At 37.0% G+C, this 72089-nt stretch overlaps 16 non-coding genes and 1 pseudogene across 16 annotated transcripts; all 17 read right to left on the reverse strand.

Annotated features, from left to right (window-relative positions):
* Positions 1 to 27390: 27390 nt before the first annotated feature.
* Positions 27391 to 27472, reverse strand: trnal-uag (transfer RNA leucine (anticodon UAG)). Its single transcript has one exon. It is a non-coding gene; the product is annotated as a tRNA-Leu (tRNA).
* Positions 27473 to 28480: 1008 nt separating this feature from the next.
* On the reverse strand, positions 28481 to 28562 carry trnal-aag (transfer RNA leucine (anticodon AAG)). The gene has a single exon. It is a non-coding gene; the product is annotated as a tRNA-Leu (tRNA).
* A 1202-nt stretch (positions 28563 to 29764) lies between these two features.
* Positions 29765 to 29846, reverse strand: trnal-aag (transfer RNA leucine (anticodon AAG)). Its single transcript has one exon. It is a non-coding gene; the product is annotated as a tRNA-Leu (tRNA).
* Positions 29847 to 30917: 1071 nt separating this feature from the next.
* trnal-uag (transfer RNA leucine (anticodon UAG)) lies at positions 30918 to 30999 on the reverse strand. The gene has a single exon. It is a non-coding gene; the product is annotated as a tRNA-Leu (tRNA).
* A 1049-nt stretch (positions 31000 to 32048) lies between these two features.
* trnal-aag (transfer RNA leucine (anticodon AAG)) lies at positions 32049 to 32130 on the reverse strand. The gene has a single exon. It is a non-coding gene; the product is annotated as a tRNA-Leu (tRNA).
* Positions 32131 to 33158: 1028 nt separating this feature from the next.
* Positions 33159 to 33240, reverse strand: trnal-uag (transfer RNA leucine (anticodon UAG)). Its single transcript has one exon. It is a non-coding gene; the product is annotated as a tRNA-Leu (tRNA).
* Positions 33241 to 34258: 1018 nt separating this feature from the next.
* trnal-aag (transfer RNA leucine (anticodon AAG)) lies at positions 34259 to 34340 on the reverse strand. Its single transcript has one exon. It is a non-coding gene; the product is annotated as a tRNA-Leu (tRNA).
* Positions 34341 to 36582: 2242 nt separating this feature from the next.
* On the reverse strand, positions 36583 to 36664 carry trnal-aag (transfer RNA leucine (anticodon AAG)). The gene has a single exon. It is a non-coding gene; the product is annotated as a tRNA-Leu (tRNA).
* A 1102-nt stretch (positions 36665 to 37766) lies between these two features.
* trnal-uag (transfer RNA leucine (anticodon UAG)) lies at positions 37767 to 37848 on the reverse strand. The gene has a single exon. It is a non-coding gene; the product is annotated as a tRNA-Leu (tRNA).
* An 896-nt stretch (positions 37849 to 38744) lies between these two features.
* Positions 38745 to 38826, reverse strand: trnal-uag (transfer RNA leucine (anticodon UAG)). Its single transcript has one exon. It is a non-coding gene; the product is annotated as a tRNA-Leu (tRNA).
* A 1038-nt stretch (positions 38827 to 39864) lies between these two features.
* On the reverse strand, positions 39865 to 39946 carry trnal-aag (transfer RNA leucine (anticodon AAG)). The gene has a single exon. It is a non-coding gene; the product is annotated as a tRNA-Leu (tRNA).
* Positions 39947 to 41963: 2017 nt separating this feature from the next.
* trnal-uag (transfer RNA leucine (anticodon UAG)) lies at positions 41964 to 42046 on the reverse strand. Its single transcript has one exon. It is a non-coding gene; the product is annotated as a tRNA-Leu (tRNA).
* Positions 42047 to 62303: 20257 nt separating this feature from the next.
* Positions 62304 to 62422, reverse strand: LOC141346599 (5S ribosomal RNA; annotated as a pseudogene).
* Positions 62423 to 65389: 2967 nt separating this feature from the next.
* Positions 65390 to 65463, reverse strand: trnat-ugu (transfer RNA threonine (anticodon UGU)). The gene has a single exon. It is a non-coding gene; the product is annotated as a tRNA-Thr (tRNA).
* An 820-nt stretch (positions 65464 to 66283) lies between these two features.
* trnat-agu (transfer RNA threonine (anticodon AGU)) lies at positions 66284 to 66357 on the reverse strand. The gene has a single exon. It is a non-coding gene; the product is annotated as a tRNA-Thr (tRNA).
* A 997-nt stretch (positions 66358 to 67354) lies between these two features.
* Positions 67355 to 67428, reverse strand: trnat-ugu (transfer RNA threonine (anticodon UGU)). Its single transcript has one exon. It is a non-coding gene; the product is annotated as a tRNA-Thr (tRNA).
* Positions 67429 to 67593: 165 nt separating this feature from the next.
* On the reverse strand, positions 67594 to 67669 carry trnat-cgu (transfer RNA threonine (anticodon CGU)). The gene has a single exon. It is a non-coding gene; the product is annotated as a tRNA-Thr (tRNA).
* Positions 67670 to 72089: the final 4420 nt, after the last annotated feature.

Below are 72089 nucleotides of genomic sequence, written 5' to 3' on the forward strand. Positions count from 1 at the left end.
CAAATGAACAAAATCTCAAAAAAAGTCATTAAAATGAACAAAATCTCAAAAAGTCACCAACTGAACAAAATCTCAAAAAAAGTCATTAAAATTAACAAAATCTCAAAAAAGTCACCAAATGAACAAAATCTCAAAAAGTCATTAAAATGAACAAAATCTCAAAGTCACCAAATGAACAAAATCTCAGTCACCAAATGAACAAAATCTCAAAGTCACCAAATGAACAAAATCTCAAAGTCACCAAATGAACAAAATCTCTAAAAATGCATTAAAATGAACAAAATCTCAAAAAGGTCATGAAAATGAACAAAATCTCAAAAAGTCACCAAATGAACAAAATCTCTAAAAATTCATTAAAATGAACAAAATCTCAAAGTCACCAAATGAACAAAATCTCTAAAAATTCATTAAAATGAACAAAATCTCTAAAAATTCATTAAAATGAACAAAATCTCAAAGTCACCAAATGAACCAAAATCTCTAAGAATTCATTAAAATGAACAAAATCTCTAAAAATTCATTAAAATGAACAAAATCTCAGTCACCAAATGAACAAAATCTCAAAAAGGTCATGAAAATGAACAAAATCTCAAAGTCACCAAATGAACAAAATCTCTAAAAATTCATTAAAATGAACAAAATCTCAAAGTCACCAAATGAACAAAATCTCTAAAAATTCATTAAAATGAACAAAATCTCAAAGTCACCAAATGAACAAAATCTCTAAAAATTCATTAAAATGAACAAAATCTCAAAAAGTCACCAAATGAACAAAATCTCAGTCACCAAATGAACAAAATCTCAAAAAGGTCATGAAAATGAACAAAATCTCAAAGTCACCAAATGAACAAAATCTCTAAAAATTCATTAAAATGAACAAAATCTCAAAGTCACCAAATGAACAAAATCTCAAAAAGGTCATGAAAATGAACAAAATCTCAAAGTCACCAAATGAACAAAATCTCTAAAAATTCATTAAAATGAACAAAATCTCAAAGTCACCAAATGAACAAAATCTCTAAAAATTCATTAAAATGAACAAAATCTCTAAAAATTCATTAAAATGAACAAAATCTCAAAGTCACCAAATGAACAAAATCTCTAAAAATTCATTAAAATGAACAAAATCTCAAAGTCACCAAATGAACAAAATCTCTAAAAATTCATTAAAATGAACAAAATCTCTAAAAATTCATTAAAATGAACAAAATCTCAAAGTCACCAAATGAACAAAATCTCTAAAAATTCATTAAAATGAACAAAATCTCTAAAAATTCATTAAAATGAACAAAATCTCAAAGTCACCAAATGAACAAAATCTCTAAAAATTCATTAAAATGAACAAAATCTCAAAGTCACCAAATGAACAAAATCTCTAAAAATTCATAAAAATGAACAAAATCTCAAAAAGTCACCAACTGAACAAAATCTCAAAAAAGTCATTAAAATGAACAAAATCTCAAAAAAGTCACCAACTGAACAAAATCTCAAAAAAGTCATTAAAATGAACAAAATCTCAAAAAAGTCACCAAATGAACAAAATCTCAAAAAGTCATTAAAATGAACAAAATCTCAAAGTCACCAAATGAACAAAATCTCAGTCACCAAATGAACAAAATCTCAAAAAGGTCATGAAAATGAACAAAATCTCAAAGTCACCAAATGAACAAAATCTCTAAAAATTCATTAAAATGAACAAAATCTCAAAGTCACCAAATGAACAAAATCTCTAAAAATTCATTAAAATGAACAAAATCTCTAAAAATTCATTAAAATGAACAAAATCTCAAAGTCACCAAATGAACAAAATCTCTAAAAATTCATTAAAATGAACAAAATCTCAAAGTCACCAAATGAACAAAATCTCTAAAAATTCATTAAAATGAACAAAATCTCAAAAAGTCACCAACTGAACAAAATCTCAAAAAAGTCATTAAAATGAACAAAATCTCAAAAAGTCACCAACTGAACAAAATCTCAAAAAAGTCATTAAAATGAACAAAATCTCAAAAAAGTCACCAAATGAACAAAATCTCAAAAAGTCATTAAAATGAACAAAATCTCAAAGTCACCAAATGAACAAAATCTCAGTCACCAAATGAACAAAATCTCAAAAAGGTCATGAAAATGAACAAAATCTCAAAGTCACCAAATGAACAAAATCTCTAAAAATTCATTAAAATGAACAAAATCTCAAAGTCACCAAATGAACAAAATCTCTAAAAATTTATTAAAATGAACAAAATCTCAAAGTCACCAAATGAACAAAATCTCTAAAAATTCATTAAAATGAACAAAATCTCTAAAAATTCATTAAAATGAACAAAATCTCAAAGTCACCAAATGAACAAAATCTCTAAAAATTCATTAAAATGAACAAAATCTCAAAGTCACCAAATGAACAAAATCTCTAAAAATTCATTAAAATGAACAAAATCTCAAAAAGTCACCAACTGAACAAAATCTCAGTCACCAAATGAACAAAATCTCAAAAAGGTCATGAAAATGAACAAAATCTCAAAGTCACCAAATGAACAAAATCTCTAAAAATTCATTAAAATGAACAAAATCTCAAAGTCACCAAATGAACAAAATCTCTAAAAATTCATTAAAATGAACAAAATCTCAAAGTCACCAAATGAACAAAATCTCTAAAAATTCATTAAAATGAACAAAATCTCTAAAAATTCATTAAAATGAACAAAATCTCAAAGTCACCAAATGAACAAAATCTCTAAAAATTCATTAAAATGAACAAAATCTCAAAGTCACCAAATGAACAAAATCTCTAAAAATTCATTAAAATGAACAAAATCTCAAAAAGTCACCAACTGAACAAAATCTCAGTCACCAAATGAACAAAATCTCAAAAAGGTCATGAAAATGAACAAAATCTCAAAGTCACCAAATGAACAAAATCTCTAAAAATTCATTAAAATGAACAAAATCTCAAAGTCACCAAATGAACAAAATCTCTAAAAATTCATTAAAATGAACAAAATCTCAAAGTCACCAAATGAACAAAATCTCTAAAAATTCATTAAAATGAACAAAATCTCTAAAAATTCATTAAAATGAACAAAATCTCAGTCACCAAATGAACAAAATCTCAAAAAGGTCATGAAAATGAACAAAATCTCAAAGTCACCAAATGAACAAAATCTCTAAAAATTCATTAAAATGAACAAAATCTCAAAGTCACCAAATGAACAAAATCTCTAAAAATTCATTAAAATGAACAAAATCTCAAAGTCACCAAATGAACAAAATCTCTAAAAATTCATTAAAATGAACAAAATCTCTAAAAATTCATTAAAATGAACAAAATCTCAAAGTCACCAAATGAACAAAATCTCTAAAAATTCATTAAAATGAACAAAATCTCAAAGTCACCAAATGAACAAAATCTCTAAAAATTCATTAAAATGAACAAAATCTCAAAAAGTCACCAAATGAACAAAATCTCAGTCACCAAATGAACAAAATCTCAAAAAGGTCATGAAAATGAACAAAATCTCAAAGTCACCAAATGAACAAAATCTCTAAAAATTCATTAAAATGAACAAAATCTCTAAAAATTCATTAAAATGAACAAAATCTCTAAAAATTCATTAAAATGAACAAAATCTCAAAGTCACCAAATGAACAAAATCTCTAAAAATTCATTAAAATGAACAAAATCTCTAAAAATTCATTAAAATGAACAAAATCTCAAAGTCACCAAATGAACAAAATCTCTAAAAATTCATTAAAATGAACAAAATCTCAAAAAGTCACCAACTGAACAAAATCTCAAAAAAGTCATTAAAATGAACAAAATCTCAAAAAAGTCACCAAATGAACAAAATCTCAAAAAGTCATTAAAATGAACAAAATCTCAAAGTCACCAAATGAACAAAATCTCAGTCACCAAATGAACAAAATCTCAAAAAGGTCATGAAAATGAACAAAATCTCAAAGTCACCAAATGAACAAAATATCTAAAAATTCATTAAAATGAACAAAATCTCTAAAAATTCATTAAAATGAACAAAATCTCAAAGTCACCAAATGAACAAAATCTCTAAAAATTCATTAAAATGAACAAAATCTCAAAGTCACCAAATGAACAAAATCTCTAAAAATTCATTAAAATGAACAAAATCTCAAAAAGTCACCAACTGAACAAAATCTCAAAAAAGTCATTAAAATGAACAAAATCTCAAAAAGTCACCAACTGAACAAAATCTCAAAAAAGTCATTAAAATGAACAAAATCTCAAAAAGTCACCAACTGAACAAAATCTCAAAAAAGTCATTAAAATGAACAAAATCTCAAAAAAGTCACCAAATGAACAAAATCTCAAAAAGTCATTAAAATGAACAAAATCTCAAAGTCACCAAATGAACAAAATCTCAGTCACCAAATGAACAAAATCTCAAAAAGGTCATGAAAATGAACAAAATCTCAAAGTCACCAAATGAACAAAATCTCTAAAAATTCATTAAAATGAACAAAATCTCAAAGTCACCAAATGAACAAAATCTCAAAAAGGTCATGAAAATGAACAAAATCTCAAAGTCACCAAATGAACAAAATCTCTAAAAATTCATTAAAATGAACAAAATCTCAAAGTCACCAAATGAACAAAATCTCTAAAAATTCATTAAAATGAACAAAATCTCAAAGTCACCAAATGAACAAAATCTCTAAAAATTCATTAAAATGAACAAAATCTCAAAAAGTCACCAACTGAACAAAATCTCAGTCACCAAATGAACAAAATCTCAAAAAGGTCATGAAAATGAACAAAATCTCAAAGTCACCAAATGAACAAAATCTCTAAAAATTCATTAAAATGAACAAAATCTCAAAGTCACCAAATGAACAAAATCTCTAAAAATTCATTAAAATGAACAAAATCTCAAAGTCACCAAATGAACAAAATCTCTAAAAATTCATTAAAATGAACAAAATCTCTAAAAATTCATTAAAATGAACAAAATCTCAAAGTCACCAAATGAACAAAATCTCTAAAAATTCATTAAAATGAACAAAATCTCAAAGTCACCAAATGAACAAAATCTCTAAAAATTCATTAAAATGAACAAAATCTCTAAAAATTCATTAAAATGAACAAAATCTCAAAGTCACCAAATGAACAAAATCTCTAAAAATTCATTAAAATGAACAAAATCTCAAAGTCACCAAATGAACAAAATCTCTAAAAATTCATTAAAATGAACAAAATCTCAAAAAGTCACCAAATGAACAAAATCTCAGTCACCAAATGAACAAAATCTCAAAAAGGTCATGAAAATGAACAAAATCTCAAAGTCACCAAATGAACAAAATCTCTAAAAATTCATTAAAATGAACAAAATCTCAAAGTCACCAAATGAACAAAATCTCTAAAAATTCATTAAAATGAACAAAATCTCAAAGTCACCAAATGAACAAAATCTCTAAAAATTCATTAAAATGAACAAAATCTCTAAAAATTCATTAAAATGAACAAAATCTCAAAGTCACCAAATGAACAAAATCTCTAAAAATTCATTAAAATGAACAAAATCTCAAAGTCACCAAATGAACAAAATCTCTAAAAATTCATTAAAATGAACAAAATCTCAAAAAGTCACCAACTGAACAAAATCTCAAAACCACCAAATGAACAAAATCTCAAAAAGGTCATGAAAATGAACAAAATCTCAAAGTCACCAAATGAACAAAATCTCTAAAAATTCATTAAAATGAACAAAATCTCAAAGTCACCAAATGAACAAAATCTCTAAAAATTCATTAAAATGAACAAAATCTCAAAGTCACCAAATGAACAAAATCTCTAAAAATTCATTAAAATGAACAAAATCTCTAAAAATTCATTAAAATGAACAAAATCTCAAAGTCACCAAATGAACAAAATCTCTAAAAATTCATTAAAATGAACAAAATCTCAAAGTCACCAAATGAACAAAATCTCTAAAAATTCATTAAAATGAACAAAATCTCAAAAAGTCACCAACTGAACAAAATCTCAGTCACCAAATGAACAAAATCTCAAAAAGGTCATGAAAATGAACAAAATCTCAAAGTCACCAAATGAACAAAATCTCTAAAAATTCATTAAAATGAACAAAATCTCAAAGTCACCAAATGAACAAAATCTCTAAAAATTCATTAAAATGAACAAAATCTCAAAGTCACCAAATGAACAAAATCTCTAAAAATTCATTAAAATGAACAAAATCTCTAAAAATTCATTAAAATGAACAAAATCTCAGTCACCAAATGAACAAAATCTCAAAAAGGTCATGAAAATGAACAAAATCTCAAAGTCACCAAATGAACAAAATCTCTAAAAATTCATTAAAATGAACAAAATCTCAAAGTCACCAAATGAACAAAATCTCTAAAAATTCATTAAAATGAACAAAATCTCAAAGTCACCAAATGAACAAAATCTCTAAAAATTCATTAAAATGAACAAAATCTCAAAAAGTCACCAAATGAACAAAATCTCAGTCACCAAATGAACAAAATCTCAAAAAGGTCATGAAAATGAACAAAATCTCAAAGTCACCAAATGAACAAAATCTCTAAAAATTCATTAAAATGAACAAAATCTCAAAGTCACCAAATGAACAAAATCTCTAAAAATTCATTAAAATGAACAAAATCTCAAAGTCACCAAATGAACAAAATCTCTAAAAATTCATTAAAATGAACAAAATCTCTAAAAATTCATTAAAATGAACAAAATCTCAAAGTCACCAAATGAACAAAATCTCTAAAAATTCATTAAAATGAACAAAATCTCAAAGTCACCAAATGAACAAAATCTCTAAAAATTCATTAAAATGAACAAAATCTCAAAAAGTCACCAACTGAACAAAATCTCAAAACCACCAAATGAACAAAATCTCAAAAAGGTCATGAAAATGAACAAAATCTCAAAGTCACCAAATGAACAAAATCTCAGTCACCAAATGAACACAATCTCAAAAAGTCACCAACTGAACAAAATCTCAAAAAGGTAATGAAAATGAACTAAATCTCAAAAAGTCACCAACTGAACAAAATCTCAAAACCACCAAATGAACAAAATCTCAAAAAGTCACCAACTGAACAAAATCTCAAAAAGGTAATGAAAATGAACAAAATCTCAAAAAGTCACCAACTGAACAAAATCTCAAAAAGGTAATGAAAATGAACAAAATCTCAAAAAGTCACCAACTGAACAAAATCTCAAAACCACCAAATGAACAAAATCTCAAAAAAAGTCATTAAAATGAACAAAATCTCAAAAAGTCACCAACTGAACAAAATCTCAAAAAAAGTCATTAAAATTAACAAAATCTCAAAAAAGTCACCAAATGAACAAAATCTCTAAAAATTCATTAAAATGAACAAAATCTCAAAGTCACCAAATGAACAAAATCTCTAAAAATTCATTAAAATGAACAAAATCTCAAAGTCACCAACTGAACAAAATCTCTAAAAATTCATTAAAATGAACAAAATCTCAAAGTCACCAAATGAACAAAATCTCTAAAAATTCATTAAAATGAACAAAATCTCAAAAAGTCACCAACTGAACAAAATCTCAAAACCACCAAATGAACAAAATCTCAAAAAGTCACCAAATGAACAAAATCTAAAAAAGTCATTAAAATGAACAAAATCTCAAAGTCACCAAATGAACAAAATCTCTAAAAATTCATTAAAATGAACAAAATCTCAAAGTCACCAAATGAACAAAATCTCTAAAAATTCATTAAAATGAACAAAATCTCAAAGTCACCAAATGAACAAAATCTCTAAAAATTCATTAAAATGAACAAAATCTCAAAGTCACCAAATGAACAAAATCTCTAAAAATTCATTAAAATGAACAAAATCTCAAAGTCACCAAATGAACAAAATCTCTAAAAATTCATTAAAATGAACAAAATCTCAAAAAGTCACCAACTGAACAAAATCTCAAAACCACCAAATGAACAAAATCTCAAAAAGGTCATGAAAATGAACAAAATCTCAAAGTCACCAAATGAACAAAATCTCAGTCACCAAATGAACACAATCTCAAAAAGTCACCAACTGAACAAAATCTCAAAAAGGTAATGAAAATGAACTAAATCTCAAAAAGTCACCAACTGAACAAAATCTCAAAACCACCAAATGAACAAAATCTCAAAAAGTCACCAACTGAACAAAATCTCAAAAAGGTAATGAAAATGAACAAAATCTCAAAAAGTCACCAACTGAACAAAATCTCAAAAAGGTAATGAAAATGAACAAAATCTCAAAAAGTCACCAACTGAACAAAATCTCAAAACCACCAAATGAACAAAATCTCAAAAAGTCACCAACTGAACAAAATCTCAAAAAGGTAATGAAAATGAACAAAATCTCAAAAAGTCACCAACTGAACAAAATCTCAAAACCACCAAATGAACAAAATCTCAAAAAAGTAACTAAAATGAACAAAATCTCAAAAAGTCACCAACTGAACAAAATCTCAAAACCACCAAATGAACAAAATCTCAAAAAAAGTCATTAAAATGAACAAAATCTCAAAAAGTCACCAACTGAACAAAATCTCAAAAAAAGTCATTAAAATTAACAAAATCTCAAAAAAGTCACCAAATGAACAAAATCTCTAAAAATTCATTAAAATGAACAAAATCTCAAAGTCACCAAATGAACAAAATCTCTAAAAATTCATTAAAATGAACAAAATCTCAAAGTCACCAAATGAACAAAATCTCTAAAAATTCATTAAAATGAACAAAATCTCAAAGTCACCAAATGAACAAAATCTCTAAAAATTCATTAAAATGAACAAAATCTCAAAAAGTCACCAACTGAACAAAATCTCAAAACCACCAAATGAACAAAATCTCAAAAAGTCACCAAATGAACAAAATCTAAAAAGTCATTAAAATGAACAAAATCTCAAAGTCACCAAATGAACAAAATCTCTAAAAATTCATTAAAATGAACAAAATCTCAAAGTCACCAAATGAACAAAATCTCTAAAAATTCATTAAAATGAACAAAATCTCAAAGTCACCAAATGAACAAAATCTCTAAAAATTCATTAAAATGAACAAAATCTCAAAGTCACCAAATGAACAAAATCTCTAAAAATTCATTAAAATGAACAAAATCTCAAAGTCACCAAATGAACAAAATCTCTAAAAATTCATTAAAATGAACAAAATCTCAAAAAGTCACCAACTGAACAAAATCTCAAAACCACCAAATGAACAAAATCTCAAAAAGTCACCAAATGAACAAAATCTAAAAAAGTCACCAACTGAACAAAATCTCAAAACCACCAAATGAACAAAATCTCAAAAAAAGTCATTAAAATGAACAAAATCTCAAAAAGTCACCAACTGAACAAAATCTCAAAAAAAGTCATTAAAATTAACAAAATCTCAAAAAAGTCACCAAATGAACAAAATCTCTAAAAATTCATTAAAATGAACAAAATCTCAAAGTCACCAAATGAACAAAATCTCTAAAAATTCATTAAAATGAACAAAATCTCAAAGTCACCAAATGAACAAAATCTCTAAAAATTCATTAAAATGAACAAAATCTCAAAGTCACCAAATGAACAAAATCTCTAAAAATTCATTAAAATGAACAAAATCTCAAAGTCACCAAATGAACAAAATCTCTAAAAATTCATTAAAATGAACAAAATCTCAAAAAGTCACCAACTGAACAAAATCTCAAAACCACCAAATGAACAAAATCTCAAAAAGTCACCAAATGAACAAAATCTAAAAAAGTCATTAAAATGAACAAAATCTCAAAACCACCAAATGAACAAAATCTCCAAAAAAAAAGTCATCAAATGAAGAAAATCTCAAAAAAATCCCCAAAAGAACAAAATCTCAAAAAGGTCTGAAGAATATTTTGACTATTAATGATAACCCCTGAACAGTAATAAATGAGAACTGTCCCATTGACTGAACAGGATTCAGGACTTTAAGGGATAAAAACTGAAGAATGTTTTGACTATTAATGATAACCCCTAAATGAACCCCTGAGTTGGGCTTAGTGATCATCACTGGAGAATATTTGGGCTAAATTTCGGCTGCTGCTTCTGAAATATCTGTGCATGGCATTGATGCCGTCCAGGTTCGAGGGTAACGACAACAAGCCAGAAGTCCTTCTCTCCTTCGATCCAGAGAAGATGAAAGAGAAGAACTTTCTGAATGACAGTATTGATATATTTCATCTAAGGGCACATGTTGGAAATCCTTCGGCAAGAATGCTGGATGGAGGATTCAAGGTGCACACTTCCTGGGCAGGGTGTTCTGCTGCAACAATTCAAGGCATTAACCAAATCTCAGTCACTGACCACATATGGCAAGCACCGACCAGAATAACAAGTTTTCTTCATTATGTTGCGGTAATACATTTTCTCATTCAATCTTGGCGTAAAAAGGACATGCAGGCCACTGACTTTTTAGTCGGGAAATATACGATACAGATGCGACCAAAGGATCTGTACTGTTGTCCAATAAAAAAAGATGAGCGAGACATAAATCTAAATGACAAAAGGCTTTCTTACGCAACACTGAAAACGTCAAGATGTTTCAATAAGAAATTTTCTGAGACAGTTTGGTTCTACATGAATGGCAACCGTGACAAAGTCGACCGCTACATACAGGCTCCTCAAGACGCCATTGCTCTATGTGCCGTCTTGTTCTCTGAAGTGATCAGGTACCCTGACATGTTTTTTCACAACATCCTCCTGATGCAGCACTTGAAATCATGGGAGGAGTTTCATGACAACCATCCCATGTTGACAGGAGGATCATGGAAAGGTGGATTAAGCAAGCCAGGCCAAGCCATTGTTCCAGAAAAGGTTAAAGAGAGAGAAGAAAAAAACCTCTTCAAATGTGTCAAGACAATAATGAGACACAAGGAGGAAAGAGGAACTCTATTCCACAGTGCACCTGAAAATGAAGAAGCAGATAACTGATGCTACCTGTGTTTTATTCCTTTGCCTGTAAACGCCTTTGTCATTTTTCTGCACCGGAAGCCCCTGCCATCAAGACAAATTTATTTTGTTTAATAAACATACCTTTTTGCCTTTGTGGTAGTGTCTTTATACTACAACACAGATTAAATCTGATGACCAGAGTTTAAGTCCCGTATTCAGATGATAATCAAACACTTTCTTGTCATTTTGCACTGTACTGTTCATTTGAAAAGGCCTGAAAACGAACAAACTCTCATTACGTGAAGTCACCAAATGAACAAAATCTCAAAAAGGTCATGAAAATGAACAAAATCTCAAAGTCACCAAATGAACAAAATCTCAGTCACCAAATGAACAAAATCTCAAAAAGTCACCAACTGAACAAAATCTCAAAAAGGTAATGAAAATGAACAAAATCTCAAAAAGTCACCAACTGAACAAAATCTCAAAACCACCAAATTAACAAAATCTCAAAAAAGTAACTAAAATGAACAAAATCTCAAAAAGTCACCAACTGAACAAAATCTCAAAACCACCAAATGAACAAAATCTCAAAAAGTCACCAACTGAACAAAATCTCAAAAAGGTAATGAAAATGAACAAAATCTCAAAAAGTCACCAACTGAACAAAATCTCAAAAAAAGTCATTAAAATGAACAAAATCTCAAAAAAAGTCATTAAAATGAACAAAATCTCAAAAAGTCACCAACTGAACAAAATCTCAAAACCACCAAATGAACAAAATCTCAAAAAAAGTCATTAAAATGAACAAAATCTCAAAAAGTCACCAACTGAACAAAATCTCAAAAAAGTCATTAAAATTAACAAAATCTCAAAAAAGTCACCAAATGAACAAAATCTCAAAAAGTCATTAAAATGAACAAAATCTCAAAGTCACCAAATGAACAAAATCTCAAAGTCACCAAATGAACAAAATCTCTAAAAATGCATTAAAATGAACAAAATCTCAAAACCCCAAATGAACAAAATCTCAAAAAAAGTCATGAAAATGAACAAAATGAAAAAAAAAAGGTCATGAAAATGAACAAAATCTCAAAAAGTCACCAACTGAACAAAATCTCAAAAAAGTCATTAAAATGAACAAAATCTCAAAGTCACCAAATGAACAAAATCTCAAAAAGGTCATGAAAATGAACAAAATCTCAAAAAGTCACCAAATGAACAAAATCTCTAAAAATTCATTAAAATGAACAAAATCTCAAAGTCACCAAATGAACAAAATCTCTAAAAATTCATTAAAATGAACAAAATCTCAAAAAAGTCACCAAATGAACAAAATCTCAAAAAGTCATTAAAATGAACAAAATCTCAAAAAAAGTCACCAAATGAACAAAATCTCAGTCACCAAATGAACAAAATCTCTAAAAGTCACCAACTGAACAAAATCTCAAAACCACCAAATGAACAAAATCTAAAAAAAAATTCATTAAAATGAACAAAATCTCAAAGTCACCATATGAACAAAATCTCAAAAAAAAAGTCATTAAAATGAACAAAATCTCCAAAAAGTAATTAAAATGAACAAAATCTCAAAAAGGTCATGAAAATGAACAAAATCTCAAAGTCACCAACTGAACAAAATCTCAAAAAGGACATGAAAATGAACAAAATCTCAAAGTCACCAAATGAACAAAATCTGAAAAAAAGTCATTAAAATGAACAAAATCTCCAAAAAGTAATTAAAATGAACAAAATCTCAAAACCACCAAATGAACAAAATCTCTAAAAATTCATTAAAATGAACAAAATCTCAAAAAGTCACCAACTGAACAAAATCTCAAAACCACCAAATGAACAAAATCTCAAAGTCACCAAATGAACAAAATCTCAAAAAGGTCATGAAAATGAACAAAATCTCAAAAAGTCACCAAATGAACAAAATCTCTAAAAATTCATTAAAATGAACAAAATCTCAAAAAGTCACCAACTGAACAAAATCTCAAAAAAGTCATTAAAATGAACAAAATCTCAAAAAAGTCACCAAATGAACAAAATCTCAAAAAGTCATTAAAATGAACAAAATCTCAAAAAGTCACCAAATGAACAAAATCTCAGTCACCAAATGAACAAAATCTCTAAAAGTCACCAACTGAACAAAATCTCAAAACCACCAAATGAACAAAATCTAAAAAAAAATTCATTAAAATGAACAAAATCTCAAAGTCACCAAATGAACAAAATCTCCAAAAAGTAATTAAAATGAACAAAATCTCAAAAAGGTCATGAAAATGAACAAAATCTCAAAGTCACCAACTGAACAAAATCTCAAAAAGGACATGAAAATGAACAAAATCTCAAAGTCACCAAATGAACAAAATCTCAGTCACCAAATGAACAAAATCTCAAAAAGGTAATGAAAATGAACAAAATCTCAAAAAGTCACCAACTGAACAAAATCTCCAAACCACCAAATGAACAAAATCTCAAAAAGTCACCAACTGAACAAAATCTCAAAAAGGTAATGAAAATGAACAAAATCTCAAAAAGTCACCAACTGAACAAAATCTCAAAACCACCAAATGAACAAAATCTCAAAAAAGTAACTAAAATGAACAAAATCTCAAAAAGTCACCAACTGAACAAAATCTCAAAACCACCAAATGAACAAAATCTCAAAAAGGTCATGAAAATGAACAAAATCTCAAAGTCACCAAATGAACAAAATCTCAGTCACCAAATGAACACAATCTCAAAAAGTCACCAACTGAACAAAATCTCAAAAAGGTAATGAAAATGAACTAAATCTCAAAAAGTCACCAACTGAACAAAATCTCAAAACCACCAAATGAACAAAATCTCAAAAAGTCACCAACTGAACAAAATCTCAAAAAGGTAATGAAAATGAACAAAATCTCAAAAAGTCACCAACTGAACAAAATCTCAAAAAGGTAATGAAAATGAACAAAATCTCAAAAAGTCACCAACTGAACAAAATCTCAAAACCACCAAATGAACAAAATCTCAAAAAGTCACCAACTGAACAAAATCTCAAAAAGGTAATGAAAATGAACAAAATCTCAAAAAGTCACCAACTGAACAAAATCTCAAAACCACCAAATGAACAAAATCTCAAAAAAGTAACTAAAATGAACAAAATCTCAAAAAGTCACCAACTGAACAAAATCTCAAAACCACCAAATGAACAAAATCTCAAAAAAGTAACTAAAATGAACAAAATCTCAAAAAAAAATCATTAAAATGAACAAAAAGTCACCAAATGAACAAAAAATCTCAAAAAGGTCATGAAAATGAACAAAATCTCAAAAAGGTCATGAAAATGAACAAAATCTCAAAAAAAGTCATGAAAATGAACAAAATCTAAAAAAAAAGAATCATTAAAATGAACAAAAACCTCAAAAAGTCACCAAATGAACAAAAAATCTCAAAAAGGTCATGAAAATGAACAAAATCTCAAAAAGGTCATGAAAATGAACAAAATCTAAAAAAAAAATCATTAAAATGAACAAAATCTCAAAAAGTCACCAACTGAACAAAATCTCAAAAAAGGTCATGAAAATGAACTAAATCTAAAAAAAAAAAATCATTAAAATGAACAAAAACCTCAAAAAGTCACCAACTGAACAAAATCTCAAAAAAGTCATTAAAATGAACAAAATCTCAAAAAGTCACCAACTGAACAAAATCTCAAAAAAAGTCATTAAAATGAACAAAATCTCAAAAAAGTCACCAAATGAACAAAATCTCAAAAAGTCATTAAAATGAACAAAATCTCAAAGTCACCAAATGAACAAAATCTCAGTCACCAAATGAACAAAATCTCAAAAAGGTCATGAAAATGAACAAAATCTCAAAGTCACCAAATGAACAAAATCTCTAAAAATTCATTAAAATGAACAAAATCTCAAAGTCACCAAATGAACAAAATCTCTAAAAATTCATTAAAATGAACAAAATCTCAAAAAGTCACCAACTGAACAAAATCTCAAAAAAGTCATTAAAATGAACAAAATCTCAAAAAAGTCACCAACTGAACAAAATCTCAAAAAAGTCATTAAAATGAACAAAATCTCAAAAAAGTCACCAACTGAACAAAATCTCAAAAAAGTCATTAAAATGAACAAAATCTCAAAAAAGTCACCAAATGAACAAAATCTCAAAAAGTCATTAAAATGAACAAAATCTCAAAGTCACCAAATGAACAAAATCTCAGTCACCAAATGAACAAAATCTCAAAAAGGTCATGAAAATGAACAAAATCTCAAAGTCACCAAATGAACAAAATCTCTAAAAATTCATTAAAATGAACAAAATCTCAAAAAGGTCATGAAAATGAACAAAATCTCAAAAAGTCACCAAATGAACAAAATCTCTAAAAATTCATTAAAATGAACAAAATCTCAAAAAGTCACCAACTGAACAAAATCTCAAAAAAGTCATTAAAATGAACAAAATCTCAAAAAAGTCACCAAATGAACAAAATCTCAAAAAGTCATTAAAATGAACAAAATCTCAGTCACCAAATGAACAAAATCTCAGTCACCAAATGAACAAAATCTCAAAAAGGTCATGAAAATGAACAAAATCTCAAAGTCACCAAATGAACAAAATCTCTAAAAATTCATTAAAATGAACAAAATCTCAAAAAGGTCATGAAAATGAACAAAATCTCAAAGTCACCAAATGAACAAAATCTCTAAAAATTCATTAACATGAACAAAATCTCAAAGTCACCAAATGAACAAAATCTCTAAAAATTCATTAAAATGAACAAAATCTCAAAGTCACCAAATGAACAAAATCTCTAAAAATTCATTAAAATGAACAAAATCTCTAAAAATTCATTAAAATGAACAAAATCTCAAAGTCACCAAATGAACAAAATCTCTAAAAATTCATTAAAATGAACAAAATCTCAAAGTCACCAAATGAACAAAATCTCTAAAAATTCATTAAAATGAACAAAATCTCAAAAAGTCACCAAATGAACAAAATCTCAGTCACCAAATGAACAAAATCTCAAAAAGGTCATGAAAATGAACAAAATCTCAAAGTCACCAAATGAACAAAATCTCTAAAAATTCATTAAAATGAACAAAATCTCAAAGTCACCAAATGAACAAAATCTCTAAAAATTCATTAAAATGAACAAAATCTCAAAGTCACCAAATGAACAAAATCTCTAAAAATTCATTAAAATGAACAAAATCTCTAAAAATTCATTAAAATGAACAAAATCTCAAAGTCACCAAATGAACAAAATCTCTAAAAATTCATTAAAATGAACAAAATCTCAAAGTCACCAAATGAACAAAATCTCTAAAAATTCATTAAAATGAACAAAATCTCAAAAAGTCACCAACTGAACAAAATCTCAAAACCACCAAATGAACAAAATCTCAAAAAGGTCATGAAAATGAACAAAATCTCAAAGTCACCAAATGAACAAAATCTCAGTCACCAAATGAACACAATCTCAAAAAGTCACCAACTGAACAAAATCTCAAAAAGGTAATGAAAATGAACTAAATCTCAAAAAGTCACCAACTGAACAAAATCTCAAAAAGGTAATGAAAATGAACAAAATCTCAAAAAGTCACCAACTGAACAAAATCTCAAAACCACCAAATGAACAAAATCTCAAAAAGTCACCAACTGAACAAAATCTCAAAAAGGTAATGAAAAAGAACAAAATCTCAAAAAGTCACCAACTGAACAAAATCTCAAAAAGGTAATGAAAATGAACAAAATCTCAAAAAGTCACCAACTGAACAAAATCTCAAAACCACCAAATGAACAAAATCTCAAAAAGTCACCAACTGAACAAAATCTCAAAAAGGTAATGAAAATGAACAAAATCTCAAAAAGTCACCAACTGAACAAAATCTCAAAACCACCAAATGAACAAAATCTCAAAAAAGTAACTAAAATGAACAAAATCTCAAAAAGTCACCAACTGAATAAAATCTCAAAACCACCAAATGAACAAAATCTCAAAAAAGTAACTAAAATGAACAAAATCTCAAAAAGTCACCAACTGAACAAAATCTCAAAACCACCAAATGAACAAAATCTCAAAAAAAGTCATTAAAATGAACAAAATCTCAAAAAGTCACCAACTGAACAAAATCTCAAAAAAAGTCATTAAAATTAACAAAATCTCAAAAAAGTCACCAAATGAACAAAATCTCAAAAAGTCATTAAAATGAACAAAATCTCAAAGTCACCAAATGAACAAAATCTCAGTCACCAAATGAACAAAATCTCAAAGTCACCAAATGAACAAAATCTCAAAGTCACCAAATGAACAAAATCTCTAAAAATGCATTAAAATGAACAAAATCTCAAAAAGGTCATGAAAATGAACAAAATCTCAAAAAGTCACCAAATGAACAAAATCTCTAAAAATTCATTAAAATGAACAAAATCTCAAAGTCACCAAATGAACAAAATCTCTAAAAATTCATTAAAATGAACAAAATCTCTAAAAATTCATTAAAATGAACAAAATCTCAAAGTCACCAAATGAACCAAAATCTCTAAGAATTCATTAAAATGAACAAAATCTCAAAGTCACCAAATGAACAAAATCTCTAAAAATTCATTAAAATGAACAAAATCTCAAAGTCACCAAATGAACAAAATCTCTAAAAATTCATTAAAATGAACAAAATCTCTAAAAATTCATTAAAATGAACAAAATCTCAGTCACCAAATGAACAAAATCTCAAAAAGGTCATGAAAATGAACAAAATCTCAAAGTCACCAAATGAACAAAATCTCTAAAAATTCATTAAAATGAACAAAATCTCAAAGTCACCAAATGAACAAAATCTCTAAAAATTCATTAAAATGAACAAAATCTCAAAGTCACCAAATGAACAAAATCTCTAAAAATTCATTAAAATGAACAAAATCTCAAAAAGTCACCAAATGAACAAAATCTCAAAAAGGTCATGAAAATGAACAAAATCTCAAAGTCACCAAATGAACAAAATCTCTAAAAATTCATTAAAATGAACAAAATCTCAAAGTCACCAAATGAACAAAATCTCAAAAAGGTCATGAAAATGAACAAAATCTCAAAGTCACCAAATGAACAAAATCTCTAAAAATTCATTAAAATGAACAAAATCTCAAAGTCACCAAATGAACAAAATCTCTAAAAATTCATTAAAATGAACAAAATCTCTAAAAATTCATTAAAATGAACAAAATCTCAAAGTCACCAAATGAACAAAATCTCTAAAAATTCATTAAAATGAACAAAATCTCAAAGTCACCAAATGAACAAAATCTCTAAAAATTCATTAAAATGAACAAAATCTCAAAAAGTCACCAACTGAACAAAATCTCAAAACCACCAAATGAACAAAATCTCAAAAAGGTCATGAAAATGAACAAAATCTCAAAGTCACCAAATGAACAAAATCTCAGTCACCAAATGAACACAATCTCAAAAAGTCACCAACTGAACAAAATCTCAAAAAGGTAATGAAAATGAACTAAATCTCAAAAAGTCACCAACTGAACAAAATCTCAAAACCACCAAATGAACAAAATCTCAAAAAGTCACCAACTGAACAAAATCTCAAAAAGGTAATGAAAATGAACAAAATCTCAAAAAGTCACCAACTGAACAAAATCTCAAAAAGGTAATGAAAATGAACAAAATCTCAAAAAGTCACCAACTGAACAAAATCTCAAAACCACCAAATGAACAAAATCTCAAAAAGTCACCAACTGAACAAAATCTCAAAAAGGTAATGAAAATGAACAAAATCTCAAAAAGTCACCAACTGAACAAAATCTCAAAACCACCAAATGAACAAAATCTCAAAAAAGTAACTAAAATGAACAAAATCTCAAAAAGTCACCAACTGAACAAAATCTCAAAACCACCAAATGAACAAAATCTCAAAAAGGTCATGAAAATGAACAAAATCTCAAAGTCACCAAATGAACAAAATCTCAGTCACCAAATGAACACAATCTCAAAAAGTCACCAACTGAACAAAATCTCAAAAAGGTAATGAAAATGAACTAAATCTCAAAAAGTCACCAACTGAACAAAATCTCAAAACCACCAAATGAACAAAATCTCAAAAAGTCACCAACTGAACAAAATCTCAAAAAGGTAATGAAAATGAACAAAATCTCAAAAAGTCACCAACTGAACAAAATCTCAAAAAGGTAATGAAAATGAACAAAATCTCAAAAAGTCACCAACTGAACAAAATCTCAAAACCACCAAATGAACAAAATCTCAAAAAGTCACCAACTGAACAAAATCTCAAAAAGGTAATGAAAATGAACAAAATCTCAAAAAGTCACCAACTGAACAAAATCTCAAAACCACCAAATGAACAAAATCTCAAAAAAGTAACTAAAATGAACAAAATCTCAAAAAGTCACCAACTGAACAAAATCTCAAAACCACCAAATGAACAAAATCTCAAAAAAGTAACTAAAATGAACAAAATCTCAAAAAAAAATCATTAAAATGAACAAAAAGTCACCAAATGAACAAAAAATCTCAAAAAGGTCATGAAAATGAACAAAATCTCAAAAAGGTCATGAAAATGAACAAAATCTCAAAAAAAGTCATGAAAATGAACAAAATCTAAAAAAAAAGAATCATTAAAATGAACAAAAACCTCAAAAAGTCACCAAATGAACAAAAAATCTCAAAAAGGTCATGAAAATGAACAAAATCTCAAAAAGGTCATGAAAATGAACAAAATCTAAAAAAAAAATCATTAAAATGAACAAAATCTCAAAAAGTCACCAACTGAACAAAATCTCAAAAAAGGTCATGAAAATGAACTAAATCTAAAAAAAAAAAATCATTAAAATGAACAAAAACCTCAAAAAGTCACCAAATGAACAAAAAATCTCAAAACCACCAAATGAACAAAATCTCAAAAAAAGTCATGAAAATGAACAAAATCTAAAAAAAAAATCATTAAAATGAACAAAAAATCTCAAAAAGGTCATGAAAATGAACAAAATCTCAAAAAGGTCATGAAAATGAACAAAATCTCAAAAAGTCACCAACTGAACAAAATCTCAAAACCCCAAATGAACAAAATCTCAAAAAAAAGTCATGAAAATGAACAAAATCTAAAAAAAAAGAATCATTAAAATGAACAAAAACCTCAAAAAGTCACCAAATGAACAAAAAATCTCAAAAAGGTCATGAAAATGAACAAAATCTCAAAAAGGTCATGAAAATGAACAAAATCTGAAAAAGTCACCAACTGAACAAAATCTCAAAACCCCAAATGAACAAAATCTCAAAAAAAGTCATGAAAATGAACAAAATCTAAAAAAAATATCATTAAAATGAACAAAAACCTCAAAAAGTCACCAAATGAACAAAAAATCTCAAAAAGTTATCAACTGAAGAAAATGTCAAAACCACCAAATGAACAAAATCTCAAAAAGGCAATGAAAATGAACAAAATCTCAAAAAGGTAATGAAAATGAACAAAATATCAAAAAGTCACCAACTGAAGAAAATCTCAAAACCCCAAATGAACAAAATCTAAAAAAAAAAATCATTAAAATGAACAAAATCTCAAAAAGGTAATGAAAATGAACAAAATCTCAAAAAGTCACCAACTGAACAAAATCTCAAAAAGGTAATGAAAATGAACAAAATCTCAAAAAGGTCATGAAAATGAACAAAATCTCAAAAAAAAAAAAATCATTAAAATGAACAAAAACCTCAAAAAGTCACCAAATGAACAAAAAATCTCAAAAAGGTCATGAAAATGAACAAAATCTCAAAAAGGTAATGAAAATGAACAAAATATCAAAAAGTCACCAACTGAAGAAAATCTCAAAACCCCAAATGAACAAAATCTAAAAAAAAATCATTAAAATGAATAAAAACCTCAAAAAGTCACCAAATGAACAAAATCTCAAAAAGGCACCAAATGAACAAAATCTCAAAAAGGTAATGAAAATGAACAAAATCTCAAAAAGTTATCAACTGAAGAAAATCTCAAAACCCCAAATGAACAAAATCTCAAAAAAAGTCATGAAAATGAACAAAATCTCAAAAAAAAAAAATCATTAAAATGAACAAAAACCTCAAAAAGTCACCAAATGAACAAAAAATCTCAAAAAGGTCATGAAAATGAACAAAATCTCAAAAAGTTATCAACTGAAGAAAATCTCAAAACCACCAAATGAACAAAATCTCAAAAAGGCAATGAAAATGAACAAAATCTCAAAAAGTCACCAACTGAAGAAAATCTCAAAACCACCAAATGAATAAAATCTCAAAAAGGTCATGAAAATGAACAAAATCTAGAATAAAAGTCATGAAAATGAACAAAATCTCAAAAAGTCACCAAATGAACAAAATCTCAAAACCCCAAATGAACAAAATCTCAAAAAAAGTCATGAAAATGAACAAAATCTCAAAAAGGCACCAAATGAACAAAATCTCAAAAAGGCACCAAATGAACAAAATCTCAAAAAGGTCATGAAAATGAACAAAATCTCAAAAAGGTCATGAAAATGAACAAAATCTCAAAAAGGTAATGAAAATGAACAAAATCTCAAAAAGTCACCAACTGAACAAAATCTCAAAAAGGTAATGAAAATGAACAAAATCTCAAAAAGGTCATGAAAATGAACAAAATCTCAAAAAAAAAAAAATCATTAAAATGAACAAAAACCTCAAAAAGTCACCAAATGAACAAAAAATCTCAAAAAGGTAATGAAAATGAACAAAATCTCAAAAAGTCACCAACTGAAGAAAATCTCAAAACCCCAAATGAACAAAATCTCAAAAAAAATCATTAAAATGAATAAAAACCTCAAAAAGTCACCAAATGAACAAAATCTCAAAAAGGCACCAAATGAACAAAATCTCAAAAAGGTAATGAAAATGAACAAAATCTCAAAAAGTTATCAACTGAAGAAAATCTCAAAACCCCAAATGAACAAAATCTCAAAAAAAGTCATGAAAATGAACAAAATCTCAAAAAAAAATCATTAAAATGAACAAAAACCTCAAAAAGTCACCAAATGAACAAAAAATCTCAAAAAGGTCATGAAAATGAACAAAATCTCAAAAAGGTAATGAAAATGAACAAAATCTCAAAAAGTCACCAACTGAAGAAAATCTCAAAACCACCAAATGAACAAAATCTCAAAAAAGTCATGAAAATGAACAAAATCTCAAAAAGGCAATGAAAATGAACAAAATCTCAAAAAGTCACCAACTGAAGAAAATCTCAAAACCACCAAATGAACAAAATCTCAAAAAAGTCATGAAAATGAACAAAATCTAAAAAAAAAAAAAAATCATTAAAATGAACAAAATCTCAAAAAGGCACCAAATGAACAAAATCTCAAAAAGGCACCAAATGAACAAAATCTCAAAAAGGTCATGAAAATGAACAAAATCTCAAAAAGGTAATGAAAATGAACAAAATCTCAAAAAGTTATCAACTGAAGAAAATCTCAAAACCACCAAATGAACAAAATCTCAAAAAAAGTCATGAAAATGAACAAAATCTCAAAAAAAAAATCATTAAAATGAACAAAAACCTCAAAAAGTCACCAAATGAACAAAAAATCTCAAAAAGGTCATGAAAATGAACAAAATCTCAAAAAGGTCATGAAAATGAACAAAATCTGAAAAAGTCACCAACTGAACAAAATCTCAAAACCCCAAATGAACAAAATCTCAAAAAAAGTCATGAAAATGAACAAAATCTAAAAAAAATATCATTAAAATGAACAAAAACCTCAAAAAGTCACCAAATGAACAAAAAATCTCAAAAAGTTATCAACTGAAGAAAATCTCAAAACCACCAAATGAACAAAATCTCAAAAAGGCAATGAAAATGAACAAAATCTCAAAAAGGTAATGAAAATGAACAAAATATCAAAAAGTCACCAACTGAAGAAAATCTCAAAACCCCAAATGAACAAAATCTAAAAAAAAAAAAATCATTAAAATGAACAAAATCTCAAAAAGGTAATGAAAATGAACAAAATCTCAAAAAGTCACCAACTGAACAAAATCTCAAAAAGGTAATGAAAATGAACAAAATCTCAAAAAGGTCATGAAAATGAACAAAATCTCAAAAAAAAAAAAATCATTAAAATGAACAAAAACCTCAAAAAGTCACCAAATGAACAAAAAATCTCAAAAAGGTCATGAAAATGAACAAAATCTCAAAAAGGTAATGAAAATGAACAAAATATCAAAAAGTCACCAACTGAAGAAAATCTCAAAACCCCAAATGAACAAAATCTAAAAAAAAATCATTAAAATGAATAAAAACCTCAAAAAGTCACCAAATGAACAAAATCTCAAAAAGGCACCAAATGAACAAAATCTCAAAAAGGTAATGAAAATGAACAAAATCTCAAAAAGTTATCAACTGAAGAAAATCTCAAAACCCCAAATGAACAAAATCTCAAAAAAAGTCATGAAAATGAACAAAATCTCAAAAAAAAAAAATCATTAAAATGAACAAAAACCTCAAAAAGTCACCAAATGAACAAAAAATCTCAAAAAGGTCATGAAAATGAACAAAATCTCAAAAAGTTATCAACTGAAGAAAATCTCAAAACCACCAAATGAACAAAATCTCAAAAAGGCAATGAAAATGAACAAAATCTCAAAAAGTCACCAACTGAAGAAAATCTCAAAACCACCAAATGAATAAAATCTCAAAAAGGTCATGAAAATGAACAAAATCTAGAATAAAAGTCATGAAAATGAACAAAATCTCAAAAAGTCACCAAATGAACAAAATCTCAAAACCCCAAATGAACAAAATCTCAAAAAAAGTCATGAAAATGAACAAAATCTCAAAAAGGCACCAAATGAACAAAATCTCAAAAAGGCACCAAATGAACAAAATCTCAAAAAGGTCATGAAAATGAACAAAATCTCAAAAAGGTAATGAAAATGAACAAAATCTCAAAAAGTCACCAACTGAACAAAATCTCAAAAAGGTAATGAAAATGAACAAAATCTCAAAAAGGTCATGAAAATGAACAAAATCTCAAAAAAAAAAAAATCATTAAAATGAACAAAAACCTCAAAAAGTCACCAAATGAACAAAAAATCTCAAAAAGGTAATGAAAATGAACAAAATATCAAAAAGTCACCAACTGAAGAAAATCTCAAAACCCCAAATGAACAAAATCTCAAAAAAAATCATTAAAATGAATAAAAACCTCAAAAAGTCACCAAATGAACAAAATCTCAAAAAGGCACCAAATGAACAAAATCTCAAAAAGGTAATGAAAATGAACAAAATCTCAAAAAGTTATCAACTGAAGAAAATCTCAAAACCCCAAATGAACAAAATCTCAAAAAAAGTCATGAAAATGAACAAAATCTCAAAAAAAAAATCATTAAAATGAACAAAAACCTCAAAAAGTCACCAAATGAACAAAAAATCTCAAAAAGGTCATGAAAATGAACAAAATCTCAAAAAGGTAATGAAAATGAACAAAATCTCAAAAAGTTATCAACTGAAGAAAATCTCAAAACCACCAAATGAACAAAATTTCAAAAAGGCAATGAAAATGAACAAAATCTCAAAAAGTCACCAACTGAAGAAAATCTCAAAACCACCAAATGAACAAAATCTCAAAAAAGTCATGAAAATGAACAAAATCTAAAAAAAAAAAAAAATCATTAAAATGAACAAAATCTCAAAAAGGCACCAAATGAACAAAATCTCAAAAAGGCACCAAATGAACAAAATCTCAAAAAGGTCATGAAAATGAACAAAATCTCAAAAAGGTAATGAAAATGAACAAAATCTCAAAAAGTTATCAACTGAAGAAAATCTCAAAACCACCAAATGAACTAAATCTCAAAAAGGCAATGAAAATGAACAAAATCTCAAAAAGTCACCAACTGAAGAAAATCTCAAAACCACCAAATGAACAAAATCTCAAAAAGGTCATGAAAATGAACAAAATCTAGAAAAAAAGTCATGAAAATGAACAAAATCTCAAAAAAAGTCATGAAAATGAACAAAATCTCAAAAAAAGTCATGAAAATGAACAAAATCTCAAAAAAAAAAAAATCATTAAAATGTGTAGGATTTCAGCGCGAATCAGACGATTTAGGAGAGTCGATTCGAAGTAAAAGCACTTCTACAGCCTCAAACTCCACAAATTCCACAAGAGGCCCCGTCATAAATCTGACGTTTGATACCCTGGTGCCAGCCTGAAGCAAACCTAACTAAATAGGAACTTGCAACATTAACACAAATGGACCCTTGTTGATAATCCCAAATTTGGAGCAAGTAACCAAGATTAATTGTCAAAGAGATTGTAGTGAACAATGGTCGAAATGGCATTCCAAGGGTCAGTTTATGGCAGGCCCCCTTCCCTATCTGCCAGGGTGGAGGGAGATGTGCCACACTGTGATTGGATCTTGGTTGAGGAACATAAACAAATGTTCAGAAACATCAGATAAGATGCCAAGACAACTACCAGACACCTCTAACAGAACAGGAAGAGAGACCTTCTGCAACCACGACCACCTAAGAGAGGACTTCTCATTGGACTACGGATTGACCCTCTCCAATCCTAAGGTTTGGGAATGACTGCCATAAAAATTCCTTCAGGATGCAACAGCAGTGGCCGAAACAAAGAAGGCCACAAAGATCCATCCAAATCCATTCATACAAATGTTTTGGGACCTTAAATTGATGTAAACTGCAACAGATTCACTTCACCCTTTGATAAAGTACAGTGTATGTTGATGGCCATTGACTGTTAACCTAACAGTTCACAGAAGCAGGCGTATTAACATATTATGATATGAATAAGTGATTGTTTAACAGTTTTCTATCATGTTTGGACTCTTTTTGCTCCTCATAATGTGGGTAACAATTTGAAAGAGGTTTGGTAAAGAAATGTTGCGTTGGGTAAATTGTAAAAGACACTGTCTAACTTTGTACTCTACTATATGCAAATGAGTTCCACACTAGGGCGGGTAACACCATGGCCACCTCAGACACAAGTGACCAAGGCGCTAGATTCCAATCTCCTCCTCATCAGAAGAGATAAAGGTAGCCTCCGAAAAGACACTCCTTGTACTGCGTCTAAGTCCCGTAAGGGAAGAGACATTAACAGCTACACCGTTCTGAGTCTGAACCCCGCAAGGTTAAGACATTAGCAGATACAAGGTCCTGAGTTTCTGGCCTGACGAGGAAAGAGACTTCAAGACAGCTAAGGTTCCACTCAGCTCTTGAGTAAACCTTCTATACTGAATTCGGCTGCCCTTCAGTTGCAAAGGACCCAGCAGTGACGGACCCCGTCTGACTCCTGCCACTCCGAAAGCAGCGCAGCCCAGTCCGCAAAGGACCTCCACATTGGCAGACACTGCCTTGAACACACGGATCCTCAACGACGCAGCCCTGCTGCAAAGGACCCTGTGACAATCCATCTGACCCAGCTGCCTGGTCCATGCTCTAAGGACCACCTCGGCACAACAGAAGTTCAGCATTCTCTAGGTCAGCACATCGACGGCTACTGGAACGCAACTCTGTGCCCTCCCCACTGTTCGCAACCTGCATCACCAGTGGAAGACGTCTCTGCCACCGGACTGATCGCCCGACCAAGTGGAACGTAACTATAAACTTACCAAACCTCTTTCCTAAAGACCTTGGCTTAGTTTATACCTGCAGCCTATGTTTTCTAACCTCTTTAGATAACATTTACTTGTGGTCAGCATTACAAATGATAGCTATATTGTTTGTTCCAAGATAAATACGCAGTTATTTATCATTAAACCTACCAGAGCCATTAAGTGGGTTTCCCATAGACAACATTACCATATAAATCTCTTATATTGCTATTTTCAGCTCAACAGCATTGCATTCTGCCATTCCCCCTTCCTGTGGAGTGGAGGTCAGCATCAAGCAGGCTCCTGATTGGTTAACGCGGCGCGAATTGACGCAGAAGTTCAGATTTTTCACCTCGGGCAGCAGACGCGAATGCTTGTCAGACGCGTGATTCACAAAAAAGCACAATTCGCGCTTAACGCACCTAACGCTCCAGACGCTCAATTCCCGCCATTCGCGAGAACTAGACGCGCGGATGAGGCGAATTCGCGTCTACCGCGCCGCGCTAAACGCCTCATTCGCGCCGCAAGAACTCCATGCGCGTGTAAATACGTCTTACCATTGACTTAACATTGAAATCACTCGGACCAGACGCATATTCCCGTTTGGTGTGAGCGTAGCATTAGACCGTGTGGCCATGCTACCTCGTCGGGTTGCGCTCCAAGGGTCTCTTCGACAGGTGGAACGGCCTCCCTAATACTAACTCTGCAGAACTGCTGCAGTCTAATCCTGTTTGCGTGAAATAATCCCGCTGCCAAGCGGGCTAGAGGGCCTCCCTGCCTTGGTTAAAATGGCTACTGGCAGCGATGGGATTCGAACCCACGCCCCCGTAGAGACTGGAGCCTAAATCCAGCGGCTTAGACCACTCGGCCACGCTACCCTGGGAATTTCCCTTTCGTTGGCCATTTTCTGCCCTCTTCCCCCACCCCAAATATAGAGAGAACGTCGGCCGCCGGACCTTCTATGCAAAGCCTCTGGAATGCGGGCAAAGAACATTTTTTTTTGCGTACGCACAATAGCCTTCCAAAACTCTGTCTTGGCAGCAGTGGGATTCAAACCCACACCCCCGAAGAGACTGGAGCCTTAATCCAACGCCTTATGCTACGTTCACACCAAACGCGAATACGCGTCTAAATTCTCGCCTGCCGCTTCTATTTATACGCGTGACCACTTTGTGTTCATTCGCCCGTCAAGAGCGAAATGGACGCGCATAAAAACAAAAGTTTGAAGCGAAATTTACGCGCGTCAGGTGCGTCAGAGAGGCAAAAGTTTCGAACCCCATTGGCAGCCATCTTTTTACAAGACGTCTGTTGTTGATCGGTCATTTATCGAGAGTGTCACTGCTCTGTATTTGCTCTGGAGAGCAGAACAGCGGTGTAGGGATCATCGTCGCTGTATTTGGGTTGCGCTTCGCCACAAGCTGATGCCTTGTAATTCGCCGCCGTAAAGGCATCCTTAATACAGGGTATGCAGTCCTACTCCTGGTGGCCCCCTTCCTGTGGAGTGGTGGTCCATCTCTGATCAAGCACACCTGAATCCGCTAATCAAGGCCTTTGGGGCTTATGTGGAAACGATAGCCAGCTGTGATGCATTTAAAATCAAAAAGATCAGGCAGCTGTTATTTCACCCAAAACTTTCCATGAGTAAAACTCGCTGTCTCCATTCTTGTAGACTACTCATTGTTTTTCATTAACATAATTTATTGCACCTCTCCTATGATTGTAAATTATTGGTGTGCCTCTGTTGGAATGGAGCAGAGGCTGGGACAAGCTTTAAGCACTGACTTTGCTAAATGGCAAAGAATGCGAAAGCGGCTAAGTTTGGATGAGCATGCAGCGTCACTTCTCCAGTCGCTTCGCAGCCTCAGGAGCTTTCCAAAAGACTTCCCTGGCAGCGGTGGGATTCGAACCCACGCCCCCGAAGAGACTGGAGCCTTAATCCAGCGCCTTAGACCGCTCGGCCACGCTACCTTGTCATGGTTTGTTTCACGGGTCTTTACGACAGGTCAAACGGCCTCCCAAATACTGACTCTGCGGAACGGCTGCAGTCTAATCCTGTTTGCGTAAAACAAGCCCGCTCCCAAGCGGGTTAGAGGGCCTCCCTGCCTTGGTTAAAATGCCTGCTGGCAGCAATGGGATTTAGACTGGAGCCTAAATCAAATGCCTTAGACCTCTCGGCCACGCTACCCTGGAATGCTCACTTTTCTGGGCCCTTTTCTGCCCTCTTCCCCCACCCCAAAGATAGAGAAAACGTCGGCCGCCGGACCTTCTTTGCAAAGCCTCTGGAGTGCGGGCAAAGAATGTTTTTTTGTGTATAGGCACAATAGCTTTCCAAAACTCTGTCTTGGCAGTAGTGGGATTCAAACCCACGCCCCCGAAGAGACTGGAGCCTTAATCCAGCGGCTTAGACCACTCGGCCCTGCTACCCTGCAACAGCTGCCTTCGTGGGCCCTTTTTTTTCTTGTCGCGCTTCGCCGCAAGCTGATGCCTTGTAATTCGAAGCCGTAAAGGCATCCTTTATACAGGGGTATGCAGTCCTACTCCTGGTGGCCCCCTTCCTGTGGAGTGGAGGTCAGCATCAAGCAGGCTCCTGATTGGTTAACGCGGCGCGAATTGACGCAGAAGTTCAGATTTTTCACCTCGGGCAGCAGACGCGAATTCTTGTCAGACGCGCCTGATGCCTTGTAATTCGCCGCCGTAAAGGCATCCTTAATACAGGGTATGCAGTCCTACTCCTGGTGGCCCCCTTCCTGTGGAGTGGAGGTCCATCTCTGATCAAGCACACCTGAATCCGCTAATCAAGGCCTTTGGGGCTTATGTGGAAACGATAGCCAGCTGTGATGCATTTAAAATCAAAATGATCAGGCAGCTGTTATTTCACCCAAAACTTTCCATGAGTAACACTGGCTGTCTCCATTCTTGTAGACTTCTCATTGTTTTTCATTAATATAATTTTCAAATTCGTTGAATTGTTGGTTTGTTTTTTATTGCACCTCTTCTATGATTGTAAATTATTGGTGTGCCTCTGTTGGAATGGAGCAGAGGCTGGGACAAGCTTTAAGCACTGACTTTGGTAAATGGCAAAGAATGCGAAAGCGGCTAAGTTTGGATGAGCATGCAGCGTCACTTCTCCAGTCGCTTCGCAGCCTCAGGAACTTTCCAAAAGACTTCCCTGGCAGTGGTGGGATTCGAACCCACGCCCCCGAAGAGACTGGAGCCTTAATCCAGCGCCTTAGACCGCTCGGCCACGCTACCTTGTCATGGTGTGTTCCACGGGTCTTTACGACAGGTCAAACGGCCTCCCAAATACTGACTCTGCGGAACGGCTGCAGTCTAATCCTGTTTGCGTAAAACAAGCCCGCTCCCAAGCGGGTTAGAGGGCCTCCCTGCCTTGGTTAAAATGCCTGCTGGCAGCAATGGGATTTAGACTGGAGCCTAAATCAAATGCCTTAGACCTCTCGGCCACGCTACCCTGGAATGCTCACCTCTTCATGCAATCCTCTTCCCCCACCCCAAAGATAGAGAAAACGTCGGCCGCCGGACCTTCTTTGCAAAGCCTCTGGAGTGCGGGCAAAGAATGTTTTTTGTGTATAGGCACAATAGCTTTCCAAAACTCTGTCTTGGCAGTAGTAGGATTCAAACCCACGCCCCCAAAGAGACTGGAGCCTTAATCCAGCGGCTTAGACCACTGGGCCTTTTTTTTCTTGTCGCGCTTTGCCGCAAGCTGATGCCTTGTAATTCGAAGCCGTAAAGGCATCCTTTATACAGGGGTATGCAGTCCTACTCCTGGTGGCCCCCTTCCTGTGGAGTGGAGGTCAGCATCAAGCAGGCTCCTGATTGGTTAACGCGGCGCGAATTGACGCAGAAGTTCAGATTTTTCACCTCGGGCAGCAGACGCGAATGCTTGTCAGACGCGTGATTCACAAAAAAGCACAATTCGCGCTTAACGCTCCTAACGTGCCAGACGCTCAATTCGCGCCATTCGCGAGAACTAGACGCGCGGATGAGGCGAATTCGCGTCTACCGCGCCGCGCTAAACGCCTCATTCGCGCCGCAAGAACTCCAGGCGCGTGTAAACACGTCTTACCATTGACTTAACATTGAAATCACTCGGACCAGACGCATATTCCCGTTTGGTGTGAGCGTAGCATTAGACCGTGTGGCCATGCTACCTCGTCGGGTTGCGCTCCAAGGGTCTCTTCGACAGGTGGAACGGCCTCCCTAATACTTACTCTGCAGAACTGCTGCAGTCTAATCCTGTTTGCGTGAAATAATCCCGCTGCCAAGCGGGTTAGAGGGCCTCCCTGCCTTGGTTAAAATGGCTGCTGGCAGCGATGGGATTCGAACCCACGCCCCCGAAGAGACTGGAGCCTAAATCCAGCGCCTTAGACCACTCGGCCACGCTACCCTGGGAATTTCACTTTCGTGGGCCATTTTCTGCCCTCTTCCCCCACCCCAAATATAGAGAGAACGTCGGCCGCCGGACCTTCTATGCAAAGCCTCTGGAATGCGGGCAAAGAACATTTTTTTTTGCGTACGCACAATAGCCTTCCAAAACTCTGTCTTGGCAGCAGTGGGATTCAAACCCACACCCCCGAAGAGACTGGAGCCTTAATCCAACGCCTTATGCTACGTTCACACCAAACGCGAATACGCATCTAAATTCTCGCCTGCCGCTTCTATTTATACGCCTGACCACTTTGTGTTCATTCGCCCGTCAAGAGCGAAATGGACGCGCATGAAAACAAAAGTTTGAAGTGAAATTTACGCGCGTCAGGTGCGTCAGAGAGTCGAAAGTTTCAAAAAGTTTCTAACCCCATTGGCAGCCATCTTTTTACAAGACGTCTGTTGTTGATCGGTCATTTATCGAGAGTGTCACTGCTCTGTATTGGCTCTGGAGAGCAGAACAGCGGTGTAGGGATCATCGTCGCTGTATTTGGGTTGCGCTTCGCCACAAGCTGATGCCTTGTAATTCGCCGCCGTAAAGGCATCCTTAATACAGGGTATGCAGTCCTACTCCTGGTGGCCCCCTTCCTGTGGAGTGGAGGTCCATCTCTGATCAAGCACACCTGAATCCGCTAATCAAGGCCTTTGGGGCTTATGTGGAAACGATAGCCAGCTGTGATGCATTTAAAATCAAAATGATCAGGCAGCTGTTATTTCACCCAAAACTTTCCATGAGTAACACTGGCTGTCTCCATTCTTGTAGACTTCTCATTGTTTTTCATTAATATAATTTTCAAATTCGTTGAATTGTTGGTTTGTTTTTTATTGCACCTCTTCTATGATTGTAAATTATTGGTGTGCCTCTGTTGGAATGGAGCAGAGGCTGGGACAAGCTTTAAGCACTGACTTTGCTAAATGGCAAAGAATGCGAAAGCGGCTAAGTTTGGATGAGCATGCAGCGTCACTTCTCCAGTCGCTTCGCAGCCTCAGGAACTTTCCAAAAGACTTCCCTGGCAGCGGTGGGATTCGAACCCACGCCCCCGAAGAGACTGGAGCCTTAATCCAGCGCCTTAGACCGCTCGGCCACGCTACCTTGTCATGGTGTGTTCCACGGGTCTTTACGACAGGTCAAACGGCCTCCCAAATACTGACTCTGCGGAACGGCTGCAGTCTAATCCTGTTTGCGTAAAACAAGCCCGCTCCCAAGCGGGTTAGAGGGCCTCCCTGCCTTGGTTAAAATGCCTGCTGGCAGCAATGGGATTTAGACTGGAGCCTAAATCAAATGCCTTAGACCTCTCGGCCACGCTACCCTGGAATGCTCACCTCTTCATGCAATCCTCTTCGCCCACCCCAAAGATAGAGAAAACGTCGGCCGCCGGACCTTCTTTGCAAAGCCTCTGGAGTGCGGGCAAAGAATGTTTTTTTGTGTATAGGCACAATAGCTTTCCAAAACTCTGTCTTGGCAGTAGCGGGATTCAAACCCACGCCCCCGAAGAGACTGGAGCCTTAATCCAGCGGCTTAGACCACTGGGCCTTTTTTTTTCTTGTCGCGCTTCGCCGCAAGCTGATGCCTTGTAATTCGAAGCCGTAAAGGCATCCTTTATACATGGGTATGCAGTCCTACTCCTGGTGGCCCCCTTCCTGTGGAGTGGAGGTCAGCATCAAGCAGGCTCCTGATTGGTTAACGCGGTGCGAATTGACGCAGAAGTTCAGATTTTTCACCTCGGGCAGCAGACGCGAATGCTTGTCAGACGCGTGATTCACAAAAAAGCACAATTCGCGCTTAACGCACCTAACGCGCCAGACGCTCAATTCGCGCCATTCGCGAGAACTAGACTCATTCGCGCCGCAGGAACTCCCGGCGTGTGTAAACACGTCTTACCATTGACTTAACATTGAAATCACTCGGACCAGACGCATATTCCCGTTTGGTGTGAGCGTAGCATTAGACCGTGCGGCCATGCTACCTCGTCGGGTTGCGCTCCAAGGGTCTCTTCGACAGGTGGAACGGCCTCCCTAATACTTACATGGCAGAACTGCTGCAGTCTAATCCTGTTTGCGTGAAATAATCCCGCTGCCAAGCGGGTTAGAGGGCCTCCCTGCTTTGGTTAAAATTGCTGCTGGCAGCGATGGGATTCGAACCCACGCCCCCGAAGAGACTGGAGCCTAAATCCAGCGCCTTAGACCACTCGGCCACGCTACCCTGGGATTTGCACTTTCGTGGGCCATTTTCTGCCCTCTTCCCCCACCCCAAATATAGAGAGAACGTCGGCCGCCGGACCTTCTATGCAAAGCCTCTGGAATGCGGGCAAAGAACATTTTTTTTTGCGTACGCACAATAGCCTTCCAAAACTCTGTCTTGGCAGCAGTGGGATTCAAACCCACACCCCCGAAGAGACTGGAGCCTTAATCCAACGCCTTATGCTACGTTCACACCAAACGCGAATACGCGTCTAAATTCTCGCCTGCCGCTTCTATTTATACGCGTGACCACTTTGTGTTCATTCGCCCGTCAAGAGCGAAATGGACGCGCATGAAAACAAAAGTTTGAAGTGAAATTTACGCGCGTCAGGTGCGTCAGAGAGGCGAAAGTTTCAAAAAGTTTCGAACCCCATTGGCAGCCATCTTTTTACAAGACGTCTGTTGTTGATCGGTCATTTATCGAGAGTGTCACTGCTCTGTATTGGCTCTGGAGAGCAGAACAGCGGTGTAGGGATCATCGTCGCTGTATTTGGGTTGCGCTTCGCCACAAGCTGATGCCTTGTAATTCGCTGCCGTAAAGGCATCCTTAATACAGGGTATGCAGTCCTACTCCTGGTGGCCCCCTTCCTGTGGAGTGGAGGTCCATCTCTGATCAAGCACACCTGAATCCGCTAATCAAGGCCTTTGGGGCTTATGTGGAAACGATAGCCAGCTGTGATGCATTTAAAATCAAAATGATCAGGCAGCTGTTATTTCACCCAAAACTTTCCATGAGTAAAACTGGCTGTCTCCATTCTTGTAGACTACTCATTGTTTTTCATTAATATAATTTATTGCACCTCTCCTATGATTGTAAATTATTGGTGTGCCTCTGTTGGAATGGAGCAGAGGCTGGGACAAGCTTTAAGCACTGACTTTGCTAAATGGCAAAGAATGCGAAAGCGGCTAAGTTTGGATGAGCATGCAGCGTCACTTCTCCAGTCGCTTCGCAGCCTCAGGAGCTTTCCAAAAGACTTCCCTGGCAGCGGTGGGATTCGAACCCACGCCCCCGAAGAGACTGGAGCCTTAACCCAGCGCCTTAGACCGCTCGGCCACGCTACCTTGTCACGGTGTGTTCCACGGGTCTTTACGACAGGTCAAACGGCCTCCCAAATACTGACTCTGCAGAACGGCTGCAGTCTAATCCTGTTTGCGTAAAACAAGTCCGCTCCCAAGCGGGTTAGAGGGCCTCCCTGCCTTGGTTAAAATGCCTGCTGGCAGCAATGGGATTTAGACTGGAGCCTAAATCAAATGCCTTAGACCTCTCGGCCACGCTACCCTGGAATGCTCACTTTCGTGGGCCCTTTTCAGCCCTCTTCCCCACCCCAAAGATAGAGAAAACGTCGGCCGCCGGACCTTCTTTGCAAAGCCTCTGGAGTACGGGCAAAGAATGTTTTTTTGTGTATAGGCACAATAGCCTTCCAAAACTCTGTCTTGGCAGTAGTGGGATTCAAACCCACGCACTCGAAGAGACTGGAGCCTTAATCCAGAGGCTTAGACCACTCGGCCACGCTACCCTGCAACACTCGCCTTCATGGGCCCTTTTTTTTCTTGTCGCGCTTCGCCGCAAGCTGATGCCTTGTAATTCGAAGCCGTAAAGGCATCCTTTATACAGGGGTATGCAGTCCTACTCCTGGTGGCCCCCTTCCTGTGGAGTGGAGGTCAGCATCAAGCAGGCTCCTGATTGGTTAACGCGGCGCGAATTGACGCAGAAGTTCAGATTTTTCACCTCGGGCAGCAGACGCGAATTCTTGTCAGACGCGTGATTCACAAAAAAACACAATTCGCGCTTAACGCACCTAACGCGCCAGACGCTCAATTCGCGCCATTCGCGAGAACTAGACGCGCGGATGAGGCGAATTCGCGTCTACCGCGCCGCGCTAAACGCCTCATTCGCACCGCAAGAACTCCAGGCGCGTGTAAACACGTCTTACCATTGACTTAACATTGAAATCACTCGGACCAGACGCATATTCCCGTTTGGTGTGAGCGTAGCATTAGACCGTGCGGCCATGCTACCTCGTCGGGCTGCGCTCCAAGGGTCTCTTCGACAGGTGGAACGGCCTCCCTAATACTTACTCTGCAGAACTGCTGCAGTCTAATCCTGTTTGCGTGAAATAATCCCGCTGCCAAGCGAGTTAGAGGGCCTCACTGCCTTGGTTAAAATGGCTGCTGGCAGCGATGGGATTCGAACCCATGCCCCCGAAGAGACTGGAGCCTAAATCTAGCACCTTAGACCACTCGACCACTCTACCCTGGGCTTTTCACTTTCGTGGGCCATTTTCTGCCCTCTTCCCCCTCCCCAAATATAGAGAGAACGTCGGCCGCCGGACCTTCTATGCAAAGCCTCTGGAATGCGGGCAAAGAACATTTTTTTTTGCGTACGCACAATAGCCTTCCAAAACTCTGTCTTGGCAGCAGTGGGATTCAAACCCACACCCCCGAAGAGACTGGAGCCTTAATCCAACGCCTTATGCTACGTTCACACCAAACGCGAATACGCATCTAAATTCTCGCCTGCCGCTTCTATTTATACGCCTGACCACTTTGTGTTCATTCGCCCGTCAAGAGCGAAATGGACGCGCATAAAAACAAAAGTTTGAAGCGAAATTTAAGCGCGTCAGGTGCATCAGAGAGGCGAAAGTTTCAAAAAGTTTCGAACCCCATTGGCAGCCATCTTTTTACAAGACGTCTGTTGTTGATCGGTCATTTATCGAGAGTGTCACTGCTCTGTATTGGCTCTGGAGAGCAGAACAGCGGTGTAGGGATCATCGTCGCTGTATTTGGGTTGCGCTTCGCCACAAGCTGATGCCTTGTAATTCGCCGTCGTAAAGGCATCCTTAATACAGGGTATGCAGTCCTACTCCTGGTGGCCCCCTTCCTGTGGAGTGGAGGTCCATCTCTGATCAAGCACACCTGAATCCACTAATCAAGGCCTTTGGGGCTTATGTGAAAACGATAGCCAGCTGTGTTGCATTTAAAATCAAAATGATCAGGCAGCTGTTATTTCACGCAAAACTTTCCATGAGTGACATTGGCTGTCTCCATTCTTGTAGACTACTCATTGTTTTTCATTAATATAATTTTCAAATTCATTGAATTGTTTGTTTGTTTTTTATTGCACCTCTCCTATGATTGTAAATTATTGGTGTGCCTCTGTTGGAATGGAGCAGAGGCTGGGACAAGCTTCCAGCACTGACTTTGCTAAATGGCAAAGAATGCGAAAGCGGCTAAGTTTGGATGAGCATGCAGCGTCACTTCTCCAGTTGCTTCGCTGCCTCAGGAGCTTTCCAAAAGACTTCCCTGGCAGCGGTGGGATTCGAACCCACGCCCCCGAAGAGACTGGAGCCTTAATCCAGCGCCTTAGACCGCTCGGCCACGTTACCTTGTCATAGTGTGTTCCACGGGTCTTTACGACAGGTCAAACGGCCTCCCAAATACTGACTCTGCGGAACGGCTGCAGTCTAATCCTGTTTGAGTAAAACAAGCCCGCTCCCAAGCGTGTTAGAGGGCCGCCCTGCCTTGGTTAAAATGCCTGCTGGCAGCAATGGGATTTAGACTGGAGCCTAAATCAAATGCCTTAGACCTCTCGGCCACGCTACCCTGGAATGCTCACTTTCGTGGGCCCTTTTCTGCCCTCTTCCCCCACCCCAAAGATAGAGAAATCGTCGGCCGCCGGACCTTCTTTGCAAAGCCTCTGGAGTGCGGGAAAAGAATGTTTTTTTGTGTATAGGCACAATAGCCTTCCAAAACTCTGTCTTGGCAGTAGTGGGATTCAAACCCACGCCCCCGAAGAGACTGGAGCCTTAATTCAGCGGCTTAGACCACTTGGCCACGCTACCCTGCCACATTCGCCTTCGTGGGCCCTTTTTTTTTCTTGTCGCGCTTCGCCGCAAGCTGATGCCTTGTAATTCAAAGCCGTAAAGGCATCCTTTATACAGGGGTATGCAGTCCTACTCCTGGTGGCCCCCTTCCTGTGGAGTGGAGGTCAGCATCAAGCAGGCTCCTGATTGGTTAACGCGGCGCGAATTGACGCAGAAGTTCAGATTTTTCACCTCGGGCAGCAGACGCGAATGCTTGTCAGACGCGTGATTCACAAAAAAGCACAATTCGCGCTTAATGCACCTAACGCGCCAGACGCTCAATTCGCGCCATTCGCGAGAACAAGACGCGCGGATGAGGCGAATTCGCGTCTACCGCGCCGCGCTAAACGCCTCATTCGCGCCGCAAGAACTCCAGGCGCGTGTAAACACGTCTTACCATTGAAATCACTCGGACCAGACGCATATTCCCGTTTGGTGTGAGCGTAGCATTAGACCGTGCGGCCATGCTACCTCGTCGGGTTGCGCTCCAAGGGTCTCTTCGACAGGTGGAACGGCCTCCCTAATACTTACTCTGCAGAACTGCTGCAGTCTAATCCTGTTTGCGTGAAATAATCCCGCTGCCAAGCGGGTTAGAGGGCCTCCCTGCCTTGGTTAAAATGGCTGCTGGCAGCGATGGGATTCGAACCCACGCCCCCGAAGAGACTGGAGCCTAAATCCAGCGCCTTAGACCTCTCGGCCACGCTACCCTGGAATGCTCACTTTCGTGGGCACTTTTCTGCCCTCTTCCCCCACCCCAAAGATAGAGAAAACGTCGGCCGCCGGACCTTCTTTGCAAAGCCTCTGGAGTGCGGGAAAAGAATGTTTTTTTGTGTATAGGCACAATAGCCTTCCAAAACTCTGTCTTGGCAGTAGTGGGATTCAAACCCACGCCCCCGAAGAGACTGGAGCCTTAATCCAACGGCTTAGACCACTCGGCCACGCTACCCTGCCACATTCGCCTTCGTGGGCCCTTTTTTTTTCTTGTCGCGCTTCGCCGCAAGCTGATGCCTTGTAATTCGAAGCCGTAAAGGCATCCTTTATACAGGGGTATGCAGTCCTACTCCTGGTGGCCCCCTTCCTGTGGAGTGGAGGTCAGCATCAAGCAGGCTCCTGATTGGTTAACGCGGCGCGAATTGACGCAGAAGTTCAGATTTTTCACCTCGGGCAGCAGACGCGAATGATGGTCAGACGCGTGATTCACAAAAATGCACAATTCGCGCTTAACGCACCTAACGCGCCAGACGCTCAATTCGCGCCATTCGCGAGAACAAGACGCGCGGATGAGGCGAATTCGCGTCTACCGCGCCGCGCTAAACGCCTCATTCGCGCCGCAAGAACTCCAGGCGCGTGTAAACACGTCTTACCATTGACTTAACATTGAAATCACTCGGACCAGACGCATATTCCCGTTTGGTGTGAGCGTAGCATTAGACCGTGCGGCCATGCTACCTCGTCGGGTTGCGCTCCAAGGGTCTCTTCGACAGGTGGAACGGCCTCCCTAATACTTACTCTGCAGAACTGCTGCAGTCTAATCCTGTTTGCGTGAAATAATCCCGCTGCCAAGCGGGTTAGAGGGCCTCCCTGCCTTGGTTAAAATGGCTGCTGGCAGCGATGGGATTCGAACCCACGCCCCCGAAGAGACTGGAGCCTAAATCCAGCGCCTTAGACCACTCGGCCACGCTACCCTGGGAATTTCACTTTCGTGGGCCATTTTCTGCCCTCTTCCCCCACCCCAAATATAGAGAGAACGTCGGCCGCCGGACCTTCTATGCAAAGCCTCTGGAATGCGGGCAAAGAACTTTTTTTTTTGCGTACGCACAATAGCCTTCCAAAACTCTGTCTTGGCAGCAGTGGGATTCAAACCCACACCCCCGAAGAGACTGGAGCCTTAATCCAACGCCTTATGCTACGTTCACACCAAACGCGAATACGCGTCTAAATTCTCGCCTGCCGCTTCTATTTATACGCCTGACCACTTTGTGTTCATTCGCCCGTCAAGAGCGAAATGGACGCGCATAAAAACAAAAGTTTGAAGCGAAATTGACGCGCGTCAGGTGCGTCAGAGAGGCGAAAGTTTCAAAAAGTTGTGAACCCCATTGGCAGCCATCTTTTTACAAGACGTCTGTTGTTGATCGGTCATTTATCGAGAGTGTCACTGCTCTGTATTGGCTCTGGAGAGCAGAACAGCGGTGTAGGGATCATCGTTGCTGTATTTGGGTTGCGCTTCGCCACAAGCTGATGCCTTGTAATTCGCCACCGTAAAGGCATCCTTAATACAGGGTATGCAGTCCTACTCCTGGTGGCCCCCTTCCTGTGGAGTGGAGGTCCATCTCTGATCAAGCACACCTGAATCCGCTAATCAAGGCCTTTGGGGCTTATGTGGAAAGGATAGCCAGCTGTGATGCATTTAAAATCAAAATGATCAGGCAGCTGTTATTTCACCCAAAACTTTCCATGAGTAAAACTGGCTGTCTCCATTCTTGTAGACTACTCATTGTTTTTCATTAATATAATTTTCAAATTCGTTGAATTGTTTGTTTGTTTTTTATTGCACCTCTCCTATGATTGTAAATTATTGGTGTGCCTCTGTTGGAATGGAGCAGAGGCTGGGAGAAGCTTTAAGCACTGACTTTGCGAATGCGAAAGCGGCTAAGTTTGGATGAGCATGCAGCGTCACTTCTCCAGTCGCTTCGCAGCCTCAGGAGCTTTCCAAAAGACTTCCCTGGCAGCGGTGGGATTCGAACCCACACCCCCGAAGGGACTGGAGCCTTAATCCAGCGCCTTAGACCGCTCGGCCACGCTACCTTATCATGGTGTGTTCCACGGGTCTTTACGACCGGTCAAACGGCCTCCCAAATACTGACTCTGCGGAACGGCTGCAGTCTAATCCTGTTTGCGTAAAACAAGCCCGCTCCCAAGCGGGTTAGAGGGCCTCCCTGCCTTGGTTAAAATGCCTGCTGGCAGCAATGGGATTTAGACTGGAGCCTAAATCAAATGCCTTAGACCTCTCGGCCACGCTACCCTGGAATGCTCACTTTCGTGGGCCCTTTTCTGCCCTCTTCCCCCACCCCAAAGATAGAGAAAACGTCGGCCGCCGGACCTTCTTTGCAAAGCCTCTGGAGTGCGGGCAAAGAATGTTTTTTGTGTATAGGCACAATAGCCTTCCAAAACTCTGTCTTGGCAGTAGTGGGATTCAAACCCACGCCCTCGAAGAGACTGGAGCCTTAATCCAGAGGCTTAGACCACTCGGCCACGCTACCTTGCCACATTCGCCTTCGTGGGCCCTTTTTTTTCTTGTCGCGCTTCGCCGCAAGCTGATGCCTTGTAATTCGAAGCCGTAAAGGCATCCTTTATACAGGGGTATGCAGTCCTACTCCTGGTAGCCCCCTTCCTGTGGAGTGGAGGTCAGCATCAAGCAGGCTCCTGATTGGTTAACGCGGCGCGAATTGACGCAGAAGTTCCGATTTTTCACCTCGGGCAGCAGACGCGAATGCTTGTCAGACGCGTGATTCACAAAAAAGCACAATTCGCGCTTAACGCACCTAACGCGCCAGACGCTCAATTCGCGCCATTCGCGAGAACTAGACGCGCGGATGAGGCGAATTTGCGTCTACCGCGCCGCGCTAAACGCCTCATTCGCGCCGCAAGAACTCCAGGCGCGTGTAAACACGTCTTACCATTGACTTAACATTGAAATCACTCGGACCAGACGCATATTCCCGTTTGGTGTGAGCGTAGCATTAGACCGTGCGGCCATGCTACCTCGTCGGGTTGCGCTCCAAGGGTCTCTTCGACAGGTGGAACGGCCTCCCTAATACTTACTCTGCAGAACTGCTGCAGTCTAATCCTGTTTGCGTGAAATAATCCCGCTGCCAAGCGGGTTAGAGGGCCTCCCTGCCTTGGTTAAAATGGCTGCTGGCAGCAATGGGATTTAGACTGGAGCCTAAATCAAATGCCTTAGACCTCTCGGCCACGCTACCCTGGAATGCACACTTTCGTGGGCCCTTTTCTGCCCTCTTCCCCCACCCCAAAGATAGAGAAAACGTCGGCCGCCGGACCTTCTTTGCAAAGCCTCTGGAGTGCTGGCAAAGAATGTTTTTTTGTGTATAGGCACAATAGCTTTCCAAAACTCTGTCTTGGCAGTAGTGGGATTCAAACCCACGCACCCGAAGAGACTGGAGCCTTAATCAAGCGGCTTAGACCACTCGGCCACGCTACCCTGCCACATCCGCCTTCGTGGGCCCTTTTTTTTTCTTGTCGCGCTTCGCCGCAAGCTGATGCCTTGTAATTCGAAGCCGTAAAGGCATCCTTTATACAGGGGTATGCAGTCCTACTCCTGGTGGCCCCCTTCCTGTGGAGTGGAGGTCAGCATCAAGCAGGCTCCTGATTAGTTAACGCGGCGCGAATTGACGCAGAAGTTCCGATTTTTCACCTCGGGCAGCAGACGCGAATGCTTGTCAGACGCGTGATTCACAAAAAAAGCACAAATCGCACTTAATGCGCCAGACGCTCAATTCGCGCCATTCGAGCGAACTAGACGCGCGGATGAGGCGAATTCGCGTCTACCGCGCCGCAAGAACTCCAGGCGCGTGTAAACACGTCTTACCATTGACTTAACATTGAAATCACTCGGACCAGACGCATATTCCCGTTTGGTGTGAACGTAGCATTAGACTGCGCGGCCATTCTACCTCGTCGGGTTGCGCTCCAAGGGTCTCTTCGACAGGTGGAACGGCCTCCCTAATACTTACTCTGCAGAACTGCTGCAGTGTAATCCTGTTTGCGTGAAATAAGGCCTCCCTGCCTTGGTTAAAATGGCTGCTGGCAGCGATGGGATTCGAACCCACTCCCCCAAAGAGACTGGAGCCTAAATCCAGCACCTTAGACCACTCGGCCACGCTATCCTGGTATTTGCATTTTCGTGGGCCTTTTTCTGCCCTCTTCCCCCACCCCAAAGATAGAGAGAACGTCGGCCGCCGGACCTTCTTTGCAAAGCCTCTGGAATGCGGGCAAAGAACTTTTTTTTTTGCGTAGGCACAATAGCCTTTTGGCTAATTGCGGGACCCGCGGGTTGAAAAAAAAAAACCCGACTCGCGCATCACTACCGTGACGCCGGAGAACAGAAGTAACGTTACTCTCGCCAATGTTTACTAAATTAATTGCATGTTTGTGTAATGTTAGTAGTGTATTGTGCAACGTGTCCTTGAGCTCTCCGCACTTTGTTGATGTGAGCTAACGGTGGTCTTAAGTGGTCTTTGGGAATTTATACTTTGTAAATCAGAGTTGTTATAACACCAGGTGAATGCAGTGTTCCCAATGCATTTGTGTGCATAAAAAAAGTTATAACAATTTTGAGCTTTACTTACTTTTGTAAACACACTGCTATTATTTTGAACAACTGTATATGGTGTTGTTGTATGTCATATTGTATAGGTAGGAATGTATAGATATTTTATAAACATGATATATTGTGTGGCTGTGACATTTATATTAATTTAGAGGAAATATTTTATGTTGTGTTGTTTGTTTTCTTAAGGACCGCCAGGCTATATGACTCCAGCCATAGGGGCCTGGGCGAGAGCTACGACAAAGCCCACTCCGCCATTGCTGTCCAAACAGTCTGCTCCGCCATGGCTCACAGAGTTCCTGATCCACCATGGCTTCCTGAACTGTCTGCTCCACCATAGCTTCCTGAGCTCCATGATCTGCCATGGCTTTCCGAACTTCCCTATCAACAATAGCTCCCTGAACTGTCTGTACAGCTATTGCCCCCCAAGCTCCCTGATCCACCATGGCTCTCCAAGCTCCTTGATTCGCCCTGGAGGCTTCTATGTCTTCCTCAGTTACCAGCCTCCCCCCTCCCCGTGTGATTGTTATGGAGCGCCTTCCAGGAGGGGGGGGGGGGGGTTATGTCATGTTTATAAACTGATTTTGCCTTATTTTTCCCATCCTTGTTTCTGTTTGGTTCAAGATTCCTTGTTTGGTCATGTTTAGTTTATTATTTCCTGCTGCACCTGAGTTTAATTATCCTGTGTATATAAGTTCTGCTTGTCCCTTCCTTTTTGACCGGTGTTGGATGTATGTTCCCCTCCTTACCTGTCTGGATTACCCTTTGTGGATTTGATAAAAAAAAAAAAACCTTTAGTTTAATTCTCATTTCGTTGCATACACACAGTCAGGACACTATGAAGGTAAAAGAGATATAAGGCTAAACAAGGCTTAAAGTACTGTGTGTGACTTTGAAAGTGCAAAGAGTAAAGGGTTTTACCCACTGTGTGAGCAGTGTATAGTTAAAAATGACCAAAAAGTGTAATTTTGCAACAGAAAAAATGCTGTGCAAATGAGAATTCCATGAAGTGTTTGAAGTATGTGCTAAAAGAGAAGAGTTGTAAAATGTAGCTTGGCTGGTAGGTAACAGAAAATATATATAATGGGTTGATGAGCAGCTATTTGTGGATAGATAGAGGAGGGATATGAAAATGTGTTACTGCTGAATACAACTGGTTAATCAGTTTTTTTTAAATACTTTCTTTAATGTATAATTAAAAAGAAAATTAATGAAGGCCAACTGCTTAGGATTGTTTATTTTAGCAAATATATTAGAAAAGATACAGAACACAAAATAAGATTAATATTTCCATGCTTCTCCTGATAAAGTCCATAAAAGTAAACAGATAATACAACATTAAATTGAGATGAAGTAAACAATAAGCTAAAACACATTTCAAATCAATGGGAACAAGTCATTTTGTTCAGTTTATGTCAATTCATTTGTAATCCTTCAGTTACATTGTTGCTTTTTTCCAGCAAGGTGAAAGTTTGACTACTATTTTGATGCAGAGAAATCAACACATGTGTGACCAGATTAAGTGCGTTAGGGGGGAAGTAGACACCGATGTAGGCTATCTACATTTACTCCAGCCCTATAGAGGGAGTTGGTTGCAGGCCAACGTCCGGTGTTCAGTTTCCTAGGAAGTAGATAAAAGCAGTGTACAGGGTGGAGGAATTGTTTGTGGTCGGCCCGGTCAGCGTGCGTTAAGCGCGAGCTGAAAAGTTAGTTATAATAGAACTTGATCTTCGCGTCAGGCGCGGATTGTTAAAAGTGGGACGAGTAACTGATTGGCGCATTGCCGTTGTTCGCAATTAAAAGCAGGGACGTGGCGAGTTGAAGCAATAAGAGCTGTTCATGCGTACGGGCGAACTTCTGTTGCAGCTGTAAACAGTAACGGTAAGCAGCTGTTTTTGACTGTTGTGTGTAACTCAGAGAGCTCGGTTAACGAGATCACCCTTTAATAGAGCTATCATCCTTGCTCTTAGCTTTTTGGGGATTAAGCCGGATACCGAGGGGTCGAGTGGAATACCAGTAATTCATACAACTAGGAGCGGGGATCCTAAGGGTAAGGTAGTGATTCACACCGATATAAAGTTGGTTCGACGTTTGACGTTTTACATTTGTCAGAGATTCAGCCTTGGAAATCTTCAATAGTTCTTTAACGATTGAGCACAATGACAAGAAACATATTATGTTCTAACTGTTTGCAAATGTAGAAGAGAACACACAATATGTTTTATTTGTTTTAATCTGCCTTAAGGAATTGTAACTGATAGAGTTTATAATGTAATAGTGCAGGATAGGGACCGTCTGCAAAGTGCAAAACGCAGAGCAAAAAGCACAATTATTTCATCTAAATGCTTCACTTGTGAAATGTATAAAACATAAATTTCAAATTTAAGGGTTGTGTCTTATTACTGGTTCATAAAAGAACATTTAGATATATATTTTATTCACAGATCTATAGCGCAACAAAAGTTATTGAAATGAAACCATTGAGTAAAAGCTCCTAAAGCATGACAAATATTGTGCAGTTTACCGCCCCCTAGAGGAAGATACCGAACTTGTTTTGACCAAATTTGACATTCAGGAGTTTAAATGAATTAATTTTAGAATGCACACAGTTTGATATGTAAACTCCAGGTGGTGTGTCTGGTTACTTGTTCAAAGATCAATATTTACAGCCATCTTTCACTATCAAATGTAAATCAGGATGTACGCTATTGAATTCAATTTGAATCTGTTAACACATTCATTCTTGAAACATACAGTTTTGCCAGCTCAATTTCAAAGCCTGTGTCTTATTACTGGTTCATAGACCAACAATTCAATGTTGGTTTTATTCACAAAACTACAACACAGCACATGATATTAAAATATCAACGAGTAGGTCAATCAATGTAAAGTACATATGTTCTTCCATCTTAACTTCAAAGAATGTGTCTTATGACTGATTCATAGGAGAACATTTTGGTGTTGTTTTCAGTCATGTAACTATAATAGAACACATACTATTGAACATGAAAGCACTACATAATTTACTTAAAAATAAATACAAGCTTCTGTCTCAGCTTCAAAGGGTGTGTCTTGTTACAGATTTCATAAAGAACATTTTGCAGTGGTTTTCATTGTCAAAAGTGATGCAGAAGTCACGCTATTGATATTAAAAAATCACTTGTGAAACCTTCCAAAGAGTGTCCTGTATTACTGCCCCCTAGAGGAACATACTGCTGTTTTGACTGAGTTTGACATTCAAACTTAAAAATTAATTTAAAATCAGTACTGTCTTCTATCCTAACGTCAAAGGCTGTGTCTTGTTACAGATTTCATAAAGAGCATTTTGCAGTGGTTTTCATTGTCAAAAGTGATGCAGAAGTCACGCTATTGATATTAAAATACAGCTTGCTAAACCTTTAAAAGAGTGTCCTGTATTACTGCCCCCTAGAGGAACATACTGCTGTTTCGACTGAGTTTGACATTCAAACTATTTAAATAAATTCATTTAAAATGCATACAGTTTTCTGTCTCGACTTCACAGGCTGTGTCTTGTTCCTTGGGTCTAAAAGAGCATTTCCATGCAAGTTTTACTGTCATATGTAAATCAGGATACATGCTATTGAATTCAATTCAAATCTGTAAATAAATTCATTTAAAATGATTGCAGTTTTATTTCCTCAAATCTTAAGGGTGTGTCTTATTACTGATTCCTAGAAGAACATTTTGGTGGTGGTTTCAATCATGTCACTATAATAAGACACATTCTATTGAACATGAAACATTACATAATTTAGTTTAAAATAAATACAAGCTTCTGTCTCAGCTTCAAAGGGTGTGTCTTGTTACAGATTTCATAAAGAACATTTTTCAGTAGTTTTCATTGTCAAAAGTGATGCAGAAGTCACGCTATTGATATTAAAATATAGCTTGTGAAACCTTTAAAAGAGAGTCCTGTATTACTGCCCCCTAGAGGAACATACTGCTGTTTCGACATTCAAAATAATAAATTAATTATAATCAATATAGTCTTCTATCCTAACTTCAAAGGCTGTGTTTTGTAACTGGTTTCTAGAAAAACATGTTGATGGTAGTTTTAGTCACAGAACTATAATAGAACATATACTATTGAAAATTAAACCAATGCAAGAAGTAGTTTAAAATAAATAGTTTGACATTCAAACTTATGCATTTATTTAAAATCAATACAGTATTCTATTTCAACTTCAAAAAGTGTGTCTTGTTTATGATTCCCAAATTAACATTTTAAATTCAGGTTTTACTGTCATACGCCATTCAGGACACACGCTATTGAGTTAAATCTTGTAAATTCCTTTTTTTCCCTTTATTTGTCTTGAGTAGTTAAACTGTCCACTATTCTTAAACATATAAACATCTACATTCTACAGGTCTCATAAACTCTTTGGGTAGTAATTTTGTCTTCTGGGAAACATATAGTTTTTTTTTTTCTTTTTTTTTTTCTGAAGCTTCTGACATAATTCAGCTATTACTTTGTGTTGTGGACTATATGTAAACATCTTTGATGCAAAATGTTTTACTTTGGGACTTTAGAACAGTTCTAAAAAATAAAATGCATTTTGTGTGATCCCTCTTATTTTGGTTAAAAAAAGTAATAAAATAAAAACATTTAGCAGAGTCTGCAAGGGTTGTGTAAACTTTTGACCACAACTGTGTATATTCATAGAACTGTAAGTCAGACTAAGTCCTAGTAGTGAAGTCAAATGAACCCTTTGTACTCTACGACAGTGAGCAAATGTTTATATTTATTTATTGTTTACCAACTGTTACTTAGAATAAAAAATAAATAAATGTTACCCTCCAAAATAAACAATTTAAATAGATAAATAAATATATTAATTCATTCATTAATTTAAAAAAAAAATCAGTAATTCTTATTTTTCATGTTTGTCAGTTGCACTCATCCAGTAATTGTAATTATTGAACATGATTTTTTGTTGTTTAAATACCTTCTGTAATGGTTTATTATTATTATTGTTATTGTTATTATTATTATTATTATTATTTATTAATATCAGTGTTCATTGAGCAGTATCATTTCCTGTTTGAATAAATTTTCTATATTACATATCACTGAAATAACATATGTGACCCTGGACCACAAAACCAGTCTTAAGTCGCTGGGGTATATTTGTAGCAATAGCCAAAAATACATTGTATGGGTGAAAATTATAGATGTTTCTTTTATGCCAAAAATCATTAAGAAATTATGTAAAGATTATGTTCCATGAAGATTTATTGTAAAATTCCTACTGTAAACCTATCAAAATGTAATTTTTGATTAGTAATATGCATTGTTAAGAACTTAATTTGAACAATTTTAAAGGCGATTTTCTCAGTATTTAGATTTGTTTGCACTCTCAGATTCCAGATTTTCAAAAAGTTGTATCTCAGACAAGTATTGTCCTATCCTAACAAACCATACATCAATAGAAAGCTTATTTATTGAATTACAGTTTTGTCAAATTTAACCTCATGATTGGTTTTGTGGTCCATGGTCACATATGGGGCCATCCTCAATATTTTACTCAAAAGTATAGTAACTTTCAAACAACAACAACAAAAAATAGAATAATATACTGCCTCTCTAAGAGTGCTAGACTGTACTATCTAGGTGGTGGTAATGCATAATGAACTATTTATGTATGTTTGTTTATTTATATCTAGAGCTACATTGTAATTTGCTACATTGTAATTTGTATTGTTCCATACTCATATAATAAAATGTATTATGTATCAATAAAATAATATACTATATATGGACTTTTTTTTCAAACAGAAAAAAGTGTTTTTTTAAGAAACAAAACAGACTCTTTTGTGCTCATTTTTTTTTCTAATTGATGTATTGAATTAGAAATTCAGTTTCAGTTGCATGTGTTCACTTATAATTCTGTGACTAAAACCAACATTGAAATATTCTTCTAGAAACCAGTAACAAGACACAGCTTGTTAAGTTGTGATGGAAACTGCATGCAATTCAATTAATTTCTAAAATAGTTTGAATGTCAAACTCATTCAAAACAGCAGTATGTTCCTCTAGGGGGCAGTAATACAGGACTCTCTTTTAAAGGTTTCACAAGCTATATTTTAATATCAATAGCGTGACTTCTGCATCACTTTTGACAATGAAAACTACTGAAAAATGTTCTTTATGAAATCTGTAACAAGACACACCCTTTGAAGCTGAGACAGAAGCTTGTATTTATTTTAAACTAAATTATGTAATGTTTCATGTTCAATAGAATGTGTCTTATTATAGTGACATGATTGAAACCACCACCAAAATGTTCTTCTAGGAATCAGTAATAAGACACACCCTTAAGATTTGAGGAAATAAAACTGCAATCATTTTAAATGAATTTATTTACAGATTTGAATTGAATTCAATAGCATGTATCCTGATTTACATATGACAGTAAAACTTGCATGGAAATGCTCTTTTAGACCCAAGGAACAAGACACAGCCTGTGAAGTCGAGACAGAAAACTGTATGCATTTTAAATGAATTTATTTAAATAGTTTGAATGTCAAACTCAGTCGAAACAGCAGTATGTTCCTCTAGGGGGCAGTAATACAGGACACTCTTTTAAAGGTTTCACAAGATATATTTTAATATCAATAGCGTGACTTCTGCTTCACTTTTGACAATGAAAACCACTGCAAAATGCTCTTTATGAAATCTGTAACAAGACAAAGCCTTTGAAGCGGGGATACAAGCTTGTATTTATTTTAAACAAAATGATGTATTGCTTTATTTTCAATAGTATGTCCCAGCTAGAAAGGTTTCCTATTCTGGAAATGTTTTCAAGCTTTATTTTAGTTCCCATAATATTCTCCTAAAAGGTAGGATCACATTCCCTAAAAAACATTCTCCAAATGTTTATTGATAACATTGTTAGAACATTATCCTCTAGCAATCTAATAGAGATTCCCACCACACTAGATGTGGACTTACATTGCTCAGATGTCAAATTCTGGTTGAAAGTGAAAACCCAATCTTTGTTTGATGTCAAGCTCCAGCGTCATTAAATAACTCCAAAAACAGCATTACCAGCTTCACTTATTAGAAACCAGAACGTCATACATTTACACAAGTTTATTGAGATGAACAGAGGTTTAGATGTTGATTGAAAGTAATGGTTTGGTTTGATGTCACCATTAGGGTGAAAAGTGTTTGCTTTAGTGGGGCAATTTCACTCTTTTATTTTTCTTTCTTTGTGGCTGTAACTGTGATTGTTATGGCAACAACAGCAAGAGAAAATGTGATCAGATTACGTTAACAATATCATCTCGTGCTGATCTGATCACATCTAGAGTTTATTCTCTGCTATACAAAGTTATATTATATTTAATAAATATCCATCAGAAAAACTGTATTTTTACAACACACCATTTATGAATCACTTCAAGCTGATGAATGCTTGGACACACAAACATCAAGAATCAGTGTATGAATCTCAACAACGGTGACATGCTTCATGCCGCAATGCATTCTGGGAGCCCTGCATGAGTTGTGTATGATGCAGCCAGAATACTTTGCAGCATAAAGCATGTCACCATTGTTGAGATTCATATACTGATTCTTGATGTTTGTGACAAAAAAATTTGTTTTTTTAAAATTCTGGTGAACTTCTGTCTTCAGAACTATCAAGTGCAAGCATGTCAGACTAGCTAATAATCATATCATTATCATCCGACCATATTTACTCATACTGCTTTTACCATACCACATAACTACAGCAGCTACAGAAAAATATCAGTCTAATTTTGCTTAACTAAAGCAAACACTTCTCACCACAATGGTAACAACAAACCAAACTATTACTTTAAAATAGACATCAAAATTTAAACCTCTGTCAAACTCAGTAAGATCTTTTGTAAACAAAGTTTGGGTTTTTACTTTTGACCAAAAATTTGACTTCTGAGCAACATTTGAGTCTGCATCCAATATCCAATGGGAAGGTTCCCACTTAAATCCATGAAAATGTTAGAGGATAATGTTGTTATTAATAAACATTTGTAGATTGTTTTTAGAGAATGTTATTCAGCCTTTTATGAGAATATTCTGGGAACTAAAATAAAACTTGCCACTGAAAACATTACCAGAACATATAGCATAATGTTCTCTGAGTATTATTACAACAATAACATTCCTAGCTGGGGTGTTCTGTTATAGTTCTGTGGCTAAAACCACCACCACAATGTTTGATAATCTGTAACAAGACACACCCTTTAATGTAGTGATATAAAACTGTCTCATAAATATTTTTGGTTACTTTTTTAATATTTTAGATAGATTTTCAAATTCAAGTCAATACAATGGCAACACAACACTTTTGCCAGCTTTGACTGAATTGTTGAATTTCTATGGCACGTGTTCTGTTACTGTTGTCTGACCAAAACAAATGAAAAAACAAAAAACAACAAAAAAATGTTCTAATAAAAACAGAAATAAGACACACACCATGAAGGTGATAGAGAAGTGTGTTTATATGAATTTATTTATTGGTTTATTTCAATAGCAACTTTTTGGTGTCACAGTTTGTGAATACAATGAACATTAAAATGTTCTCACAAGGAGCTGGAATAATCCTACTGCATAACCACTGGATTATGGAATGATAATGATAATTAATATTGTTTTGCTTTTATTCATTTTATTTATTTATTAATAGTAATAATATATAACCACAATCACATATCTTGTTTACAGTATTTCTTATTGAAATGCAAGTGAGCATTATAAGCGTTTGTCTTTATATCTTTCAGAGACATTGGTGCTAAAATTGCTCTTGTTTTGTTAACTAAAAAAAAACCACAAACAAAAAAAGATTCTGATGGGAAACCATTAATGTTTTATCCTTTTATGTGTACTTTGTAGACGGTCCCTAGCTGGCCTAAACACGAACTCGCTGCTGCTAGAGCCTTTATGCGTTACAACATATCGATGAGGATTTAAACAAATAAACTGTCAGCTGTGTCAAATTCTACGTTTAGATATTTTACAAATAAGCTAATTTTTATACAGTTAAACTCATCCACTTAGGATCTATTGACGTTTTTCGCGGCTGAATATCTGTCAAACATCCAACATCAAACGTCGAACCAACTTTATATCGGTGTGATTCACTGATATAAGTTGGTAAGGAGTTAATCTATTAACGTGGGATGTACTGTGTCAATTGTTTGTCCTTTCCTTGCTTAAATGTGTTGCACTATTGCTGTGAGTAGAAATAGATTTTATATATTTATTTTGTGTGGTATGTTGTAAGTGAGATCTTATACTGTGTGAAACACTATTGTGTAAACCAAGGAAGGATAATACAGTTAAGAGGAAACTGTTGCAGTTGGTCTTATGCTATGTGTGCTTATGGTATGTTTGTGATTTATTGCAGAAATGGAGTGTTTCGGGGTGTAATTGCCGCTTTCCCCTATTATAAATGTGAGCATTGTATTGTACCTCCAAGGTGTATTTTATATTTTGTTTGTGGTTTTCTTTGTTTTTTTGTTTTTTTTTGTTGAAGGGATGGTTTTTGATGAATGGTCTGGCAAACAGTAAACTAACATTGTGCAACACTTACCCAAAGCTAGCTTCTAGCGTAGAATTGGGGTGGTTTCTTATGTACTAATCAGTTTGAGCTTGTTGTGTACCGGATTTCCATATTTGGGGTGCTGTGTTAACTAAGATTGAGGTATTTGATACACTGTGTGATAGTGAGGTTTTGCTATTGGCCATTTGTGTGCCTATGGACAGTGCTATTTGCCAACCTTCAATATTTTAATGATACTATTTGTGATAATAAAGTAAGATATAATTTTTTTTGTATACCAGCCTTTGTCTTCCTTGATCCTTTAACATACCTGTTGAGGGGAACTAGGCAACCCTGATAGAGCAACTTTTCATAATGTTACACATGGAATTGAGTTACACCTCTTCATAATCACAATTTGAGGGAATCTACTGTAATCACTCAATGTTTGAAACTACAGTAAAGCAGATGGTCTGGAATGGCCTCAAAAGTACAAAACCAAAAAAGCTTTATGATGAAACAAAAAGATGAAGGATGCATGAAGGTGAGCAGATGTAGCCCACATTCAGCTCCGGTGTGAACATAGACTTGATTTCACACAGCTTTTTCCTCAATACACTCTTGAACAAAGAACACAGATAAAGTCTTACATTTGCTATTGTTATGTAAGTGTGATCGAAAACAATGTTTAAGTACTTTGACTACAATTGAATGTCTTTCAAAATGAATGTGTAAATGATGGTAGAAATTGCTCCTTTTTCTAAACCTCTTCTTGCATTGAAGAAAACGGCAGTTTCTTTCCAGAATGAGTTTTCAAATGACGTTTCATGTTGCTTTGACATGTGAAACTCTTCTCACACTGAACACACTTGTACGCTTTCTCTCCAGTGTGAACTCTCATGTGAATCTTAAGGTTTACTTTAACATTGAAACTCTTTCCACACTGTTTACAGGTAAAACGTTTCTCTCCAGTGTGAATGCTCAAGTGAACCCTGAGGTTTCCTTCTCTTTAACAACTCTTTCCACAGTGATGACACATGAAAGGCTTTTCTCCCATGTGAGTTACTACATGATTCTTAAGATGTTCCCTCCATGTGAAACTCTTTTTGCACTGATGACATTTAAAACTCTTCTTTCTTGAGTGAACATTCATGTGCTTATTAAGGTTTACACTTTGTCTGAAACTCTTCCCACATTGATCAATATGGTTTCTCTCCAGTGTTGACTTCTCATGTGTGTCTTCAGGTTTCCTTTATAAGTGAAACTCTTTCCACACTGGGGGCAGGTGAAAGGCTTCTCTCAAGTGTGAATTTTCATGTGGACAGTAAGCGTAATTTTCTGTGTAAAACTCTTTCCACATTGAGGACATATGAACGGCTTCAATTCGGTGTGAATGTTCATGTGAGTCTTAAGAACTCCACTTCGTGTGAAACTTTTTCCACAGAGTTTGCAGGAGTAAGGTTTCTCTCCAGTATGATTTCTCATGTGGATTTTAAGTAGATTTTTTTAGTGTAAAACTCTTTCCACATTCCCAGTCAACACGTGAGATCATGTGATGATCACAGTGACATCACACAATCCTCATACTGTGAGCCTCACCATGTGTGTAAAGCGTGAGCTCAAGGTGAGTTCATCTGATCCTCATACTGTGATCCTCACCATGTGTGTAAAGCGTGAGCTCAAGATGAGTTCATCTGATCCTCATACTGTGATCCTCACCATGTGTGTAAAGCGTGAGCTCAAGGTGAGTTCATCTGATCCTCATACTGTGATCCTCACCTTGTGTGTAAAGCGTGAGCTCAAGGTGAGTTCATCTGATCCTCATAGTGTGATACTCACCTTGTGTGTAAAGCGTGAGCTCAACGTGAGTTCATCTGATCCTCATACTGTGATCCTCACCATGTGAGTAAAGCGTGAGCTCATTGTGAATGCTTCACACTCCGGTCCAGTTGGCGGTGGTAAATGCACCATCTAAGCTGGTCTTCCAACCACCATAAAACATGTAAAGAAGAAGAAAAAGTTGTGCATGGTATTGTTACACCGCAGAAATGGTGAGTGGCCTATTTACATACTTTTAGATGTGCAATGTGGTCTGGTCTTTTTTTTTAGCAGAGTACTGCTCACACATGCTACATGTGCACCAGCCATTTTACCATCAGTAATTGTTTGGTATGTGATATATTAATTAGACATTATTTATTTATACAGACATAAAAACATAAAACATCCTTTGCTATATAACAATCTAACTTTACAATTTTTCAGATCTGAATACTAAGATACTCCAACAAATTCAAATGCTGGAACAGAGACAAGCTGTCATCATGAATGACTTGGCAAAAGTTAAGTCTGTTCTCATGAAGCAGGCAGAAGAAGATGCCCATGAGGAACTTTTTAAAAAACAACAGTGCTCCAGCTTTGAAACGTTTAAAGCCTTCTGTCAGAGGCTTTAAGAAGACAAAAATTATAGAGAGCTTTATGTTAGTACTACTATATAAATTTAGCGTTTATTTTTACAACAAAGCCACAGTTTTTTTTTTTTTTTTTGCAGCAGATACCATGTAAAAGAAATGTTGAAGCCTGGTATATTTTAATCATGACAATATTATGTATGTTTTTGTTAGGTACACTATCTCATCCATACCAAAGACTATAGAATACCCAAGACATGTCACTCGTACAGGTCCTTCTCAAAAAATTTGCATATTGTGATAAAGTTCATTATTTTCTGTAATGTACTGATAAACATTAGACTTTCATATATTTTAGATTCATTACACACAACTGAAGTAGTTCAAGCCTTTTATTGTTTTAATATTGATGATTTTGGCATACAGCTCATGAAAACCCCAAATTCCTATCTCAAAAAATTAGCATATCATGAAAATGTTCTCTAAACGAGCTATTAACCTAATCATCTGAATCAACTAATTAACTCTAAAGACCTGCAAAAGATTCATGAGGCTTTTAAAAACTCCCAGCCTGGTTCATTACTCAAAACCGCAATCATGGGTAAGACTGCCTACCTGACTGCTGTCCAGAAGGCCATCATTGACACCCTCAAGCAAGAGGGTAAGACACAGAAAGAAATTTCTGAACGAATAGGCTGTTCCCAGAGTGCTGTATCAAGGCACCTCAGTGGGAAGTCTGTGGGAAGGAAAAAGTGTGGCAGAAAACGCTGCACAACGAGAAGAGGTGACCGGACCCTGAGGAAGATTGTGGAGAAGGACTGATTCCAGACCTTGGGGGACCTGCGGAAGCAGTGGACTGAGTCTGGAGTAGAAACATCCATAGCCACCGTGTACAGGCGTGTGCAGGAAATGGGCTACAGGTGCCGCATTCCCCAGGTCAAGCCACTTTTGAACCAGAAACAGCGGCAGAAGCGCCTGACCTGGGCTACAGAGAAGCAGCACTGGACTGTTGCTCAGTGGTCCAAAGTACTTTTTTCGGATAAAAGCAAATTTTGCATGTCATTCGGAAATCAAGGTGCCAGAGTCTGGAGGAAGACTGGGGAGAGGGAAATGCCAAAATGCCTGAAGTCCAGTGTCAAGTACCCACAGTCAGTGATGGTCTGGGGTGCCATGTCAGCTGCTGGTGTTGGTCTACTGTGTTTTATCAAGGGCAGGGTCAATGCAGCTAGCTATCAGGAGATTTTGGAGCACTTCATGCTTCCATCTGCTGAAAAGCTTTATGGAGATGAAGATTTCATTTTTCAGCACGACCTGGCACCTGCTCACAGTGCCAAAACCACTGGTAAATGGTTTACTGACCATGGTATTACTGTGCTCAATTGGCCTGCCAACTCTCCTGACCTGAACCCCATAGAGAATCTGTGGGATATTGTGAAGAGAAAGTTGAGAGACGCAAGACCCAACACTCTGGAAGAGCTTAAGGCCGCTATCGAAGCATCCTGGGCCTCCATAACTAGGGTTGGGAATCGAAAATCGATTCCGATTCTGGAATTGGATACTTAAGATAAAGAATCGGATACTTGTTATAATATTAAAATTTCGATTCCTCGTTTCGATTCCTGGTTGCATTTTTTCCATCTAGTGATCTGCCAGGACCTTCCGCGCGTGCAATCTGCCAGGACTTTACGTGGTAATGTAAACATCAGTCGAAAAGATGGATCACGGTAAGCGTTTAAAAGTGTGTCTACGCTTTGTAAAAACCGAAGACAAATCTACCGCTGCACGCAAACTTCATCTTAGAGATCTGCAAGGGACGGATTTTAGTCCTGCGCCCGCCCACTCCAGAAGGAATATATGTTATTTCGTCCCGCAAAAGCCCACATAAAAGTCACTTATACCCCCACGGGAAGACAGGTATCTACTTTATCTCTTGGCTGCATGAAACAAACCCTCCCGTTAATGTAAAGGCAAAGATGACCAGAGTAATAGTAACGAACTCGCGCGTGCCTAATGTATTCATTCTTGTATATCGGAGTCGTACATAAGTCACGCATAAGTCCGCTGTTGATTCACAAACTATTCATGCTCTCGGTGCTCTGATGTCTGATCCATAGTATTTTTGCGTGAAATTTCAAAATATTTGCATAGTTTTCAAAATGAATGTCCTGTGAGTTTTTTTATAATGAATGCTTACCCATAGAGGTGGATCTTGTAAGGGTCAGTGGTGTTTAAGCACATATGATCACCAGCATAAAAAGATCTACAATGTATTTACTGTATTTTTCATTTATATGCTTATTTTATAATAAATAGAAACAGTAGATATTCAGTCAATTAAGAAAGAGTACTCTGAAGTTGTGAAGAATGTCTGAATTAAATAATTTAGGCGCTTTAAATCTATAAGTGTGTATTCATGTTAAAAAGTTAGAGCAGAGGATTTTCTTTTAAATTCAAAAGTATAGCTTTAATTTAAAGTTTGTTTGATTTTTTTATAACATGCAGGAGAAAAATAAAAAAGGCAAAACTAATGTTTAGGTTAATAAAAAAGGTTAAAAAATAAACACCTTTAGAGGAAATGTCAGGCATAGGGGGGCCTTGCAAAACTGACCCGAGAAGAAGGGGGACCTGATATAAAAAAGGTTGAGAACCCCTGTAATAAAATAATATGTTGCAAGCTAGCACTGAAAATAAACATGTTTAATATATTAATGTTTGACTTTTGTGTTTTTTTTTTTTGTTTTTTTTTTACTAAATCGGAATCGAACTGGGAATCGAAAAGAATCGGAATCGATAAGTGGAATCGGAATCGGAATCGAAATCGATAAAATTCAAACGATACCCACCCCTATCCATAACACCTCAGCAGTGCCACAGGCTGATTGCCTCCATGCCACGCCGCATTGAAGCAGTCATTTCTGCGAAAAGGATTCCCGACCAAGTATTGAGTGCATAACTGAACATAATTATTTGAAGGTTGACTTTTTTTGTATTAAAAACACTTTTCTTTTATTGGTCGGATGAAATATGCTATTTTTTGAGATAGGAATTTTGGGTTTTCATGGGCGGTATGCCAAAATCATCAATATTAAAACAATAAAAGGCTTGAACTACTTCAGTTGTGTGTAATGAATCTAAAATATATGAAAGTCTAATGTTTATCAGTACATTACAGAAAATAATGAACTTTATCACAATATGCTAATTTTTTGAGAAGGACCTGTATAGTTTTGAATGGGGAAAAATGCAACGTTCATTATGGCCGCGAAGCCCTGCCCTCTTAGTGAAAGAGCCAATCGTTGATTAGTAAAGTCAGCGCATCACTGCGGCTGCCGTCAGAAGTCCCAGTTGCTATAGAAACAGTCAGCGCTCTGAGACGTGGCTTATTTATCCGGAAAAATAAGCGTTTTTTAACGCTATTGGAGCACAAGGAACCATATTTATGAGGCAGTTCTTGTTGGATTTCTTTGGAGATTTAAAAGATGAAATTTAATCGTAAGCTTGGTGAACTGTTTTGGAGAATTTTATGTTTCCCCATTCAAAGAGATAGGAGCTGCACTTGCCTGCCCAAGAGGCGTTTCAAAGATGGCCGCCGAGTGACATGACTTGCCTTAAATGGACTTTGTCCATACTCACGGCAGCTCCAATATAGGTGAGATGCTGAGACAGGCTTTAAAAAGCATAGCGTCAGACAATGTTCTCTGTCTTTATAACAGAACGGGGAAAGATGGGAAGAAGGTGTTGCCACCTGTGCTCCTGACATGTTTGAAAAGTAAGTGTTTAAGTTTTGGTTTGTGCATCTGGATGCTGCTATAGAAATTGTAATGTTAACACCTTGCTCTTTGTGTTTTTAGAATGTGTCAGGTCTTTTCACAAACAAAATGAAATAGAGGTGAAGAAGCTAAAAGTAATCACCAGAACAACACCAGACACGGAATGTATTGGCCAAGTAGATTTTTTTTGTTTTTGTCCAACGCCAACACCAGGCTGAAAAGGAAACCAAATAAAGGAAAAAGCTGACTTTTTGTTTGATTGTTTTTGTTGATGGAAATAAAGAATGTGGGTGTAAAAGTTTGAGTTAACTGAATCATTTTAGATAACAGTGAAATAACACAATTATAGCATAGTGGTGTTATATGGTGATCTCACGGTATGAGCACACAGTGAGTGCGCAGTGACCACACAGTGTTCACATTATGAGCACACAGTGACCACATTATGAGCACACAGTGACCACATTATGAGCACACAGTGATCACAGTATGAGCACACAGTGATCACATTATGAGCACACAGTGACCACATTATGAGCACACAGTGATCACATTATGAGCACACAGTGACCACATTATGAGCACACAGTGACCACATTATGAGCACACAGTGATCACAGTATGAGCACACAGTGATCACATTATGAGCACACAGTGAGTGCGCAGTGACCTCACAGTGACCACATTATGAGCACACAGTGATCACATTATGAGCACACAGTGATCACATTATGAGCACACAGTGATCACATTATGAGCACACAGTGACCACATTATGAGCACACAGTGATCACATTATGAGCACACAGTGACCACATTATGAGCACACAGTGATCACATTATGAGCACACAGTGACCACATTATGAGCACACAGTGACCACATTATGAGCACACAGTGATCACATTATGAGCACACAGTGAGTGCGCAGTGACCTCACAGTGACCACATTATGAGCACACAGTGATCACATTATGAGCACACAGTGATCACATTATGAGCACACAGTGAGTGCGCAGTGACCTCACAGTGACCACATTATGAGCACACAGTGATCACATTATGAGCACACAGTGATCACATTATGACCTCACAGTGACCACATTATGAGCACACAGTGATCACATTATGAGCACACAGTGAGTGCGCAGTGACCTCACAGTGACCACATTATGAGCGCACAGTGATCACAGTATGAGCACACAGTGACCACATTATGAGCACACAGTGAGTGTAATGTGATCTCATATTTTGACCACAGTATGAGTGCACTGTGATTGTGCAGTGACCTCATGTTGTGAACAAAGTATGAGCACACAGTGAGAGCTCTGTGTGGTTACACTTTTAGTTCACTGTGACACACAAATTGTGACCGCACCATGAGAATATTGTGAGCTCATAGTGACATCATTGTGAGATCAAATTGTTGACTGGGTTGATCTCTTTGGAATGGACTCTCTCCAGTGTGACTTCTTAGGTGAGTCTTAAGTTTTTCATTAAATGTGAAACTCTTTCCATACAGTTTGCAGATGAAAGGCTTCTCTCCAGTGTGAATTCTCATGTGGACAGTAAGGTTTTTTTTCTGCATAAAACTCTTTTCACACTGAGAACAGTAAAAAGGCTTCTCTCCAGTGTGAGTTTTCATGTGTAAATTAAGATATTTTTTTCTGCATAAAACTCTTTCCACACTGAGGGCATATTAACGGCCTCCTTTCAATGTTGACTTTCATGTGACACTTAAGATCTAGATTTCTTGAGAAAGTCTTCCCACACTGTTGGCAGCTGTAAGGTCTCTCTCCAGTGTGAATTCTCATGTTAGAATAAAGTTTTGTACTTTGTGTTTTTTTTATTTATTTCTGGTGAGGAAGTATTTGTATTCTGTGAACAACTAATTGATTTTTCTTCAGTTTTGAAATCATGTTTCTCATTTTGATCTTTTTCTTCTGTTTTATTGAGTTCTTTACTCTCCTCTTTCGGTGCCATGAGGTCTGAGGTGAAATAAGAAAAATGTAAGTTAACAGCAGTTTAATGGCACAAAGCAACAGAAATCAAAACATTTAGACTAGTGCTGGCAATCAATTAAAAACTATTTCACAATAAATAATTTCACATTGAATCTCCAAATAAATGTAATGTAACAAGTTAAAATAAAGATTGAACATTTAAAATATGTGGCTTATTGGCATCATTTAACAAAGTAGCCTATTGTTAATGAAGACCAGTCTTATTGATACAAATACTGCTGATGAAGTGTCTCTATTAAATGCATTTCCTTCCAATTTTTGCCATAATTAAGTAACACTATATATTGTTGTGCTTTTATCACAATCATCATATAATGATAAAAAAACCACCAGCTCCTTTAAAAAAAAAATCATTAATCACAACGGTGTGTTCACACTGGGCGTCAGCGTCAACGCTTCCCATTGACTTTGAATGGATGACGCTTTACTTGCAACAAAACTTGTCTCTCCGATCGGCCTCAAGGCACAATCTAATCTTGAAAAAGCATCTTAAAGTAAGTCATTCTCAATATTTGAAAACCAGTGCTGTCAATACTGTTCTTGTTGTTCTATATTTATAACATAATGTTTAGTTAAGCAATATTCATCGAGAAAGTAGAGTGCTGATTCCCTGAATATTAGCACGATTGCAGATGTGATACTGATTTAATGAAATTCAAAACACCAGAGACTTCTTGAAAAAAGGGGCATAACAGGTCTCTAACTCTCACCATAGCACAGAGATTGTGCTTATTAAAGTTGCATTTGTATTCTAGTGCCATTAGATGTTTTGGACAAGATATTAGCACCGTTTAGTAGTGCTGGGGGTAAACGATTATTTTTAAAACGATTATTCGGGCGATTAATTTATCGAATAGTCGACTAATGACTAATTAGATTATTTATCTTTTTTTTTTTTTTTACATAGTTAGCAGTTTCCTCCTAAAAGATGCTCCCAACGGGAAGTCGTGCTGGTGTGGTATGCTAGCTCCATCTTGCAAAGACTGCATATAACTATACCGTTTATGTTTCTGGCTGTGTTTAAAATATTCCCACACCTTTGAGGTAGGACGGCGAGTTGTTTTCTGATGACAGGGCTTGACATTAAGCTTTGACATGTGCTTGTCCTTTCAGACAAGTAAATCAGACATTCGCTTGTCCGAGTAAAAAATTTACTTGTCCAAGGGAAAAAAGAGCCTTTATTGCCGTAAATTAATTTTTCTGAAGCAATAGTCACATCAGTGCTCTATAAGGTCTTACTTTAATCATAATATTGGTGATATTTGCCTTAAATTGATTCTATGACACTTTTTAACTTTATTTTCCTAACCTTACTAAATCATCATTTATATTAAATTCTGAAATTTTATCAATACATTCAATTAGAATAACTAGACTCTGTATGGTTACCATTCAGATTAAATCAGTATCAACAAACTCCATCTTCCCACTGCACAGGAAAAACCCAGTCTGCATCAAAAATGCTATTTAAATGTATTAACTTAGACTGTTTAACTGTGAGAGATGACTAGTGGTTAAAAGAATGAGACATTAAAGGAGATTGGTTTAAATAGATTTGGTGTATTTACAAGGTTCACATAACAGACTTTAAAACAACACGATAAAACTAGGTAAACTCTGTTAAAAGAATACAGTTCATTTGTCCTTACCCTAAAACAGTCCAAGAATCCCAGTGTGTTGATAAGTCCAATGTGAGTGTCCACCATTGTATATACAATCCACAGAAAGTTTAATCCAAAGTTTGCAGGTGGTGAATGGAAAGGTGAGCTCTAAAATTAGCAACTCCTCAATCCAACAGTTTGGTGACTGTCCTTTGTTTTTCATGCTGCTCTCTTATACAGTTGTACTTCCTGCTTCCTTTCATGTGTCTAGTCACATGACAGGCCAACCATCCATTTATTAAAGACACACACACTTAAAATGTTAATAGTAATAAAATGGCCTAAAAAACATGTAAAACACTTAAAACTCTATAATACATTTAAATGATTGTAATAAATAGAGTGGTAAAACACGTCTTTCTAAAAGCCAGCAAATTATATAAATAGTGAAGAAAAGGCAAAAGCTTGCAGCACCTGGTATTCCCAGTCGGTCTCCCATCCAAGTACTTACCATGCCGGACGCTGTATAGCTTCCAAGATCAGACGAGATCAGGCACTCTCAGCGCGGTATGGCCGTAAGCGAAGGCTGCTCCAAAAAGTGGTCTATTTAAAGATCAGCCTCCGTAAAATCCAGAATATTATATAAAAAGTAAAGAAAAGGCAAAAGCCTACAGCACCTGGTATTCCCTGGCAGTCTCCCATCCAAGTGTAACAATCGGCCTTATCAGCCGAGTTACAAGACTAAAATGGGTTCAGATTTAACTGTGAGAGATGACTAGTGGTTAAAAGAATGAGACATAAAAGAGCATTGGTTTAAATAGATTTGGTGTATTTACAAGGTTCACATAAAAGACTTTAAAACAACACGATAAAACTAGGTAAACTCTGTTAAAAGAATACAGTTCATTTGTCCATACCCTAAAACAGTCCAAGAATCCCAGTGTGTTGATAAGTCCAATGTGAGTGTCCACCAGTGCATGTACAATCCACAGAAAGTTTAATCGAGCGCTCTTTTTTTTTATTAAAGAAATTTCATAATACAAATTTTCCAATGTGTGCTTCACATTAGAAGTCTCACGACATAAAAGAAATAAACATGGAAAAATACATCACATTATCATCAACAAAGCAAAAGGAACACATTAACAATAAGGTGAATTTTCAACCAATCGAAACATCAACAATACAAAATAGTTGTCCACACAAAGTCGAGAAAAAAAAATAAAATGAAAAAAATTAACAAATAAATAAATAAATAAATAAAATTAAAATAAGATAAAATATAATCTACTCATCTCATATTTTTTGTTTAAAATCATGCCTTTTATACTTAAGATTTAGAAAGCTCTTTCTCTTCCTGGAAATTTGCACATGAGATTCTCTAAAACATTACAAACTGTTGGTGTAAAAACATCATAAAAAGCTTTCAGCATATTTTCACTTTTAAAATACACATATAATTGTTCTACATATACTTCTATTTTCCTTTTAAAAACAGTCCAAAGCTCTAACACCATTTTTTCTTTTTTGCCACAATTCTTCTTTCCCAAATTGCGCTTTTCACTGCACAACACTGATGCTGCAGACTGAATATTTCAAGTATTTATTTCAATTCAAGAAATACAGTATTTCTTACCATAATCAGTTACAGTAATCAACCAACAATCAAATCAATGAAACAAATAAAATCTGTAGACAAATAAAAATTACTGCATGAAGTACATACAGTTTGACTCTGGAAAAAAAAGCAACACAACTACTGTAACTATTCCTCATCTCTCCGTCTGGCTGGATCAGGCCATAAGATTTCATCCACATCATTTTTGATGAATACAGGTGAACTCACCTGCTGCCTTTTATGGCACACCTGAGTGCTGCGTTTTCAAATTAGCACATGTGTGCTTCCACACCTTGTGGATGTGTTTATCCAATTTGTTCATTTGTGTGGTCATTGGCAATCCGGGGCTTTGTAATGACAAGGAAGTAACCTCACAATCCTTATCTGTGTCTAAGGTGTCGAAATGTGTGTAGAGTTTTACAAATCACTGTGTGTAATGTTTAGCAAAAAGAGTGAAGCAGACATTGTGTGTAATGTTGTGCAAATCTGTGGCGGTGTGTAAACAATCGTAAAAAACTGTAAAACAGACTCAGTAAAAAAACACTTTATGCCTTATAAAATATTTCAAACATCCTGGCTTTGTTTCAACACACTTCCCCCTCATGTTTCTCCATATACATTCTTCTTTCAGATCCTTGAATTTTTCCACCCAGTACTTACGGCTCTTTAAAAACACCATCTCTAAAAACACAATAAAACATTTTTACAGTACATTCTTTAAAATCATACATTTTTTCCCCCAGTTTCACAAAAATATTTCCCTCTGTTTGCTCTCTTTCCATACTCTCTATTCTTTTAATCAACTCTTTGGTTATTGCATTTTTAATAATTTCATATTTATTTGTTATTTCTTGTTTACTGTATTCTTCTTTTGCTTCCTCCATCGCATCCACAATATATTGTATCGGTAAAAAGCCCTCTTTAAATTCATACAAAACATCTCTCACTCTTGTTATCCCCACATCCATCCATTTTTTAAAAAGTATTGCTTTCTCTTGTTTTAAAATGTTGTTATTTAAGAACAGAGGTTGATTTAAAATGTTTTCTCTTCCATTTTTCTTCTTCATTCTCGGTTCTGTCCATAAAGGTATTTTAGAAACATATAAAACATACCAAAGTTTAGAAACCATTAAAACATTCAATATTAAAACCTTCCACCCGCACGCAAGGCTGTCGGGAGGGTGACTCCAAGGGTCAAAACATCCAGAGGTTGGCCAGGTGTTGGTAAGCTTAAAAGAGAATGTCTACAAATTTCAACCACCTGAGGGCAACTCTGCACAGTATGAGAGTTAACAGAAAGCCAAAAGCCATGACTCTGGTGGGACTCAAACCCACAACCTTTGAATGGCCTCATCTGGCAGTCTAGAAGTCCAATGCACTATCAATTGCGCCACAGAGGCCGCTGGCATGCCAGGCTGGGCCACTGAGGCCTTTTCTTACAGATTTGTGGCCGTCCAGCTCGGCTGAATGGCACGCTGTTTGGGCAAAAAGACAGGTCCTCAGGTCTTTGCACAATTGAGGCACGGTTCAAAAACATAGAGTGTTGCCGGGATCTCCCATCCAACAGCGAGGCCAGAGACAGCCACTGGTGGAAAGGCGCCGTAGGGATTCGAAGCTTCTCCGTCCGTTTTTTGGTAAAGCACGAGCTCGGCTGTATTGTGCTGCGCAACCAAAGGCATCGCTGGGCTTCGAACGCAGGAACTCCTGTTTACTAGACTAGCCAGGCAGCACGTTCGCCCTCCGGAAGGGCGACTCAGGCGATCCAGGCTTCCAGAGAAGAGGCCAGCTGTTGGCTGACCGGGCGCTGGACAGCTTTAAGGCATTTGCCGACAACTTAGTCAGGGCTGTTTGCAAAATTACCCACACGCTATCCCTGTTTGCATGTCGCTTTCGGAAAAGCTTATGCTTGCTGGACTGAAAAAATCGTCCAAGGCACCGGTGGGATTTGAACCCAGTATCTCCTGTTTACAAGACAGGCACTTTAACCAACTAAGCCACAGCGCCAAACCGCATGCAAGGCTGTCGGGAGGGTGACTCCAAGGGTCAAAACATCCAGAGGCTGGCCAGGTGCTGGTACGCATAAAAGAGAATGTCTACAAATTTCTACTGCCTGAGGGCAACTGCTCTGTATGAGAGTTACAAGAAAGCCAAAAGCCCACAACCTTTGAATGGCCTCATCTGGCAGTCTAAAAGTCCAATGCGCTATCCATTGCGCCACAGAGCCCTGTAGGTATGTCAGGCTGGGTCACTGAGCCCTTTTCTTACAGATTTGTGCCTGTCCAGCTCGGCTGAGTGGCACAATGTGTGGGCAGAAAAACAGGTCCTCAGGTCTTTGCACAATTTAGGCATGGTTCAAAAACAGAGTGTCGTCTGGATCTCCCATCCAACAGCAAGGCCAGAGAGAGCCACTGGTGGAAAGGCACCGCTGGGTTGCGCTTTGACCAGCTAAGCCAAGGCGCCTCCTTTGTGGGACCAGTTAGCCTAGGATCCTATCCTTCAAAAGCAGGTGAGAGGGTAGTGTTGCAAGGGAAACCGCCCGCTGTCCTCGAGCTTCTATTTGTCTCCATTCGCCGTCCATTTTTTGGTAAAGCACGACGTTGGCTGTATTGTGGCGCGCAACCAGAGGCATTGCTCGGATTCAAACCCAGGCTGACCTTCCGGGTCTGTGGCCGTCCAACGGTAAGAGAGCGCGTGCTCTCTCTGCAGGAAGGACAGGCCCTTGGGTCTCTGCACAATTGCAGTGTCCAGTGTCGTTTGAAAGGCAGAGGCACTGTAAGGGCCTCAGGTCCAAGGGAGGGCAAAAAGGTCCAAGCTGCCATTCGCAAGGTACCGCTGGGACTCGAACCCAGAATCTCCTGTTTACTAGACAGGCACTTTAACCAACTAAGCCACGGCGCCAACCAGCATGCCAATCGTGAGGATGGCGTCTTAGACGATGCATGAATCAACACTTCAAACGTCCTGCTGCCTCCATTTGATGCAAGACAGTGATTGCCATACCTCACTGAATTGGTTCTTGGGCATGTTTTGCTACATTTTAAATATGATTGACATTTTCTTTAAATCAATTTAAGCTGAAAACAGGAGGCCTCCAAATGGTTTCTGCTGTCCGATTGCAACATTGCGCATGATGGGCTTAACAAAATGGCGAAAAGCACGACTCAAGCTCCTCTGTGTCCCCATTTGTCGTCCGTTTTTTGGTAAACACAAGCTTGGCTGTATTGTGGCGCGCTACCAAAGGCATCGCTGGGATTCGAACGCAGGATCTCCTGTTTACTAGACTAGCCGGGCAGCACTTCCGCCCTCCGGGAAGGTGACTCAGATGATCCAGGCTTCCAGAGAATAGGCCAGGGGTTGGCTGACCGGGCGCTGGACAGCTTTAAGGCGTTTGCCGACAACTGAGTCGGGGCGGTTTGCAAAATTAACCACTCGCTATCCCTGTTTGCAGGTCGCTTTCGGAAAAGCTTGCGCTTGCTGGACTGGAAAGACAACCAAGGCACCGCTGGGATTTAAACCCAGGGTCTCCTGTTAACGAGACAGGCACTTTAACCAACTAAGCCACGGCTCTAAACCGCATGCAAACATCCAGAGGCTGGCCAGGTGCTGGTACGCTTAAAAGAGAATGTCTGCAAATTTTAACCACCTGAGGGCACACAGTATGAGAGTTACCAGAAAGCCAAAATCCACAACTCGAACCCGACTCGAACCCACAACCTTTGAATGGCCTCATCTGGCAGTCTAGAAGTCCAATGCACTAACCATTGCGCCACAGAGCCCGCTGGCATGCCAGGCTGGGCCACTGAGGCCTTTTCACAATTGAGGCACGGTTCAAAAACATAGAGTGTCGTCGGGATCCCCCATCCAACAGTGAGGCCAGAGACAGCCACTGGTGGAAAGGCACCACTGGGATGCGAACCCAGGATCGCCTGTTTACAAGACAGGCGCTTTGACCAGCTAAGCCACGGTGCCTCCTCTGTGGGAACCGTTAGCCTGGGATGCTATGCTTCAAAAGCAGGTGAGAGGTTAGTGTTGCAAGAGAAACCGCCCGCTGTCCTCGAGCTCCTCTGTGTCCCTATTTCGCTGCCCGTTTTTTTGGTAAAGCATGACGTCGGCTGTATTGTGGCACGCAACCAAAGGCATCGCTGGGATTCGAACCCAGGATCTCCTGCTTTTACGAGACAGGCACTTTAACCAACTAAGCCACGGCGCCAAACCAGATGTAAGGCTGTCGGGAGGGTGACTCAGAGGGTCAAAACATTCAAAAATTCAACAAGAATTTAGGCTAGTTTTGCATGTGAATAAAAATTTTAAACATAAAACAAAATAAATAACTTATTCAACAAATAAAGAATTTGGGTTTTCCTGACAAAAATTATTTCTTTAAGAATTAAAAAATACAAAAACCTAAATGAACCTAAAACGTATCAGTTATACTACAATCACAATAAAAGAACAGCTATTTCTTCAACATGACCACAAAATGAACAAATTTTATCAATATCAAAATATTTATAGAAAGATTAATTAAACCTGTTGCTATATGTTAAGTTGTTGCACTTGTTATAACGTCATTGGTCACATGATAACGTCAACATGGCGTAAGACATGCAGATCACATCCATATTTAACGAGATTTGAAAGTAGAATACATATTTTTTTAGCGATCGTTAAGTAAGTACTTATTGAAAATAAGTATCTACTCATTGAGTATGCGGTTTTGAATGCAGCCACTGTCTTTATAAGGTCAGACCTCACACCTAAAATAATATAGTTCCTGTAATTCCATTTGATGTTAGTGTTCTTATAATATTATTCTATGATTGACTAACTGTTCTAGTTGGAAGAGAACGTGTGTTAGTGCTTTGTAATAATAATTCGATTTTGAGACATGTTTGCAGTGTTTTGGTGGATATAGTGTATTGTGCTAGTGCGTTACTGTAATTTGAAAATTAGTGTTAGAGTTTAGTTTGCAATGTGTGATTTTCATCATAAAATTAACTGTTTTGTTATTTCTGTTTTGAATGTGCGTTGGTTCATTATGAATTTAGGACAATTGTTAGAAGTATTGGAAAAACTTGCATAGCGAATGTAAAAAACTAATAATTTCTGCTTCTCATAATTCGGCCTTGGTTGCATTATTGTTTTATTGCAGTAACAGTCTTATTCGAAGTGTCGCATAAGTAGATGTGTTGTGGGATTTGGCTATTAACAATTTTTACATTTTAATTATATTCTACTGAAGTAAACAAAATGAACAAAATGCCTGAAAAAAGATGAGATCATTTTGATGAATAAGATTCAAAGATCTGAGTCAGTAAAATGATTCGAACTTCCCATCACTAATACACACATAAGAGATCTTAAAGAAAATGATTAAATAAGATAGTTTGTTATTAGAGAAGCCTTTTTTTCTTTCCTAGACAATAATGGATAAAGTGAAGCAGTGTTACGCATTGATAGAATTTCAAGACAAAGGACAGATATTCTCCCACAAAAATGGCTTTTTAAACAAAAGTGTTACAGGCCAAGCAAACCAAACAAATTTGAAGGCAGCATTGAAGAGAAATGAGCCTGTACAAATGGATGGAAAGTCTTTGGGCCTGTTTGATTGCTCAAAAAGTGTGGTAAAGAATGTGATGCAAATATTTTTTTATCTGCATGATCTGATTACTTTACACGCTTTGCTGAAGATTTTTTTTTATATCTTATCTATTAATTTATCATATTTTATTTAATTAATACATTATTAGAAACACTAGAGAAAGTTGCTAAATTATGTATGTGGATTCTGATCTCTATAAATCGGAAATAACTTTTCATGAAGTGGGCCATGATAAAAGAATAAAAAGAAAGAGGAGGTTAACAATGATAAATACTAAAGAACTGTATTCAGCTGATGATGGCCATAGGTCTTTAATCATCAAAACAAAAAACTATAAGTTTAATACAAATTCCCTAAATATAAACATTACCTAATCTATCAAGACTCCATTCTTCATTTAACGTCATTCTTTGTGAGAATTACATGCTCTTTTGATAGTTCAGTTCATTTTTAGAGTGTTTGTTATTTGAGAAAAAATGTTTGTTATTTGGTTTGATCAGAGAGCAGAAAGAGTTACTGCATCGTCATTCAGGCAGCCAGGACAGAATTATCTTCATCGTCAGTTTTTTACATAGTCATGTGACACACCACAGCCACAACAGCACTGTAAGACACATGGATCACTTTTATTTAATTTTTCCTTTTTATTATTAGTATTCATAAGCATGCTCGCGATGTTCACGCTGAATCCGAGCTGTGGGATTTACAACACGCAAATGCATCCTCTCCTCCCAAAAAAACATTAAAGTAAGTCTCTGGTGAGCTGGGAGAAGAGGAGAATAAACTTTATGGTTACCTGCATAATCTGTATATGATATCAATGTTGGAAACACTGAATAGTTGTGATAAAATGACAAGCACTCAGCGCGTCCAATCTGGCTCAGAGCCAGCCAAAGCGCCAAAACAGATTTGAATTCAGCAGCTGATGAGGTAATGCGGCCGAGACAAATCGTACGTGCTCAACAATATCAACGTTGTGGGTAGGTGTTTATTATGAACAACAAACACAGGTGCATATAATGGATGGCATTTTGAATGCACAGAGATACTGCAACAAGATCCTGAGGCGCATTGTTGTGCCATTTATTCACAACCATCACCTTGCAGCATGATAATTTACTGCCCTATGTTGCAAGAACCTGTACACAATTACTGGAAGCTGAAAACATCCCAGTTTTTGGCATGGCTAGCATACTCCCCCATTGAGCATGTTTGGGATGCTCTTGATCAGCGAACTCAAGTTCCTGCCAATATTCAGCAACTTCGCACAGCCAGTGAAGAAAAGTGGACCAACATTCAGGCCACAATCAACAACCTGATCAGCTCTGAAGGAGATGTGTTGCACTGCGTGAGGCAAATGGTGGTCACAACAGGTACTGAACAAGGTAACACGGTAACGCGCATGGGAAGGGCTTCCATGGAGGACATAAATAGAGGATATAAGGCCGATAGATCATTACAAGTAATGCCTATGAGCGCTTGTGGTGTGAACAGCTTTATTGTTTTGACGTGCTGCTTATTTTATCTACAAATGATAAATTGGTGCCTCCACTGTCTCGGAGTCTAGTTAAAACCAAGCCGCAGTCCTCAATTTGAATGGCTTGATAAAATGAACATTAGTGTTTATATAATCTGCACTACTTAGTATAAAAGACTATTAAATGTATTAAGATCTCTGCAAATAATGAATTAAACAAATTCAAAAACAGCATCACCAGCTTCAATAATCAGCTTCAGTGACAATTTATTCTCTTCGTATGGCTACAAAAGTTCTTGAAAATATGAATACATCATGGCAGTCCTGATATAAACTGCAGGAACAGAGATTATTCAGTCCTTCAGTCTTGTAGCTCTGGTGCAGCATCACAATGCTCCTGACACTGAGAACGAGTTGCTCTGGTGTGATGATATTTTACAGGACATTACTGATGAAAAATTACCCATGTTGCTTACCATTGAAGACTCCATTATGAAATCAAATGAGTAAAAGAGCTCAGGTGAGAACACAAAACATTCTTAGTCATCTGTAAGTATTCGATTTTTTACATTTCCTCCTATATTCCCATATTTACACTTAATGGGACCCCAGTTATTACTCCACATACCAATATTTTATTACCTATTTGATTGAAACTTACAATCATTGCTCACATACCATTTTCATTTTGATCACTTTATTCATCTGCTCTTTACTATTACATATTACCATCAATCCTCCATCTTCAAGGACTTTTGTACACTTGCAGCAAAGTCTTCTCTCTGGTGTTATTATGACTCATGTCACGCTGATAACATAAACATACAGTTCTCTCATGTGTGAAACCTCATGTGGTATTTAAGTGATTCTTTACATCTGAAACTCTTTCCACAGTGATCACATATAAACAGCTTCTCTCCAGTGTGAAGGTTCATGTGCCTGTTAAGGTTTCCTTTTTGGTTGAAACTTTTTCCACATTGCTGGCAGGTGAAAGGCTTCTCTCCTGTGTGAACTCTTATGTGGTCTTAAAAGTGCTGTTTTTGACTGAAACTCTTTCCACACTGAGGGCATGTGTAGGGTTTCTCTATGTGAGTTCTCTTGTGGACTTCAAGGTTTTCTTGTTGATCAAAACTCATTCCACACTGATCACACGTGTAAGACTGATCTCCAGTGTGAACTCTCATGTGTCTGTTAAAGCTTTCTTTTTGAGTGAAACTTCTTCCACACTGTTTGCAGGTGTAAGGCTTCTTTTCAGTGTGAACACATCATGTTTTCTCTTTGATTGAAACACTTTCCACACTGATGGCAATTGAAATAACTTCTTCCCGTCTTTCGTTTTATTTCTCTTAAGGAAGTTGTTTTAGTCTGTGAACAACTAAAAGATTTTTCTCCATTTGTGAAATCCTGATCTTTCTCTTCCGTTTCATTCAGTTCTTCACTCTCCTCTTTCAGTGCCATCAGGTCTAAGGTGAAAAAAGACAAGTACAAGTTAACCCCAGTTTAATGGCACGAAGCAACAGATTTCAAAACATTCAAACATGTAAAGTGTCA

Source organism: Garra rufa, chromosome 1 (genome assembly GCF_049309525.1).
Source record: "Garra rufa chromosome 1, GarRuf1.0, whole genome shotgun sequence".
Classification (NCBI taxonomy): Eukaryota; Metazoa; Chordata; class Actinopteri; order Cypriniformes; family Cyprinidae; genus Garra; species Garra rufa.